The sequence below is a fragment of the Haemaphysalis longicornis genome, unplaced genomic scaffold, assembly GCF_048455015.1.
Source record: "Haemaphysalis longicornis isolate Haplotype H1 unplaced genomic scaffold, Haemaphysalis longicornis Haplotype H1 scaffold_7, whole genome shotgun sequence".
NCBI classification, from domain to species: domain Eukaryota; kingdom Metazoa; phylum Arthropoda; class Arachnida; order Ixodida; family Ixodidae; genus Haemaphysalis; species Haemaphysalis longicornis.
In genome coordinates this window covers 139,276,823-139,344,719 of record NW_027526422.1, presented here as the reverse complement: position 1 = coordinate 139,344,719, position 67,897 = coordinate 139,276,823, and the positions used below count along the sequence as shown (strand labels likewise).

The window sequence follows — 67,897 nt, the reverse complement described above, 5'->3', positions numbered from 1 at the left end:
CGCCACGAAGCACGTCTCGCGCGGCACTCTCGACCCCGGCCCGTTCCCTCGGCAGACCGCCTATTTCTTCACCTCTATCTCCCCTGGCTTACGAGCGTACAATTACGTTAAAGCTTTCCTTTCCTCGCGGACTGCCACCCTCCGATTAGGCACCTTAAAATCAGGCGATCTTTTCAATATAGCCCTCTTTCATATTCTAAAGGCTCTAGATTGCATTCCCAACCTACACTTTAGCATCTATGCAGACATCACACTTTGGACAAGCGGAGGTAGTGACGCACAAGTAGAGGAGACTCTCCAAGCAGCAGCGTCAGCGTGGTTGAGGGAGACACTATAGCCGGCATACAATGTTCCCCATCTAACTCAGTACTACTGCTTCTCAATCCGAAGCGCGCAAACCGCACAACTCCCAACATCCAAATCTACATAGATTCAAAGCCTGTGCAAGTTGCCCCACGAATCAAAATTCTCGGCCTAGTCATGAACCGTAATCGTTCAAACACAGAGTATATCAAACGCCTTTATTCACATGTTTCCCAAACCATCGGACTCCTTCGCCGCATCGCTTCCAAAAAACATGGGCTTAAGGAAGTAGATAGGCTCCGTCTCGTTCAAGCATTCGTTGTTAGCCGGATCACCTATGCTCTCTCGTACCTCCTCCCCTATAATTAGGAACTGGCCAAAATCAATTGCCTTATCCGCACAATATACAAAGCTGCTCTGCAACTCCCACCCGGCACCTCCACTGCCAGTCTAGAAGGAACAGCGGTGTACAACACGGCCCAAGAGCTGATAGAGGCGCACTGGATGAGCGAACTAAGCCGCCTAGCCAAAACTAACCCCGGCAAACACCTCCTTCAACGCCTACAGCTAAATGCGCCTATTATTAGACATACAAAACTCCCCATACCTATTGAAACCCACTCCTGCCTCAAAGTACGTCACCTACCCCGCAATATGCTTCCTCATATTTACCAGCGCCGCAGAGAGCAACGAGCTAGAGCCTTAGCAGAACGCTGCCCCATACAGCCCACCAAGGTGTATGTAGATGGCGCCAAGTACCGGCACAAGACCTCTTTCGCACTGGCGATCATTAATGCCCCCAACGCCCTCCCAATGAACGCCCTCACAATCCGTACCTCGGAATCTGCGACGGCGGAAGAGGCGGCAATCGCACTATCCCTGTCGCATCGGCCAACCCCTGAATTCATATTATCCGACTCGAAAACGGCCATTCGAAATTTTTCTGCGGGTGCCATCTCACCCAAGGCCCTAAAACTTCTTATGCAAGATCCACCCTCCACCCAAGTAGAACTGATCTGGACTCCTGCCCACACTGCGCTTGGAGGCAATGAGGCGGCTCATGCAACCGCCCGAGCGCTCATCACTCGGGCACGCCCCAGCCCCTTTGCTTCACACGGAGTCAGTTCAGCTCGCTACAGCCTCTTGGGCTACCGCGACATCACCCCGTATTATCGCCTCTCTCGCCTCCGATACCCCCCCCCCCCCCACCCTTCCCTCAGCTACACAGAAGAACGACTCTGGAGACCCCTACAAACAGAATCGTTACCCAACAGAGCTCTCCTTCACCGTATTCACCCCTCCCTATTCTCCTCTCTCAACTGCACATCATGCGGCGCGAACGCCACTGTGCAGCACCACATGTGGGCCTGTCAAGACGACCCCCTACCCCCAATCACCACCCCGGAGCTATGGGAGGCGGCGCTGGGCTGCTCTGACCTGACGACGCAACAAGCCCTGACGAACAGAGCAGCCAAGGTCGCTGAGCAGCTGCGGCTGCCGGCCACCCGCCCCGCCTAACAGGGCTGATTTTAATAAATGTGTTTCTCTCACTCTCTCTTTGCAGCACTCTGCTCTCTTCGGTGTCCGCCTCGTTCGGCCGGTTACATCGACAGGCGACGTCGACGCGCGCCGGGATACGACAGCAGAGGAGCGTATCTCGCGTAAAATAGATGCGTTGCCGTTCTGTAGCCGCTTCTTTTTTTCACGCAGGTGATCCCCAGCGCCCCTGAAGTCAGCTGTCCTTCGTCATTAGGTTGCAGATCAACCTCGGTGCAGCGGGAAAAATCAGCACCGAATGTAATACGGCACATCGCGCGACATGGGTGGGCGACCTTTGTACTTGACACAGGTGCACGTAGAGAGAACTGACAACGGAATAACCACATAAAAGGATGTGCATAGATGTACCCTGTTCAGCTTTTGGTAGGCCCGACACGTTTGTTGTCGGACATTTAGGGATGAGATTTTGTGATCTAGGAGAGAATTATGTGTAACGTTTTTATACTCGTCTAAGGTAGAAAGCTGAGCCATTTGGTTCACGCTTTCTCAAAGTAGTCAATGCTGCACAAAGCGGAAAAAGGCCAGTGTCACCCACGTGTGTCTTTGTGCCGCGTCCTTACCACTCGTTCTCTCTGCAAAGTTTTTTATAGTCCTCAAGCTTGGCGTAAACACGACGACTTCTGGGCGACACTACAGGTAACGTGCTTACTACTGCCATTCTGCCATGCGAAGATATTAAAGTTGTCATCAATGATCTCAATTCGTTATCGTGAATGGAGGCACGTCACCCGTTATTTCACGCAGGAGACGAGGGTGGGCTATCTTGCAATCAGGCTGAGCGTGAAGAGGCCCAAGAATAAGCATATTTATGAATTACTGCTTTCTTGTGTATCGTTTCTCTTCTTGGGCCACGCCTTTTCGACAGTGCATCTTATCTGCGGACATGAATGGAGCAGCAAAAGACAAGCCTAAAAGCAAATGTATACGCCTGAAACGAGACTTCCGGATTAGTCACGCATCGAAGGAAACATGAACCCGCCAACTTACTCCTGTGAGTGCATCAAACACGGAGCTACGTCAACTTGTCATTCTAATTAAACGTATCGTGTAAACCAGGTTATGCAAATTGTAGACGAACTTATGCAGGCGCACCGGAGCGCCCAAAACGTTCCATGAGTTCTACGGTCAACGGGACACCAACCACTCACGAACCGGGTACCCCTGTCACACGGGCACTTTCAGTCGCGATTGAGTCGATCCGGATCGAGCTCAATCCGGATCGGGCGCTGCTACACGGCAGTTTCAATCGCGATCGAGCTCGATCCCGCTCGAACTCCTGGTTTCTCAAGCGCGATGGAGGCTTCCAAGCGCGATCCAACGAAAGCGGCGATACTCTCGTCCCAGCTCACTAATGGCACAGACGGTGACAACTTCAACTAATGCCAAAAATTGTATCAAATAACTTGACGCAAATAAGCGTGCGGTAACATTTGCATAGTTACGTATACCTACGACCGCGCGAAGTTACCAGACGCCGGCCGCAAGTACATTGTTAGCGCCATCCGGTGTACACCAGTGCAACCGGTGCAACTCCTCAATCGCGATTGAAACGGGCCGTGTAGCAGCGCAGTGCGTAGAGCGCGCTCGAAAACTCGATAGATTCACTTCAATCTTGATTGAAAGTGCCCGTGTGACAGGGGTATGAGGTAGGTGTCGCCAACGGAAACAGATGCTGCGGTTAACATATATCCCGAGGAATAAGAACAAGGCTAAACGTCCCGCCACTGCCAAGCAACATGAGCCCCCGCATCACGAAGGCACAAGGACGGCCATGGCGCTATCCCTCGAAAGACAGTACGGTTACTAGAGTATAGTCTTCGCGGAAGCGGCGGACTATGCGCGCGCAAACACCAAAACAGCGGTCGTCGCCACCCCCACTGCTCTCATTACAAGTGTCACCCTACGCAAGTCGACCTTCCTCGAAGCAGAAGTGGCGCTTGCACTAGTCATAACGCAGAGCTAAGCCCGCTCGACTTCACTGCAGAACCACTCGACTTCACTGTTAATAGAGTTTTGCTCCTGATCCTCCTCAACCTCAGGCATTGGCTTCGTGCGTTAACAGCTACCGCATTACGTGTTGTCCGCCCTTTGAAGGTGCTAATATAGCTTATATTTGAAACGCCTATCCTTATGTGGTGCAAAGAACATGCGGGACATTCAGCTGCAGAGAAAATTGAAAAGGCAAGTGGATCGCGTAGGGGCTAGTTCAAAGTTGTCCTGGCGAGGATGGTTGATTATTCGGTATGAAAAAGGGAACATCTCATTTTCCAACCTTCGCAGTTCGAACGCGCCGAAGCTACGCGTTAGTTAGTACGCGAGCCGTTGAGCGCTAGGGGTAACTTGAGCTACCTGGGTATCATTAACGAACGACGCTATCTTGCCGCACCGGCGTTTACGTTCACCACCCCCAGAAGAAAAACGGCCACGGCGGCAGGAGTCTCACCCGCTTCCTCAGGCTCTGCAGCGCTGCGGCTTCGTTACTGAGCCACCGTGGCGGCAAAAGGCAGAGAAGGAGCACAAAAAATTCAGGCTCACCTGCTGCTGTTCCGTGACGCGGGGTTGTCCGCTTCTTCTTCTTTCACGTGCAGCAAGCGTGCGTGCACTGTAAAGGCATCCTCTTCTTTCATTGCGAGAGCGCTAGACCCCGCGTTATGCGAAAATCTGGCCCCGGGGCTAGTGCTCTAAGCATGGGTAAAAAAATGGCCGGTGGCGTAAGGACAATAAAACGGAAGAAAAATTTCCGGGGATTTTAGTCCAGGACACGACGCCTGGCCTTACTAATTGCGATCGCAGAATTCGTACAACAGGGATGATCATAAGCTCTATGGATATGTACTAGCGGATTTATACTAGCGATTTACAAGCCATCGACTTGTAAATCTGTTTTCGTAGATATCTACTCAGACTAACAGCAACAATTTCGGCATACCAATAAAAGCATAATCAAAGCCACTCTATCGCTAACATTCTATATGCAGTGTTCACGAAGGCGAAGAGGAAAATGGCGCAATGACAGCCGCCAATTTTAGTATGATATTTTCCAGATATCTATAATAGATTGAGAGCAATAGAGCGTTCACCAGAAAGTTGCCTTTGCCGCAATAATGAATTTCGTCGACGCGACTTTTTTCTGCGCACCCTGTCGACACACACATTTTTCGTCAGACCCTAGCCTATAAAACCTCTGTAACTTCAATGTTCGACCAGCACATGACACGGTACGTACCATATATTCGACAAAGTTTATTCCCGCGCAAAATACGCGGGGGCGTGCCACGCCTTGTGTTGCACCCGTAAAGGCACTCATCCCGCGGCGATGGTCACGTGGCGCCAAAGCGGCTGCAGCGGATATCGAGATCACATAACGGGGACGCGAGTGACCAGAAATGCCTGATGCCAAAGGAAGGACAGGCATGCACAAGGCACGCTCGGCGCGCACGTTTTGTGAGCCTCGACCAGGCGGTTGCAGGTCCCGCAAACTTTTGCGGTCGACTCACACGCCAGGCACTACTGGTGCGATGTCAAACGTTAAATGAACATCGTGGTATGCATCCAAACGGCGCTAAAGCGACCTAGAAGGTACCAAATCACCCGCATGTCTTAAAGAATGCGTAGAATTGGCATAAGAGGAACATATTACTGTGAAAAGAAATCATGTGTCCAGCGAACAATTTTGCACTGCTGGGACTGGAATCCAGGCCGTTCGATACAAAACAACAGAAAAAGTGTTCGAAGTAAACCAATAGGTGATCCTGGGTTCTTACAGGAAGTTGGGGGTTTATACCTTAAGGAAGGGGTCTCAAACTCACATCAGTGAGTGGGCCGCAGTCACGAATTTTAGTCCCGCAAGCGCTGGGAGAGCGAAGAAGGTTGAAACAAAGGGAGGGGGAAGAGGATGGTTAACAAAATGACAGATAACCCTGCCATTCCTGAATAAGAAGAAGAAGAAGAAGACTTTATTTTTAAGCAGACGTTGTTACAATCCCTGCTGAAGGGGCAGGAGCTAAAGGCATTGAGTGCCTGACGAGGGCTCCTGACCCTCTGGAGTCCACAACAGAGGAGTTCACAGTAGAGGACATGTTCAAATCAAATATGCGTGCTTAGTAATAAGATCCAGCAATACAGAGAAAAAAAATAAGTAAATCAAGAAAAATACAAAAAATCGTACATTTCCTATAATGAGAATCACAAGTTATACAATATACATAGAACTTTTTTCTTCAATACATGTTGCCAGCAGATACAATACAACACGAAATGTTTCCTTACTGATTGTTCCTCATGTCTATGAAAACATCACGTCTTCACACAGTACAGTTTACATTCTTTAGAGTGAGACACGCCTAGTGATTGTCATATCTCACTTTCTTTTCTATAAACATCACCTTGGTTTCAGTCTTAAATACGGTTGCACGGGTGCTAAAATTTAAATTATCCGCTAGGCTGTTCAAGGCATGTGGTACTTGATATGTGGCCGATTGTTTGCCGTAATTAGTCCTAGTTTTAGGTGTACGTCTTATTGGACGCCGTACACAGTAATGACGGTTTTCTGCGTCACCATCTACATATAACTTGTTTTTGCGTACCATCTGCAGGAGTCTAAAGTAATACAGCTGGTCAGCTCTAAGTATTGAGTGTTTTGAAAACAAAGGTGAAGTTGGCAGGTCTTGGAATTTCCCTTGAAAATTTTCGAAACACCGTAATATCTTTTTTTGCAGGACAACAAGCTTATTGTAATTATTTCGTGAGGTTGTTCCCCACACCAAGATTCCGTACGTTAGTTTTGAATAGAATAGAGAATAATACATGTTTCTTTTTAGCCATAGCGGTACTAAGTGTGATATTTTATAAAGGCATCCAACTGTTCGTGCCAGAGCTGGACGTCAGGATTCGAGACACATATCGATACCAATCTCTAGAATGACTATAATGTGGACGCCGATTCTGAAATATCAAATATTTGTTCCACGATTTTGCTTCAACATGTGGTGACTGCATTGGTTGCCTGAGAAAAAAAGGCTTCAGGGCTGCTGCGTCTCTGTATGTTACTATATTAAACGTTATTGATAGTAATTGACGAGAAAATATTGCCAGTTTCCTTTATGAAAGTCACAAAACTTTATTTCTTGAGAAGGTCAACGTAGCTGCTATTGTTCTAAACATGCTGGCTTGATGCCTGGCAAGGTTTGGCTGCGACTAGAGAAGAAATGTCCGCATGAACTCCTTGCGCGGAAACGATGCTCACAGTCCATCGCAGGTGCTCATCAGCCATCCTCGACCATAGAGCTGACTTGTTCACCTTCAGCAAGGAAAACAGGTGTTCGCACAAGTAGGTGCTTCCGAACATGTCAACGATCCTTGCAGCCTGTTGACGAAGCGCCGGGAAACTTGCATCGTCAAGAAACTTGTAGAAGTTTGCTACAGCCACGTCCTGAAATGCCTGCTACAACGGAATGTTAGCTTGCAGCTCAAGACGTTCCATCTGTAACTCGGGCGCTGCGTCATCCACCGGCACCGAAAACGCCAACGAAAAAATCCGGAATTCATCGGCGAGGCTGGTGATGTCTTGGAACCGTCCTTCGAATTCTCTTTGGAGACCATGGAGGAGGTCAGCGAAGTTATCACAGGATAGTTTATCCACGTTCTCCAGCGACTTCAAGGTTAGAAAATGATCAAACTTATGAAATCTCATCTGTCTCTCCCAAAGCTGCAATTTGGATTGAAAGGCTTTAATGTTGTCATGCATTTTCGTGATCAGATTGTTTTTTCCCTGAAGTTTAACGTTGAGGCAGCTCAAATGACCAGTGATATCATTGATGAACGCAAGGGAGTGAAGCCACTTTTCGTCTGACAGCTCAACAATGGCCCTATTCTTGCTCTTCATGAAGGCGTCAATTTCCTCTCGGAGGTCAAAAAATCGTTTCAGCACTCTTCCACAACTCAGCCATCGCACCTCTGTATGGTACAAAATTTCACCATATTTGCTGCAACCGCTTCTAAAAGCGATACAAATTGGCGGTAGTTAAGAGCTCTTGAACGGATGAAGTTCGCTGCGCTGAGCACGATTTACATGACGATTTCCATGACGATTTCCATTTGCAGAGACTTGCCGCACAGTGCTTCTTGGTGCAAATTGCAGTGAACCGCGGCAAATTGATTGGTGATTCCGAGTGCAGCGAGTTTCGTCCGCGATCAACCAACAAGCCCGCTCTTGCATCCCACCATTGATGGCGCACCGTCTGTAGCCAAACAACCCAACTTTTCCCACGGTAGTCCAACGTGTTCGACCCCTCTTTCGAGCACCGAAAGAATATCCGCCCCTGTGGTCGTGCTTTTCATTGGGATTAAGTCCAAGAGTTCCTCAGTGACGTTCAGGTTTTTGTCTGCACCCCTTACAAAAATAGCTCATTGTGCCTTGTCTGTAATGTCAGTGCTTTCGTCAACTGCAATAGAAAATGCTTCAAACTCGTGGCATGGGTTGATTAATCCTTTTCAAATGTCTCCACTGATCTCGTTATTTCTCTCGGCGACTGTGTTTGGAGACAGGCTTATTTTCTTGACTGTCTTTTTCATGCTGGGACAGGTAGCATCAACGACTCCGAGCAGGCACTGCTTAACGAACAGGCCTTCAGTGAAGGACTTGGAAGATTTGGCAATAAGCTCAGAAATTAGAAGCTTGCCCTTACCGTTTCGTCACTTGCTTTGGCCGCCTTTTTGATCAGGTTTTGCTGCTTTCCCAACGCTGCCTTCAGTTGAGTCACGGTGTGCTCGCGAACGTTGACACTAAGAGCACCATACTTCTCGTGATGACAAGACATGAAGTGGTGTCGAACATTGTACTCCTTCGGCACAGCCACTGTCTGATGGCAGACTAGGCACAACACCCTGTCTCTTGATTCCGTGAAGAAATAAGAAAGTTCCCATCGCTCCTGAAAGCATCTCTTCTCGTCTTCCACTTTGCGTTTTGCAGACTGCTTGGGCAACGACATTGTAGCTCGCTAGACTTCCACAGCAGAAAGCTCCGCTGTTTGCAGATTGTCCAAAAGAAAGTTCAAAAAGACACCTGTCACATTTACGGAAGCGACAGGCACGTAGAAGCGCAATTATGTAGTGCGCTCTATCATGATTGACTTGGGGCGCCGCTACCATCCACAGTGCTGTCAACAGCTTGTGAGTCGGAGGATAGGCGCTTGGTTTGGCGTCTCAATTTAGCGCACGCGAACAGATATGTGGCGTTTGAGGTCTGGAAGTACAGAGTTTCGAAGGGAAATGTGCAGTCTTTTCCTCAGCAGCGAGATGTCACTCTCTCCCAGCCCATAAATAACGCTGCGACACGCCCCTAAACGCACGTGGGTGCATTTTAGAGCCCGAACCTAGAGTCCGGCGTGCGGCTGCGCCCTTTTCGCCACAGCTGTTGCGCAGTAAAAGTGTTTGACACAAAGACGAACAGGAAAGCAAATATCCGCAAACACCACACAACACCCGGAAACCTTTGCGCTTTCGCGGGAGCCTCGAAAACTACGGTCAAGCCGCCGTCTCCTCATTAGTTACGTGCCGCCCAGTTCGCAGGGTCATAAAACGCCGCGGGCAGTTTCTCCGCGGCCTGTGCTCGCCCAGCCCTGTGCGCACTGTAGAGTGCTCCATCCACAAGTCGCAGTTGCTTGTGACCATTGTGCACCCGACTTAATGGCGCCCGAATCGAGGGGCCTCCGGAAAAGAGGGGCGTCCGCTCTGGTAAGGCGAAGCTGTGAAAGACGATATCCACGCGCTTTCGAGCAGCCTCTGGCCACCTGCGTCATTGGCTACACAAGCAGGGCGCGCACTCATGCATTTGCTCAAAAAACAAAAATTAATGAACCAAGACACTCATGAGGGGGCCGCGGGCCGCAATAGCTGTGTTTGAGACCCCTGTTTGAGACCCCTGTTCCGCGTGTTTGAGACCCCTGACTTAAAGGAACGGAATCTTAGGATTCAAAATTCCTAATTTGGTTATCATTTCAGCCTCTCAAACTTCAATTCTCACCATTCCACTGCGTGGAATTCGCCATTAACGATAACGCCAGCAGTGACAGGGTGATGTCCAATTCACCTATTGCTGTTGGTAACGGCGTCAGTATATACACCCGCACATATGCTTTCACTATTCAACAAGAAATGATTGCCACAAATGCCCACATAAATAAAAGAACGCTTGGGGCCCCGTTACTTCAAGTGGGGAGCACTTTTGCGCCCGGCAGCGGGGTTTAACGGCGTCGCCGGCGCCGGCGGCAGCGAAGGCGATGTCCGCGTAACCGAGAGATCGAACGAGACAACCAAGGCAGAAAGAAAATGAAGGAGGGGCATCTGGCGAATGTATGAAGGGGAGGGCGACACGCGCTGCTAAGGAGTCATCTCGAAGCCCGTCCCACGGCTCAGTATGTCTCATGCCTAACCCATCACACTTGAAGCATGCGTCGACGCCGAGGGGCGCCTTCCCACTGATGCGTTCGCCAGACGCTCCCCCTCCGTTTGTGGCTCAACCGAACGACGTGAAATTTGCGCGGAAGGTTCAAACACGATTTTAAACAACATGCTCGGTGTCAGCGACGGCAGACCAGCGCGCGCCACCATACGTTAGCTGATCACGCGACCACTTCCTGAGACGCAGCAGATATGCGCGGTGAACGAGAAGACGGCAGTTGGCGCTGCGCCCAAATTTCGCATTATAGAGTATAGGAACGGGAATTGCTTTTATAGACGATAGTTTTTCTTGGGCTACTTAAACCGAAAAAGTTCGGTCTGTCTGTATGTCTGTCTGTCTCTCCGCCTGTCTGTCTGTGACTCGATTCAGCCACCCGCCCAAAGTATATATAGATACTGCGCAATAGTCTTATATACTCACAGCGAAATGTAAACGTCTAAGCCCGGTTTATATGTTCATACTTGTCAACTTTGTTGAACAAGACATTATGCAAATATAAGACAAGAAATTAGTACACAAGGCATATTTAGTGTTCCATTATTAAAAAATTCATGGATGCATAGTTTTTCGATAGCAAATTATATTATGCATCTACTGCAGAAAACTGCCGCCTGCTGTTGCCCGCGCCACCTCCTGGCGGCATATCAGAAATCACGCGGCAACAACAACGAAAGGTTCAACTAGCTAGGTTCCACGTTCTGCTTGGAACGCACGTGGAGCACGGCAACGCGGTTCTATAAACCTTGAAGTCGGCCGCCTCGATTCACGCGCGTCTCCGCCGTACTGCACCGCTGGCATCGAGGAACCCGGCCTGTAGCAATGGAACGCGGTAAATTCAAATCACCTTGAGCAAACAAGTGTGTTTACCTTGGGATGAGTGCGACGGAACAGGAACAGCACGAGAGGTGAGCGGGAAAGCAAACGGGGGCATTTCTTCGCCAAATGTCTACAATGGCTATCGTCTTTTGACGACATTTGCAACGAAAGGAGCAAATACGCGGCCAATTTTTTTTTGTCTTCTTTTCAACCGATAAAGTTTCCATTCCGTCTTTTTCAGTTGATTTTCTGGCACTCTCTCGGCCGATTTTGACATCATGACCTTGCCATGACTAAATTTGCGATTTATTGATTGTTTGCTATTTTGCCTTTGTCAGTAAAGGAAGCAATTTTAAACTTAGATTTTTATCTCCCTGCAGGGTACTTCGTAAAACACACACTTTCTCTTACTAAGAGGCAGTCATGATCACAGTGTGCACCCAGTTTCACCAGTTGCCACATGGCGTTTTTATTGTGTTCGTGTCATGGCTGCCTAGCATATGCTGAGACCAAATGCTGGCACAGAACGGTGTGATGCATGGGCGAGCCATTATTTCATTAAGGGTGGAGACTTATGCAGCAAGTTCTTCGCTTGTTAGGCGATAGTGCACATTACAATTGAAGGAGCAAGCCCCTGTACTGCAGGCACACCAGTGGGCGGCCATAAAACACGGCTAGCCTGCAGCCCGTTCGTTACCCCACACTAACCTTCATTCCAACACAGTAAAATTAACCCACTCAACTCTGCTGTGAGGCGAATTCAGCGGCGCCCATTTGAAACAATTTTTAGGGGCATTGTTCTCTCGCTAAAACATCTGATGCTTAGTCCATGTACAGTCAAGAGCAGACGTATACGGACAACGAAAGCAGTCATTTTGGGCTATTTCGCTCTCCCACGGCAGCCCAACGCACCACGTTCGTAGTTTCATGACGATTTCGTAATTATAAAAAATCTCACATGCATACAACGGTTTGTAGGCTGCAACAGGAAAAGATATAACCTTAAACTACCCTTTTTTGGTCCGTAATTATTTCCCTATGACTGTACCTACCTCAACAATTGTACCAACTGCAGATGACCGAGCAAAAGGCGTGGGAAGATGGTTGGTTGGAAAACCACACAACAGATATTTGGTAGCTGTGGTATAAATTTCACTTGTACGGCGACAGCCTTCACAAAGAGGGGTGGCTGTCGTTACAAGCGTAGCCGCCTGCCGGCCCAAGCAAAGCGTATCCGGCCCACACGAACCCTGCCCCAAAAGCGTGGAAATCTAACGTAGGGCCTGCTGAATGGTGAGTGCGGGCTTGCTAGTGGGAGGGCGTTATAGTGCGCTCCCTTCAATCAAGTAAATTTCTGGCACCACTTTGAAATGGCTAACCTATGCGTGTTTTCACAGGTTCCGTGACAGTCTATTTTCTTCTACTTGCACATACCTGCATGGGCGTGGGCTATTTGATGTGTCTGTGCACGTTCTCGTGGTATTTTTGTTTTAGTTGTGTATAAATGTGTACATGTAAACATGGTGAATGGCGCAATCCCTGCGTAAATATCAACACGTTTGTGCTCTCCTTTTCTAGTTTTCTTGTTCCCTTTATGTTTTCTTTTCTTTCCTGTTCGTTCCTCGGCCTCTCCTTGCTGATGCGCCTCATTATGGGCTTCATTCTCACGCATAAGTTGGTGTGCACCTGTTTTTAAGTGCGAATGCACTTCTTAAGCGAGCCTGAATCGTCCGCCGCCGTAGTCCGCATAGCAACAGCTGCGGGTGCGCGCGCTCCTCGTCTTCCCTAGCAACGGGGGGCGATGGGCGCGCGCTGCCTGGCCGCTGACATGGCACATACCCACGTGGGGGATTGGCCAGGAATCGGGCGTGAGAAGAGCTAATGCACCCGCTTAAAGGAGTACTGACATGAAATTTCAAAGCTGAGATCCGCTCTAGCAATCAAGTACAACGACAACACAAATAGGTGTCTGTGAATAAATGCATCTTTCTTTCTTTGCAGTTGTGTGTGTGTGTGTGATCTCTCTTTCGCGAACATTACCGAACCGCGCAAATTCAACTCGTGCATTCGCACTTTCACATTCTTCCCCTCGGGGAAGTGCGGGGAATTTTTTTTACTGATGTTTGTACCTGCACCCCACTCCTGCTATAGGCCCATAGGGGCCGAAGTGTGTCCAAATAAATCTAATAAATAAATGTAGTGTCGGAGACTTGTATCAGGTTTTTGCGTTCGCTATGGGTTTGCACAAATTGACAGAATTAGAATATGTCGTGAAATCCTGCTCGACAGCTGTCACCATGCAGTAATTAACGCAGCACGATGCTTCTTTCTCTCCACATATTTATTGCTTCTTTTGTTAATAGGGAAGAACATGACTACAGATACGGTCATTCACCACTTAAGGTGAGTAGCTGCCACCTTCCGGAACCAGATGTCACTCATGGGCTCCCAGCATCTTGAGGACCCAATAGGCGGTGGCTATTCCCATCTCCTTGCTGAGGGGAATGTGGTCCATTATGCATGTCTGAAAAGAGTTCCGGCCATAATAGCATTGCTTGTTCAGTTTTTATGAACCGGTATGGAATTCAGCTGCTAATACAGTGCACAAGGTCACAAATGGCATGCCATTAACGAGCGAAAGCCAGAGGTGGAGGACGAGAATGAAATGGATGACTTTATTAGGAGGAGGCCAAAAGGCCCTGTTGTGAGAGATGAAAAAAGGGTAGGGGAAGATGATTCATATGAGTCTTTACTGCACTGTCAATGTTCACTTAGCACGTTAATCTGGTTCTGCCAACAGGGGTACCAAATGCACCGTTGAAGTAGTGGCGAGGTCACTCTACTACGACAATCACCCGGGTATTCAAAAGGAGCCGTTCAAGAGCCACAAAGGGTTTGTTTGGTGGTCATCTACAGAGGGAGTGAACGATCCGCCATCATACTACTTTATAGAGACCTGTTTTTAGACCGAATTTTGTGATTTGCTGTAACATTTGGAGGTTGTTTCTGACATGTTGGACGTGGTCCTCAGAAGTCGTCGGGCGTACTTGCGTTGTAAGGAACTGGTCGTGGTCAGCTGAGTAAGCTGAACATGCCCACATGAGGTGGTAAAGGTTCGGTGTATTGTTGCTGCCCCAATACTTCCAAAGTACATATGTAAGAGGAGAAAAACCTTTATCCTAAGCATATCAGCACCAATGTAATGACATTGTCTTTCTTTAGATATGATCGCTGGCTATTGTCACATCAGTATTTCTTCCTTTTTTCTCGAAATAGTTACCCCCCTTAGCCCACCATTTTCCCATTTGGATTGTCGCTCAGTTTTAATTCTTAACTTTCTCACTTCTCAATAAAATTTTTATTCTTTCCCTCTCCCTTTTTCTGAATAAACATTTTCCTCCTCCTCCTCCTCCTCCTACAAAATCAGATGCCAGCCCGACTTGGCCAATCACCCATAATGAATACGCGCCAGTGTCACCTTGGCTCCAATCAACCAACCTACAAACCATGTCAGCGCGGAACTGGCAGGGTGAAAGTGGCTCCCATTCACAGGATTCCACATGCTGCCTTCGCCACATGGCCCCTAGTGACCATCCCAAGCTGACCCTCCGGAATGGGGCTGCACAGCAACATCTCCAATCGCTCGCTATCGAAAATGGTGGGGTTGGTTGCAGAGGAGGAAACAGGGATGAATGGTGTGAGATCTTTATTTATTTTAAGTGCGAATGCACTTCTTAAGCGAGCCTGAAGCGTCCGCCGCCGTCCGCATAGCAACAGCTGCGGGTGCGCGCGCTCCTCGTCTTCCTTGGCAACGGGGGGAGATGGGCGCGCGCTGCCTGGCCGCTGACATGGTACATACCCACGTGGGGGATTGGCCAGGAATCTCTTCGTCTTTCTTGGCAACGGGGGGAGATGGGCGCGCGCTGCCTGGCCGCTGACATGGCGCATACCCACGTGGGGGATTGGCCAGGAATCGGGCGTGAGAAGGGCTAATGCACCCGCTTAAAGGAGTACTGACACGAAATTTCAAAGCTGAGATCCGCTCTAGCAATCAAGTACAACGACAACACAAATAGGTGTCTGTGAATAAATGCATTTTTCTTTCTTTGTAGTTGTGTGTGTGTGTGTGATCTCTATTTCGCGACCATTACCGAACCGCGCAAATTCAACTCGTGCATTCGCACTTTCACATTCTTCCCCTCGGGGAAATGCGGGAAGTTTTTTTTATTTATTTATACAGGTACCTACATCGCCCTCACGGGCATTATTGTAGGGGGGAAAACAGGCAAAGGAATACAGTACCGTCAATATAACAAAAAATGGTTGCGGGTAAAAGGCTGTATGGTTGAAACAACAAAGTGTTGACTTACACTGTCATAAATAAGGCATCACATTGCAAATACAAAGTAAAAACGCAAAAAAGAAGAGTGCTATCGGTTACACAGGGCAATAAAATAAAATAAAAAGCAATTAGTACGGAACGCATCAGAAATGTACAGTAGGGATTAGTTCAACAAAAAATTGTGCAAATTTCTAACAAAAGATGAGGGAGGCGCAGAGACAATTTCCTCTGGCAAGCCGTTCCACTCATGCGTGGTCCTTGGAAAAAAGGCGTATTTCAATGCGTTGATCCTGGACGCGTATTCACGCAGTTTTAAAGAATGGTCAATACGGGGTGACACATAGGTAGGTGGTCTTATATACTGATCCTTGTCGATGCCTGTTCTGTTCATGAATATGCTGTAAAATAGGGACAGTCGTAGGTATTTTCGCCGGTCAGCTAACAGAGGCCATTGTAATCCTGAACGAATGTCAGCTTATCTTACGGTGAAGTTATAATTGCTTGCCACAAAGCGTGCTGCTCGTGCCTGTACACGCTCTAGGGCTTCTATATTTGATTTTGTTGAGGGGTGCCAGGCACTGCAAGCATATTCCAATATGGGACGCACATTGGATATGTATAGTGTTTCTTTCAACTTAGTTGGTGCCTGTCTAAAATTGCGCCTCAAAAAATTTAGCACGCGACTAGCCTTTAATGTTAAGTAATTAATATGAGCGTTCCAAGACAGGTTGGCAGAAAAAATGATGCCTTGATATTTATATTCTGATGCAACCGGCAAGGCAGCCCCGGCCATGACGTAATTTGAAATCCGAGGCTATTTTTTGTTCGTAAACCTCACCAATTTACACTTCGACACATTTAATGTCATTCTCCATGAATCACACCAAAAAACTATAGAGTTCAAGTCATTCTGCAATTGAACGGTGTCCGCTTCAGAGGTAATGTTATTGTAAATGCAGCAATCGTCAGCGTACAATCGAACACGGCTACAGAGATTGTCAGAGATATCATTTATAAAAATAAGAAAAAGCAGGGGCCCCAAAACTGACCCTTGCGGCACTCCTGACAATACACCGACGCTTGATGAGCACACACCGTCAAGAATCACGCACTGCTGTCTTTCAGAAAGGTACGCTTCGATCCACATGAGAAGGGCATTAGGTATACCTAGACAACGAAGCTTTTGCAACAATAACACATGTGACACGGAATCAAATGCCTCCTGGAAATCCAGAAATATACAGTCAACCTGAAGGCATGAGTTAATAGAAGCTGCAATGTCGTGCGTAAACTCGACCAATTGTGTATCGCACGAAAAACCCACCCTGAAACCGTGTTGCAATGGGGAAAAGAAGTATTACTTTGTAGATGATTCATTAAGTTTGTGTAAATGATATGTTCCAGTGTCTTGTAGCACAAGCTTGTCAGAGAAATAGGCCTGTAGTTACACTTTTTTGTTTTATCTCCGCTTTTATATACTGGAGTTACGTTGGCATTTTTCCAATCAGCTGGTAAAACGCATTGTTCAAGCGACGTTTTGTACATGAGTGTTAAATAAGGGGCGATAGACACACTGCGCAGTTTTTCAAGACGAAGTTGGATATACAATCAGGACCAGGAGCAGAGTGAACATTTATTTTTTCCAACATGATCACGACACCGCGTTCGGAAATTTCTATGTCGTTCATTTGCGGGAGCGCGCCAACATTCTGGCATACACTACGTGTGTTAACTGGCTGCGAGAACACAGACTGAAAGTATGTATTGAAACTCTCAGCTTTGGCTTCCGTGTTAGAATCGTAATTTATCCCGTCCATGGTGCCAGGAATAGTGGGTCTAGAACTACTTTTATTTTTCACGTATTTCCACACTTCCTTAGGGTTGGTTTTAAGTTTCTCGCCTAGATGACAAAGGTACATTTCTTGTGCTCTGCGCATAGCTTTTGTCACCATTTTGCCTATCGCCTTCATTCTTGAAAGCAACGCAGGATCAGGCATGCGGCAATACTTTCGATACAACCGATTCTTTCTATTTATCTTTGATCGGAGTTCCCTACTGAGCCATGGCTTATCATTGCGTCACCTGGCCGAAATGATACGCGAAGGAATGAAAGTTTGGGTCAATGACAATATCTTTGTTTTGAAGAAATTCCACTGCGCATTCATGCCTAACGATGAACTATGCGATTGGAACTCAGGACAAAATGCATCCAGTTCACGCGACAGTGATGGGTAGTCACCTTTTTCATAAGAGAACACTTTGCGGGGTGCCTCAGCGCGGCGGCTTTTAGCACTACAAGACATTTTAGGGATAACAACGTCATGGTCGCTGATACCAGGGACTGTGACAACAGAGGCTTTAATCGCGCTCTTCTACCAACTGGGGAAGAGTACCCAGCTGTTTACATAATGGACGGCTGTCTTCGTACTGATTGGGTAGCATGCCATTGAGTAAGCGAGTTGAGGGCAGGACCATCGTTATATCTGTCGATACATTACCTAATACTCCCGCCTGAGTTTCGGGAGGGGGCCAGGAAGTCTTTTCTTATGATCTGTACATACTGCTAGAACGTCCCTTCGTAAGTGACCATAGCTTAACTTTACCCTCCTTTACAGCTGTTTCCGGGTGTGTTGACGCTCCGGCGCCGCGCTCCTAGGTGCACAAACTCAAACGCACTCTACCAAGAAGGGGGACGGAACCCTATACTATAGTATACCTCCCTCTCTGGAAGCGCTTGGTCTCCCCCTACCCGACCGGAACTTCTTGTACGCCTTCTGTGAGTCTGTGACCACATTGGTAGTCCCCCTTGCGTTATGGTTAGGGTAATCGCCGACTCTTCCTTCCTCCCACGTCACTGACTTAAAACGATGTCTTAGCACCCCGCGCCCGGTTTTCAGCATTGCCGCTGCTGTGGTCACCCCTTTGTTTTTGGAGGCTTCCGTTAATACGACTCACTTGTCGCTTTCCACGCAGCCGGATGATAGCACTATCACTGTCCCTACACGTGCAATCATGGTGAGTCGGATTCATGTTTCTTGCGAGAGGCCTAGTTTTGAGTGCGCCTAATTATCCGTCCCCAGATTTTCTCGATCGGTCAGTTCTGCCACGCTCCAGCCGATTCTTCCCAAAACAGGCTTAACTTTTTCTGACTCAGCCGCTGTTTTTGGTTGCACAGGCGGCCTGTGAGAAGCTTGTCTACTTTAATCTCTAGCGCCATCTGCAGTCCTTCGGCGCACTCATGCGGACTCCGGTGGCTTGTTAAGCCGCCTTACCTCTCTCATTGTGACCACCTCTCTCTATTTTCATTTATTTATTTATTTATTTATTTATTTATTTATTTATTTATTTATTTATTAACTGCAAGGGCCCAGGACATAAATAAGCGGTGATTTGCTTACGCAAAAAAAACTCAATTAAACTGCCCTTGTGAAAACTAAGCAAACCACGTAAACAGTAGGTACAACAACTAAAAAAAAGGGATCGCCATCGCCCTGCGAAAGTGGGTACAGCAAAGGTATCGTAAACCGCTACAAATGGTGATGGAGGAGGGAATGAAATGTTTCTCGTCGTCTCGGCGGGCTTGTGGCTTGCGCTCGGCCAGTGTTGCTAGATAAGGATACACAGTATCGGCACTCTTTTCTCCTATTTGAAATTGAAATTAAAATTTGAAATTTGGCATTTGAAATGGATGATGCTGTGGTCGCTTCCCGTGCATGCATGAGCACGTCCATTTCTATCACTTATGTTAATCTCGGTAGGCCTGAACCTGTTGACTTCGTGTCACGCGGTACGCTGTCGGCGATGTAGGTAAATGGTTGGGAGCTACTGCGAAAATGCACCTTACTTAGTAGTATTGTGTTGTTCAGGGCAGTGCCGTTTTATTTACAGCGGGTACTGCCCCCCCTAGTAAAGTGGGTGTTGACGTCTCTCATGAATAATAATTAATCGCCTTCGGATCTTCGGCGAATAGGCTTGACTAGTTGGTCAAAGCCGGGTGGGTTGTTCTCAGTGGGAGAGCTGTAAATGCGTAGCCCAAACAGACTTATTTGCTGTTTACGCCCTGGTGTTACTTTCACATTTTCCAGTCCCGATATTGGCGCCCAGTGGCGTGCACAAGCCCTGACAGTGTCCCCGTTGCCGGAGTTTCGCAGGGTTTAGAGTCACGTACGGAGTCTGCAACGTGTTCCGTTTGCCTTTAAATAGAATGAGACGTGGCTGCTAGAGAAAATTAGCGCAGTTGTTTTTCCTAATATACCTGCATCGATGATAGAAGCACCGTAGAACCAATCTTGATGTTTGTAGAACTAATATGCGCGAGAGCTATGGTCGGGCCTTGGTTAAAACCGTGAATGCTCCGGCGAACCGTACCCGTCGAGAGATGCAGTTATGGATGCAGATCGTACGTTCTCCTTACATGAGAAAAAGTGGGGAACCGTTCCGGCAAGTGAACCCGTATTTCCGGCTACCCTAGTTCTTCTGACTTCAGGCGCATAGTTTATCAATTACTTTCTTAGATTTTGTTCATCTGCGACGCGAATCTTCATTGTCATGGCATATCCAGCCGGTTTCACTCGGGGGATGGCGAGATGGAGTGCTGAATCGGAGTGACCGCCACTTGGTTCTGCCCAGAACGCTCCCACCTTCATTGCCCCCAATAGAATATCTCGAATGTTTCCTGGCAACGCCTTTTTTTTCTCCCACGGCAGTCTTCTCCGATGTGACCTTGATAGAGGTGTCATCCACTGCGACCGAACGACGGTGCCTAGAAACGCTCTTTCGTGGCTTCTATAGTAGAGCCCCGCTGACCATTTGTGCACCTGCACCACACACAGCCGCAACGCTAGTCTTCAAGGTGAGGGCTGCTACGCTGTGCTTACACCGCGCAAATCTTTATCACTGCCAGTTTAGTCGTGATTCTCGGTTGTTTAATAAAGGGACTCTGCAACACTTTCGATAAACGCTTTCGCTTCTTCCAGCGCGTCAGGGAGCACCGCAAAAGCTATATAGTTCCTTCCGTTTCTGCTTTGCTTTTGTGGCTTGCTTTTTAAAGTGGCTATCGAATGCGTTCATTGCCGCAACTGAAGGAAAGCCCACGAATACCCGCTACGCCGCTGTAATGGCGTAAGTCCAGCAGTAGCTGAACGCGAAAACAGGAAAAAAAGAAATATCTTTTGAGCAAATTTCTAAGTTATCTGGTGGGAATTGAGAAGTAATTTTTGGCTGAGGTACTTTGCGACCTCCAATCCAAGGACTGGATGTGTGAGTAGACTACGTTCTGCAGGCATTTAAGATTCATAAAAAAAGATGAAAAAAAAAGTGTTGCAGCGCTCCCTTAGGCAGCAGTTAAACCTTTTCCCGTGCTGCGGCTCAAAGATAGACTACTTCATTGAGACGCCATTTTACTGGTGTTTTCGATAGCAGAGCCTATACAAGCTGGTATTGAGGGCATATGGGAGCTGCTTTCGGTAGCATAGTTGATAGAGGCTCATGAAAGGAAGTATAGAAGCTGTCGGTAAATATTGTGCACATTCCCTTGTTCCTCGTCTGTATACTTCTGCATACTTCTGAACGAAGCCTGTATTATATAGAAAAAGTAGCACTTACGCCGATGGCAGTAGATACAACTTCCGGGTCATGCTTGAACTCAGCTTGGCCTTTCTGCAAAAGAAGACCAACAGCTTCGGTTATAATGTGTGAGCAGAAGACAAGACAAGAAATAGCATACACACACACACACACGCACACACATTTATATATATATATATATATATATATATATATATATATATATATATATATATATATATATATATATATATATATATATATATAAACATATATATAAATAACCAGCCCATCTGCGCCCACTGCAGGGCAAAGCCCTCTACCGCGCATCTCCAATTATCCTGGTCCTGTACTAACTGCGACCAATTTACTCCTGCAAAATTCTTCATGTCATCTGCCCATCTAATATTCTGTCGGCCTTTGCAACCACGCTTGCCTTCCCTATATAGAAATATATATATTAATTGTAGTGCGAAAGACGAGCAAGTGGCGCGCAGCCATCATGCGAGCACTAACGAACAACAGATTAGCTACGCGGCCACAACAGTCAGCATTGTCCCTGTGATTGGCGAATTGGTACGGATTGGCGAATTGGATTGGCGAATTGATTGCGGAATTGGTAAGGCATTCGAGATCTAATCGAAAGGCGTGGGTTCGGTCCCCACTCTGGGCGCGTGTTTTTCTTTCTTTCTTTCTCACGTAATTATTAGAAAAAAAAATAATATTGTAACGTCACTAACACTAAAAAAAATATTCTAACCATTCCCCTATGCCTTCTTTGGCGTTGTAGACTGCCGGCATTTCTTTCTGTATTTCCTGACGAGCCCCTCATTTCCAAACCATATATATATATATATAATATATATATATATATATATATATATATATATATATATATATATATATATATATATATATATATATATATATATATATATATATATATATATATATATATATATATATATATATATATGATCTGTAGCAACGTATTCAGTCACAAGCGTGCACCTCACTTGCGTCTGCAGAAGGCCGCGTAAGGGAAATAAAACACCAGGGGTGTTTCTATGGTGTCAGTTTCGCACGGGCTTTGTCAGGGATTCTGCAACAAGTAGCTGTAATGATCTCAGTGTCGAGGCTGTATGCTTTGTGTCCACGCCGGCAGAAGTCTTGTCCACAAAACTAGACGGAAAAAATGCTAGCGCGTTGCGATCTCATAACAATACGCATCGCGATACTATGGAACATTCAAGCCCCTACAGCCCCTTCTTATGCAAGCGCGTTCTGGCGGCCGTAAAATATTGGTTCAAAAAAATCAAAGCTAGTGCCACGCTTGTGAAATATGATGAAACAGCAAAACTTTAGTCGGCGCTCCCAGGCGAGTGAGCGTTGAAGTTCTAGCCCCTCTGCGTTTGCTGTTTCCGTAGCGCGTACGAGCGAACGTTCACCGGCGAGCCCACTGTGACCTTCCAACCAATCGGTTTCAATGGCGGGAAAGCCCATCTGATTTCCACGCTATCTCTTACATTCTCCTTTCATCCCCACCTCCTGGCACGCCTGCGGAGATCGTGTACCGGACGGCTGTCGATGCGATGGCGCCATCTGTCAGCCCAGTGATGTACCTTCGACTGTGCGCAACGGACGGTATTTGATGCAGTGGCGCTATCGGTCGGCTCAACAATGTACCTTCCTCTGGCGTGATAGACACCGCTGGACATTGCGCGCCCCTAGAAATCTCCGCTGTTAGAAGGTGGAGTTGCACGATCCGGAGAGTGTGAGCCGGTGATTGCACGCCAGGAAAGGGAAACAGCTGCGCAGATTAGGGTAAGTCACTATCAATCGTGCGTTACGACCCGCCTTCTAGGGTAAAGTTATCGAGAAGTGTATTGCAACAAAATGGAAAGTCGGACGAGTTGGTACGTATTCATGATGAAATGTCACAGCGCAATAAACGATCAGGGACACAGCAAAAATTCACAAGACGGGTGCTGTCTTGTGAATTTGTTCTTTGTCCCTCATCGTTTATTGCGCTGTTACATTTATCATGTATCGAGAAGGGCGCGAAGGATGCTACTGGTGACGGCTAACGAGCGGAACGAGCTTCGCGGAGTTCTTCCCACTGGAGCGAGCCAAGCGGTGACGGGCACGACCGCAAATTTAAGACAGAGAGGTCAACACAATGCCCAACTAGGCTTCCTTCCTGACATTATCGTAAAATTCACATCATCGCCCACAATTTTAACAGCGATGCTTTTAAGGCTAGCACTTGGGCCTGCGAACGTGCGCAGAAAAAAATTGCCGAGCGATGATGTCATCGCGCACGGCGGCACCGCGGCTTTACCGTAGCATTGCTTCGCCGCGCTCGGGCATGACTCTTGTCGTCACCTGTCGGTTGCGCGATACAGCTGATACAAACACGGCTTTCGAAGCACGTCGCGGGGTGGCTCACTGCATCGCTTGTTTTGACGAGGGGTGTAATTTTGGCGGTGCAAAGAGAATAATTAATGCCAAAATGAAAGAAGCGAAAGGGCTGAGAAGCGATACCGCTAATCAATTTCTTAAGTAGCGTCCCACACGCCAGACCACACGAGCCTAACAATGGCCACCGAACGAGACGAAAAATTTCGAGCAAACGCTTGTCCCTCTCCGCCCTCCGCCACTTTTCGAGCTTCATCACAATGCCGGTAGGCATGCGTACAATGTACATAGTTTAATGACCGGATGTTTATTGCTTTTAAAAAGAGGGGGGGCGAGGGTAACGACGACACGACGCAGAAAACTTGGCCGAGTCTCCAAGCAGAACCAGGCATAAACTTCGTCGAACTAATAATAAGCTAGGTGGGGCCACCAACTTCGCTGTTCATTAGCCTTCGCGCCTCTAGTGCGAAGCTGCCCCAATTTTTTACCCTTAACGTAGGAATTGTTCACGTCTATAAGATAGAGAATTTGAGTGTGATGGACTTACGAAGAAGTTGACTAGGTGTGGGTGGCTGCAGGTGATGAGAAGTTTCCTGTACTCTTCTGGCTTCTGTTAGCAGAATATACAGGAACAAAGTCAGAGGACCAGCATGAAGCAATATAGGATGGAATGAAATAGCCTTTCAGCGCTGTAACTGAGACAGTTAAGTATTATGTCGCTGTTTTGCTTAAATACGCTTTATTTCCATGTTATAAATATTCCATGATTGCGTCAAATAACCGGGTAACACCGGTTCATGATTTCCAAAATCTTCATCACTTTGTGCAGTTAGATTTCTTTTGCCCTGCGCAAGAACTTTGGAGCCTTGTAGCGAAAAAAAGGTATTTTCTTGTTTAGTTTAGGTTGCCGGAACTTCCAAAAAGGAGGCAAATGAAAAAGAAACTGTGTAGGATTGCGTTCACTCGCAATCCAGCATAGTAGACTTACGAGGTAGTTGCAGTGCGTGGCTCGTCCTGAGAAGAGGTTTTTTAATGTGGGAAGGCGAGACATAACTCGCAAAAGCATAATTTTTATAAATACGTACAAAGTTTCATTTTCTATATCCCACCCACAACACCATGTCAATAAACGTACAACGCCCTCCTTCTTGAAGTTCCTTGTTATGACTCCTCCAGTCTAATACATCTCACAGTATATGTAAAAACTGGTTAAATAAGAACTGATGTACGTATAATTCGCGTTATAGCGAAATACTCATATCATGTTAATACTTTTTTGTCGAAGGGAAGGTTGGCTTTATAATATTTTAAGGACCTGAAAGTCCCAGCACTTTTTTAATTACGAGATAAATGTGAATGAACAAATTAGAAGGAAGCAAACCACTGTTAGAAACGCATTTGGCTTGCCATGAGGCCAGTATCATATTCAGGTTGCAGTACGGTCACAGTACTTGCGATTGCCGATCGTAAATAATGAAGTCGTGTCAGCGAACTACCCACATTGGCATACCCCCCTCTCTAGGACTAATTACGCAAAGCAAGGGTGCAATATCATCTGCCTTACGCCCTAAACCAACTATTTCTCGGTAACATAAAACCGGAAAACTTAACACCTCAATCTAGGAAAGAATAAAGTGTTCATTTGACGCGGTTTTGCTAAATGTGCATACGGGTTATTTGTCGTTGCATTTACGCTTTTTTTGTTGTACCACGGTACTGATTAGAAATTCTGTAGGTTGTAAACCAGGAGTATAATTGTTCGTATGTAAGCTGCATTGTATTTTGTTCCTGTTAGAAACTGTTATGTTCATTTTGACCTTGCTTGTTGTCTACTCCGTTGGTCGCCTGTGGTTACATTTCTCTGTTCATTCATTTTTCTATGTCTGAAATGACATTTGCTTTAAATTAGGGGTCACCAGTGCTGCGCTCGCGTCGACTTATCTACAAAGGATGGTGTCCTTGTCAGGCCAACGTCTGTGTTGGATTTCTGTCCCACTCCTTATATCACGAAATATAGATACAAAAAAAAATTAAAAATTCAACTGGAATTTGAAATAAACTTTGAACTTCACTTACGTTAGAGCTCGATTCATGCTTATCGTGACAAGCAGTGTAGTCCACACACAGCGTCTTCATAGCCTGAAAAGCGAATTGTAAGAATGGTATTCGAAAATATGGAATTTACAGCTTACTTTTTTACGGTTCATAGAACCATCACAGGAAAGCAACAATGGTGCTGAAGTTTGGTACTTGCGCTGGTCATAAACGCGCGATTTTAGGCAGACCAATCTGTTGTTGAATAAATGAGAGATAGCGAGAGAGAATAAACATCTTTAATTGCGAGCTCATTGGTGCATGATGGTGATACATCCCTTGGGGGTTGCGTCCTTTAGCTCGAACATATTGCCGCGAACCATGTATGGGTTTGTTTACTTATTGTTTGTTTTTACTGCCCGGCCACGCCCGGCTCTGTCATGTGCGCCCCAAGCGAAGCGCATCTTCCGTTCTTTTTTTATGCCACACGGGCTATCTCATTCAGATAAGCAGACTGTTTCGCCATAACGCCACTAGCCCAGAATAATCTTCTCTGATCTACAATTTTCTGGGTGTAAATCAACGGTTCTGGAAACACTCGCGCCGAAAGATAAAAGCCTGCAGAGCAGACGCCGCGGCATTCGAATCGCTGGAGCTCGCCTGCACACGTCACTTTGTTGACTGCTGCTTCACCGCCTGTGCATTCTTTGAGTAGTTCGGGGAGCACAAGTTCGCTCCAATAAACTTGTTTTCCTTGAAGACAACTACGTCGTCTTTGACTTCGTGACAATATTTATTGCTTCCTAGTAACGAATCTTTCGGGTGGCCTCCTCATTCCACGAGGCCATTGGCACGGGCTGTGTCTTCTTCCCTATCCACCAACTTGGGCTGGACGTCGAGGGAAGGGCTGGCCAAGGCGCTCTTCCAAAGCTCATAAGTGTGGAAGGGATTGGGCGGGTCAAGTGGGGTTTGTGTACAGCCACCGCCCATAAAAAAAGTGTACCGTATTCCCCACAGAAGCGGCACAAACGGGAACACAGGGTGGGGGCTGTGCATTGATTTCTGCTCGGGTGAGGTAAGCATTGGTTTGAAGGGTGCTAAGTATCCTATCGTGGCCCTTGGGTAGTTATTTGTACGGTGGGGCCTACATTTGTGTCTGTAGCTGATAGTGCGTGGTAATGTCATGATATGAGCCTAGAGGAAGCGGCCGCAGATCTTTGTCTTCGGGTGCTCGGCCGGTCAATTCTCGAGCTGTGAGATGGGCAATCTCGTTCCGTGAGACTCCAAGGTGCGTAGGCGCCCTGGTTATCTTGAGGGTCTTGTCAGTGGCATCTGTATCTGTTGCAGAATTTTAACTAAAGTTGAGACCGTTATTACCCACTCTCAACAGGCTTGTAGCAAGTTTTCCTGCGGCCGAAGACACAAGACTGCACTTTGACCGAGATCCCCTTCTTGCTGGCTGATCATTCCCTCTCTATCAGCATGCGTGAGGTTAAGAGGACCGAGCTGGGCGGCCGTGCGAACGCGCCGTGCGAACGCGTGTATATAGATGAGTTGAACAAACCTCCATTTCATCCCTCGTGGCAGAGGGAGGGGGAAGGGTACGTGTTGGAAGCGAGGACAAGCAGCTGCATGGCAGGGGTGGCTGAAACGTATCGTCCTTTGGCATTCGCGGTGAAGCAAACAGAAACACGGCCAATTTTAAATGCAGAGCATTTCAGTAACTCACGATGTCACCCGTGTTGACGTCCGTAGGCGTCCGTAGTCGTAGTCCGCAACCCTCCCCCTACACTATATAAAAAAAATACTATCCGGCGCCTGGTTCCGATCCCTCGACCCTGCGGGCGGAACGCAATGTACATGGTGCTCTACCCACTGCGCCACAAAGCCGACACATAATGGGAGGCTGCGAACGCGCCTTATATCCTTGACTCATTCAAATTACTGCTGACGAGCGCTCTCTCGTCAGCAGTTGCCACAAGTGCAACAACATTAACGTAACGCAAACTACTTAACGTCGTGCGCCCCCGGAAATGCTCTGCATTTGATCGTGCCCCTCGCTAGGGGGATGTTTCACTGCGTCGCCATGCGAACAGTTTGCCATTATAGTTTTCGCCCGCTCCGGTCGGTGTCGCCACGGTTCAAATCACGGCAGGGGAGCTGCGCGGGCGTTCGTTGATCGGCTTGCGTTCCGGCGTGGTGTTTTTTTCGGAACGTGGAAGCGAATAAAGCCATCAAAGCTATCTTTTGAACTTTTTTAAACATGGTAGTTGAACCCGGAAATTTTGGTTGCTCTGTCTGTATGACTATGTATGCATGTATGTATGTACGTATGTGTGTATGTATGTATGTATGTATGTATGTATGTATGTATGTATGTATATAGGTATGTATGCACGTATGAATGTATGCATGTATGTATGTGTGTATGCATGCATGTTTGTATGCATGCATGTATGCATGTATTAAGGTACGAATGCTTGTATGTCTGTATGTATGTTCGTACGTATTTATACATGTATGTACGTTTGTATTTATGTACGTGTGCTTGTATGTATGTATGTATGTACGTAGGTATATAACACAATTCTGCAACGAGAAGTTTACATGGGCAAAACTTTTCCAACCCACTACAGCTGGAAACGCTCTCCATACTAGTCAACACTTCAGCAAAAAGGAATAATGAGGCATATTTGAGGCAAAACATCAGTGCAGAACTGGCATTCGCAGTGTTCTTTTAATTGAAAGAAATATGGGGTGGCTATTCGAAATAGCAAATAAAAATTCGTGTTTAACACAACGTTTTGATCAAAAAATTCAAAAATCCCGCGCGTCCACGCCAGAGCCTAGGTGTCTTGGCGTCATTCCAAGAAGTCAAACAATAGAGGCATTTTTTTAACCTGAACTAGCTGCACTGGGGGCAAGCAGTGCAGCATATTGTCGCGTGGATTGTGTGTTAAGCAGGGCAATCCCCTGTTTAAGGTATGTAAGGGTCATTCCACTTGGTACAATCTCCAAGTGATGGATACGTGCCGTGTTTCTAGGATAGCCATCTAGTACGAAGACGACGACACAAACGCGTGGCCCGGGCCCCCCGCGCGCTTCTCTCGGTCAGCCATTTTTGCTGAGACTTGACGTGCTCTCTCGCCTTCCCATTTTAGGCGCCCTGCCCCTAATAAATCGGTGCAACACCGTACAGCCGATTTTGCCTGCGTCTATCGGGACGCAACACTGGTGGAGGAGCCGGGTACACCCATGCCTGGATCGCAGTCGGACACCAGCCCCGAAAGGCCTCGTCTCGTCGACACCCCCGTGCATCGGACCAGTCGCCGGACGCTCGGTCTGTCCCCAGAACTCTCGGGCCTGCCTAACAACGTGCCCCGGAGTCAACCTCCGGTGTTAACACCTCAGCCTCAATCTCGACCGCCTCCGGTGATGGCCACCTCACCTCCGGTGTTAACACCTCAGCCTCAATCTCGACCGCCTCCCGTGATGACCACCTCCCAGGTGATATTCCATCAGCCCCGCACCCTGAACGTGTTCCATGGTGAGGTGTTCGAAGATGTTGAAGACTGGCTCGCGCATTTTGAGCGTGTTGCGGATTTCAACCAATGGGGCGATCGCGAGAAGATGCGGCAAGTGTACTACTCGCTGGAGGACGGTGCTCGCACATGGTACGAGAATCACGAGAGGAGATTGGAGACTTGGAACGACTTCTGTCAGGAGCTCCAGGAAACCTTTCCGAACACCGATCGACGAGACCAAGCGCTGCGTTTGCTGGAGTCGCGTTTTCAAAAGCCCAACGAGAGTGTCGCCATGTTTTCAGAGGACATGGCTCGCCTTTTCCTCCGCGCTGATCCAGCCATGTCTGAGCCAAAAAAACTCCGATACCTTATGCATGGAGTCAAGGAGCAGCTGTTTGCTGGGCTTGTTAGAAACCCACCACGCACGGTGCAGGAGTTTATCAAGGAGGCCACGGCTATCGAGCGGGCTGTGCAGGAGCGTAGCCGGCAATATGCCCGTATTACAACCAGAAGTCGCGCCGATGTCGCTAGTATGACCTGTGACGAGAGCTCCTTGCGGGACCTAATACGGTCAGTTCTTCGCGAAGAGCTAAATAACCTTGGTATTTCGTCCCAGCAGTCGGCTCCTTCTTTGGCCAGGATGGTGCGGGAGGAGATACACCAAGTGTTCTCACCCCCCGATCCGCCGACGCAACATTTCCCTACAAGTTACGCCGCGTCTATTCGTCAGCAAGCTCCAACACTGCCGACTCCACCACCCCCGCCACGTCGCCAGTCACCTTTGCCGGTACATCCTTGGCCCGCACAGAAACCTGCTGTCCCGCCACGTCGCCAGTCACCCCTGCCGGTACATCCTTGGCCCACACAGGAACCTGCTGTACGTCCGCCAGTACGAAAGACGGACTTGTGGCGCACGGCAGACGGGCGGCCGTTGTGCTACCACTGTGGTGAACCTGGCCACATACAGCGACGCTGCCCCTATCGCGACATTGGTCTTCCGGGATTCTCTCCTACAGCTCCTCGTCCGCGGTTTGGACAGCGGCCTGCCGAAATCGCCGATTATCTTGCCGCACAAAACGCTACATCTCCCGACAGTCGTCGGTCACGCTCGCCGTCTCCCGCAGCCCACTTCTCGCCGACCCGTCGTAAACCTCGAGACAGCCGCCCGGGGAGGTTTTCCAGCCCCCGGCGGAAAAACTAGGCGAAGCAACCTCCGGAGGCAAGGTTGCTGAAGATCGCAAATGTAAAGACCTTCAAGCGACGCAGACGACGACTCAAGATATAGCGACGAAGACCCGACGGATTACCGACATATTATCACCCCAATGCAAGTACACGACGACGACGCCACTGAATACTGACAGAGTCGCCAATGCCGACCTTCCTATTACCATCGACGGGCATGAGGTGACCGCGTTACTCGACACCGGCGCGGATTATTCAATCATTAGCCAAGAACTTGCCGACCGTTTACGGAAGGTCAAGACTCCGTGGGATGGTCCGGAGTTTCGATCTGCGGGAGGTCACCTCATGACGCCAGTTGGGAAGTGTACAGCACGGATTGGTTTGGGGGGCGCTGACTTTGTTAGTACTTTCGTCGTTCTTCCGCGGTGCTGCAAGGACCTGATATTGGGCATGGATTTTCTGCGCGAGCACAATGCCGTTATAGATCTCGGAGAGCGCCTGGTGAGATTGTCCACAAGCCTGCCTCGTAAACAGCTTACCGACCAGCGCCGTTTGCCCCTTCGTATCGCCGATGAAGACGTGAGCCTGCCACCGCGATCCTGCGCATTCCTTTCAATATCGTGCGACGATCCCTGCACCGCCGACGGGCTTGCCGAACTGCATACTGAGCTCTTTTTCGACCAGGGCTTTGCCATCGCAAGAGGCCTTGTGCGCCTGTCAGGCGGCCGCACCAATCTCTTGTTGACCAATTTCTCCAACGAACGCCGGCACATCGCGAGAGGGACTACAGTAGCATTTTTTGAAGGTATCGACAAAGGGGAATGCTGTTTTCTGCTTCAAACCAGCCCAACCACAACGACGAGCGCTAAATGCACAATCGACGTCAACTCCAACCTCTCGTCGGAAAATCACCGAGCGCTCCTTGACCTCCTTCAGCACTACGAGGATTGCTTTTCGTCCACGTCTGGTGTCCGTCAGACACATTTGACAAAACATCGAATAATCACCGAGGAAACGACGAGACCCATACGCCAGAACCCTTACCGTGTGGCTCCCAAGGAGCGCGACGCGATACGGAGGCAAGTACAGCAAATGCTGGAAGACGACGTCATCGTGCCGTCGAACAGCCCCTGGGCGTCTCCAGTCGTTTTGGTTAAAAAGAAAGATGGGACATTGCGGTTTTGCGTGGATTATCGCAAGCTCAACCAAGTGACAAAAAAAGACGTTTACCCGTTGCCTCGAATTGACGACTCGTTAAACCGACTGCGAAGCGCCCGCTATTTCTCGTCCATGGACTTAAAAAGCGGGTATTGGCAGATAGAAGTCGACGAAAGGGACCGCGAGAAAACCGCTTTTGTGACGCCGGATGGACTTTACGAATTCAAGGTTTTGCCCTTTGGATTGTGCTCAGCCCCGGCTACTTTTCAAAGACTTATGGACACCGTGCTGTCGGGCCTCAAGTGGCAAACATGCTTGGTATATCTGGATGACGTGATCGTATTTTCGACCACGTTCGAAGAACACCTCGAACGTCTTCAGTCGGTCCTCGAGGCCATAAGATCTGCCGGACTTACGCTGAAACCAGAAAAATGCCACTTTGGATACGAGGAACTGTTGTTCCTTGGCCATGTGGTCAGCTCTGCCGGAGTTCGTCCTGATCCTGGAAAGGTAGAAGCGGTCGCCCAGTTCCCCACGCCCGTCAACAAGAAAGCCGTGAGGCGTTTTCTAGGCCTGTGCTCCTACTACCGGCGATTTATTAAGAATTTTGCCCACATTGCGGCGCCCCTGACTCGTCTTACGCGGGATGATGTCGCATTCCTCTGGAGTGACGGAGAACAGAGAGCGTTCGACGAGCTGCGGCAACGGCTGCAAATGCCACCAGTACTGGGCCATTTTGACGAAAACGCCGCCACCACGCTCCATACGGACGCTAGTAACGTTGGACTCGGAGCTGTCCTTCTGCAACAGCAAGACGGTGCCGAGAGAGTTATAGCGTATGCCAGCAGAACACTCTCACGGACAGAAGCCAACTACTCGGCAACCGAAAAGGAGTGTCTCGCCGTCGTATGGGCGGTGCTGAAATTTCGACCGTACCTATATGGTCGTCCGTTCACGGTGGTCAGCGATCACCACTCACTCTGCTGGCTAATGAGCTTAAAAGACCCGTCCGGACGCCTAGCACGCTGGAGCCTTAGGCTTCAAGAATTTGATGTGACTGTCGTGTACAAGTCCGGTCAACAACACGCCGACGCCGACTGCCTCTCGCGAGCACCAGCTATTCCAGCGTCGTCAGATGACTACGGCGATGACGACGCATTTCTTGGCGTTCTGGACGCATCCTCTCTGTCGGAGCATCAACACGCAGATCCGGAGCTGCGGCAATTCATCGAATTCTTGGAAGGACGGACCTCCACCGTACCGAAGCTGTTTTCGAGAGGGGTATCATCCTTCGGATTCCGGAATGGAGTTCTTTACAGGACAAACTTTTCCCCACGTGGCAGAAGCTACCTTCTTGTGGTTCCCGCTGCCCTCAGGAACGACGTTTTGCGGGCTTGCCACGACGAGCCGACAGCGGGTCACCTAGGCTACACCCGTACCCTGGCCAGGATCCAGCAATCCTATTACTGGCCCAAGCTGGCAGCCACGGTGCGGCAACACGTACGCACGTGTCACGAGTGCCAACGTCGTAAAGCACCGCCACTCCGACCAGCGGTGTACTGCACCCTGTTCAGATTCCAGCAAAACCTTTTGAGCAGGTCGGAATGGACCTTTTGGGGCCATTTCCGACGTCATTCGCTGGTAACAAGTGGATTATAGTTGCCACGGACTACCTCACTAGGTACGCGGAAACGGAAGCCCTGAAGCGTGGAACAGCTCACGAGGTCGCCCAGTTTTTTGTTACGAAGATTCTTCTCCGCCACGGTGCTCCTGCTATCGTTATTACTGACCGAGGAAAAGCATTCACTGCTGCCCTCGTCGAGGAAATCATGCGGCTCAGCGGTACCTCCCATCGTAAGTCGACCGGGTATCACCCGCAGACAAACGGCCTTACTGAGCGCCTAAATAAGACAATAGCGGACATGCTCAGCATGTACATCGACGTGGAACACAAGACGTGGGATGCTGTGTTGCCATACGTCACGTTCGCCTATAACACGGCTCAGCAAGACACGACAAGAATGACGCCGTTCTCTCTTCTTTAAGGCCGACCTGTCACCACCATGCTGGATGCAATGTTGCCCCATGACACCACCGGCGACAACACGGAACTGCACGAATTCACGGAACGAGCAGAGGAAGCGCGGCAGCTGGCGCGCGTTCGAACAAGACGGCAACAGCTGTACGACTCCCACCGCTACAACCTCCGCCACAGGACTGCTGTGTACAAACCTGGCGACAGAGTCTGGGTATGGACTCCCGTCCGACGTCGAGGACTCTGTGAAAAACTTCTTAAACGGTACTTTGGACCATATCGGGTGCTGCGCCAGGTTACAGACGTAACGTATGAAGTTGTCGACGATGGCCTCGTGTCTCGACGCCGCCGTAACCGCTGCCCTGACGTCGTTCATGTAGTGCGCATGAAGCCATACTTCGATCGTTGACGGACTCATTTTGGGCAACACCATAAGTGCATCTATCATTTTAAATAACTCTGCGTGCATCGGGGCGATGCTATTTCGACGGGGGGGGCAAAATGTCGCGTGGATTGTGTGTTAAGCAGGGCAATCCCCTGTTTAAGGTATGTAAGGGTCATTGCACTTGGTACAGTCTCCAAGTGATGGATACGTGCCGTGTTTCTAGGATAGCCATGTTGTACGAAGACGACGACACAAACGCGTGGCCCGGGCCCCCCGCGCGCTTATCTCGGTCAGCCATTTTTGCTGAGACTTGACGTGCTCTCTCGCCTTCCCATTTTAGGCGCCCTGCCCCTAATAAATCGGTGCAACACCGTACAGCCGATTTTGCCTGCGTCTATCGGGACGCAACAATATGTTCTTTTATTTTACTAATTGATATCCTCAGTAGCACTCTGCACTGTTTTGCACGACAGTGCACTAATCTGCACGACTTCAGGTTCCAGTGGATGGTGCGCGAGCAGTGGAACTCGGGAAAGTTGAGTTCACCTGAGCAAACCTCTGCGCATTCGGACGCCCAGTCCCAGTGCGCCCTGGTCGAGAGGGTTCGGGCTCACAGAGCTGCCCTTCCGCGGCTCAGCCGCCCCTGGTAAGCCTGGCCAAAAATAAACCGTTTCTCCCTCTCTCCGCCGTGTTTATTGAGAAAGAAGCGAGCGATACGGGAAAGGAGAAGCCTGAGACGTGGGGGCGGGATGCAGAAGATAGGCATTTACGTGGCAGGGCGGCAGAAGACCATGGTCTTTCGACCACATTTGCAGCGAAGAGAACAGAACAAGACGACCCGGAAACTTGTCCCAAGTGTCCGTCTCCGGCGTCTGAAGCTGATGCAAGGCATCTTTTGTGGACGTGCGCGGGAACAAGGACAGCTCGAGAGGACGCGCTCAGAAAGGTTGGTCTCCGCTGTGGTAAACCAGATGACTACAACCGCTGGGTGCAGGAAGATAAATACTGCAGAACGATGATGGACTTTCTGCACGCCACTGGACTGCATGCATACCTGTAGACTGGAAAACCTATTAGTTTCGTGACCATCGGTGCTCTTGGCAGTCCCTCTCTACCTACTTTCTTCTCTTTCTCTTTCCTTCCGACTTTCTTCTCTCTTCCGATCTCTAGACCTCCTCTCATAAGCCGCGCGGCAAAAACACGAAGTTAAAAAAAAGAAGGCGGCCATATTTTCTTTTTGTCGTGTTCACAGTTGGTGCGACATCGGTGATGACGACGGCCACGAAACACTTCAGTGGACTGCCGATTTGAAAATGAATTCGCGGTACAAAAATGTACTACCTCTGTAAAAAAGTGCGTCTAATTTTATTTTTTTTAAACCTCAATGTGTCTGCCACTTTGTGTTTATTTACATCTGTATGTTAAACATTATTTAAAATCTAAGGAATGCGTGTTTTATATTGTGTAACAATCAGCTATTGAGGGTATTGACAGACATCGCTGAGTAATTAAGCGATGAAGACGCGACAGCAACGGGGTTTGTTGCTACTGAAACCGTAATGGCTATCGTCATGTCATGCTTCCGCGTGCTTTAATCACCGGCTAGAGAGAAGGGCAAAGTCGCGAGTGGTTTGCCGGAAACGCGAGCAGCGTTGCCGCAGGAATGGGTCCAATTCATGCAAGTCATTCCGGCCTCCATTATTCTGTACAGCTAAAGAGTAACTGAAGCTAAAGAATTACCTTTAATGGCTACATTTCGTTTCCCGGAGGCTTATAACCATTGAAATGTATTTTCAGGGGACTGGTTTGTTGCAAATACGCTTTGTACAACAAATCCTGTAAGGGACGCGGTAATCAACGTGTTGACCAAATGCTTTTGCTGCTTACGTCAGCGATCATACTGAGAGGCATTGGGTAGGTGTCCAGGAGATGAACGCATTTCTTCATAAGTTCACCAGCGATCTCTCCCGCCTTCTTCATCGTTTCGTCACCTGAAAATACATGAAACACACAAATAGAGTCCTCACCTAGGCTCGGGCGTTGCATTTCAGACAGAGGCTGCGTTAAACGAAAGCCAATAAACTAAAAGTAAATTGAACATACGAATGCGATCCCGTGTTGTGCAAATTCTATTGGTCCTTTAGATAGACCCTATTGGCCCTATTGGATATATACATCATGGCAAAAACATAACCCCGTACTGAGAAGTTACCAATATTTACTACCGTACTTTCCTAAAATTATCATAACCCACATGCAATGCAGCAGTAAATTTTCGCCAGGGCACGTCACAGTGTCTTAGCAATCACACCACGTAAGCAGACTTCCGTGCACCTCGAAAGGCGTGTTTCGTATGGACTGGGTGCAGATTAGTGGTTAGCGCACTCGCATGTCTCCGTGATTGCATGGGTTTGGCTCCCGCTCCTGGCTCAATTTTTAATTAAGGCGGGCGGAATTGTGCGGCCATCCGGTGGTCACAACGCCCCACTTTTCACCTCATGGGGCACCCCCTAGTCCCCCTCTAACTCGTGACACCACGTGACTACGGCGGCTAGGTACCGCGACCTTGGACAATGTACCACGAGAAGCCGGGTTCGTAGAATTCTCACTAATCAAAGAAACCCGAACGCATTTGAGCACCTCTTCTGGGTTGAGTTGGACTTAAAGCAACATTGCCGAGCCAAACGCGCGAAACTCCTTGTTTCGCCGCGATTGGGTGAAGGGTTTGGCGATCTTCGAGCTGGAGACGCTTGGCTTTGCAATCCCCCCTAAGGGGCCTTGAATACAGAATACAAATGTGATTTGTTCAGAAAAAACCGGGCCATCTCCACTAACGTGAAAGCTGGGGAGGAGCATAGCATGTACGCGTGGCGCCTTGTCGTTTTTGCCCACGGAGATAAAATCGTTAGGGGGTAGAGTTATACAGCTTTGCTGTAAAAGTCTCGTGTCTTTGGAGCACAAGGTGTTCTAGCGCGAGGCATTGGAAAACGACTGTCCCGGTATTTTAGTACCATGACTACATGAAACGACGACTGCGGCAGGGGACGATGACAGGCCGAGTCCCGAAGGGTCTTTGCCTCTAATATTTTGTCTTCTATTGCGGCCCCAGCGCTTGTCCGGCAGCAAAATATGCTCTATTCACTGAGAACAAAAACATTTTACACCAAATTGTTTATTCTCCCGCTAAATCGTGTGTTTCATGACACCAGTGATGACGTGTTCAGGGAAACGACCTTAAACAAAAGTAAGTATGTCGACTGAGGCTGCTGCGAGCGAGTAATGTGTCTTTCTTGCTTTCTTTACTGTCAGCCTTCAAAGATGGCGTGACAATACCGCTCAAGCATTGCTGTTCGAACTGGCTTTGTTTCGGACCGAATTTGTACCTGGCTTGGTTTTGTTACGGTTGATAGTAATCGTTCGGGAAAGATTTGGTATGCTCGACCAATAGGGTAATGGAAGTTTCGATGTCGCCTATGCCAGTTTGCCACCGTCGTGTCAGACAAGCCCAGCGTTCCCGACGGATTTGTCGCATTAGCCGTCGCGCCATACGCACGTGTACATTTATGTTTACATATTTGTTCGTAACTTTTCTTGTTCATCCCATTATTCTTCATTTTATAAAAAGTGTGTGCACTACATTTAAGCGCAAAAAAGTGGTTCTGTGAGATCATAATCCCGAGGAGCTGCCGATAATACGTCATAACTTCAGTGAGGAAAAGTAGCTCTTGTGTCGCTTGCCTATTGTCTGTTTCCCGGATTATATAGTCTATTTTATGGAAGTCAGCGTTAAAAGTGGTGCCAGTGTTACCCTAACGAGGCAATCTTTCGAATAAACCAAACTTGCATTTTGTACAAATGGCCCCTTTAAGCTTTCGAATGGCTCACATCTGTCTTGTGCGCGTTGGGCCGCTTCTCGTTCATGCCGCCGTACAACAGAGCATGGACCACGATGGCGAATTTCGCTGCTTGTGTTTCCCCTTCATTCAGCTGCGGAATGATGGCAAGTACGACCGCCTCTCACAACTGCCTAGTTTCACCTCGCGCTGTTCAACGACTCGTAATTGGGCCGTTTTTGTAGCGTAGGCTACACTGGCCGAGGTTGAGCAGTTTCGCGTGTGCCGTGAAGGGCCCTTCTGCGCAAGCGCGAGGGGCATTGGATTAAATTGGCTTGACTTGACTTAGCTTGGCTTGGATTGGATTGGATTAAAGTGGATTGTGATGGATTGTGTTGTGTCATAGCCGCGGCAGATGCACTGGCGCCGGCGCGTGCCCATGTGTGCGCCTCAATTGCGCAGTAGCCAACTCTGACGCTGCGTTGGAGCCGCTTGATAGCGGTTTCGCATGGCTAGTGAAGAGCCGTTCTGAGCATGCGCGAGGAGCAGTGACTGAACTGGACTGGATTAGACTGAATGGGACTGGACTGGACTGGACTGGACCGGATTGCTGAACCTTAGCTCACGCTACGTGTGTCCTGGCATAGCAGAGCTAAGCCACAACTAATTTTTCTCCTCAGGACGCCGATTCCGGATGCCGGATTTTTTGCTGAAGTTCGCGCCTTGGGAAGCGTCGTGCAATAAAACATCTCCGAAAAACCGTTTTAAAGACGATAGTCTTTCTTGGGCTACTTCAAGCAAGAAATTTTGGTCTGTCTGTATGTCTGTCGTCTGTGACTCGATTCAGCCACCCGGCCAAAGTAAAATTGGTATTGCGCAATAGACTTGTATACTCACAGCCAAATGTAAACGTCTAAGTCCGGTTTATATGTTTATATATACTTGTCAACTTTGTTGAACAAGAACAAGACATTACGCAAACACAAGACAGGAAATTAGTACACAAGGGACATTTACAGTGTTCCTTTATTAAAAAATTAATGGATGTTTGGTTTTTCGATAGCAAATAATATTCTACATCTACTGCAGAAACTCTCCGCCTCCTGGCGGCATATGAAAAATCACGCGGCAACAGCAATCAAAGGTTCCACTAGCTAGGTTCCACCGTCTGCTTGGAACGCACGTAGAGCACGGCCACGCGGTTCTATAAACATTGTAGTCGGCCGCCTCCATTCACGCGCGTCTCCGCCGTACTGCAGCGCTGGCATCGAGGAACCCGGCCTGTAGCAGTGGAACGCGGTAAATTCGAATTGCCTTCCGCAAACCTTTAGTGTGTTTACCTTGGGATGAGCGCGACGGTACAGGAACAGCATGAGAGGTGAGCGGAAAAGCAAAGGGGGCATTTCCTTGGCAAATGTCTACAAATACTATCGTATTTTGACGACATTTGGAACGAAAGGAGCAGGTACGCGGCCAATTTTTTCTTCGTACGGGCGCCTGCCTTAATTTTTTTCTGTAAATGGTCTATTTCAAACTTCCGCCTAAATAAATCAATTGCTCGGCAGCACTTCAGCTAAATATTTCAGTATAACAATGGTTGGCTTGCTCAATGAAGCCGCCAATAACTCTTACGAAATAACTCTTCTGAAGCCACAAATAACTCTTCAGGGATATTTACGACGGCCCATTCCATTCAGTGCAACTACAGTTATATGGGGAGGAGAAAACCATCCTTTAGTACATGAGTGGCACATTTCGTTGTGTGCAGTGATTCGGGAACTACTATACTTCATTCTCCAAACCGATCTTCTGACACGTGCGGTTTCGCTGCCACTCGATGTGGATGATTATAAAGCAGCACGGGGTTTCTGATGACGTCAATTGTGCCTCTGATCGTGGCGTTTTCTTTTTTTTTTTTCTTAAAATCTCTAATAATCATCGTGGTTAGGTTGATAAAGCGCAGAATACGACGCGCATAATTTAAATAGGTTCCCGCTTGTGCAGTCACGTTTTTCTTTACCGTGTTGACATTTAGATAAGCTACAGTATTTTCAGGAATTGTGGCGCATGTTTTATTGAGTTCTTTGTCGGATAATGCATGAACCTCAGGGGGCAGTGGCCATGGAAAGTATTCCGGTGTTTCTGCGACCCCGGCAAGCCGATTGGAGGCTAACAATAGGAGAGGCTGAACCGGATTCGAACAAAAAGCCGAGCCTTCATTTTCGTTCCAGAATATTTTCTGTGTAGAGCACTTTGATTCCATATTAGGACATCTAATCTACTCAGGAGGAATCTACTGTTTATAGTTAGTGTACTTGCACTGGAGTAAAAATGATTCTGCGACTCTGGCAGCCGGCTGCTCTCGGTGCTTGCTCGCTTTGCAAAATATGCTCTGTTACTTTTTGTAGCTACTTGCCTCGAAATCCCTCACCTACCTTGCAGCATAGAAGGGTGTGATGCAGTAAATCAGCACAGGACACTACGTACGATCAAGACCATGAAATATCACATTCAGAGTATAATCCCTTTGTTATGTTTCCAATCTTTCCACATACAACTTTTGTTCATTTCACATTCATATGCAAGCTGTATTAGGCTTATTATATTTTCACCAACACAAAGTAAGATTGAAAGGCTTACCTTGCGGTTTGAAGCACTCCTGCGCCAAGGACAGGCGAGTAACGCCTAGAAACAGGAGGCAGCAAATGATCCTCATCTTTTTCGTATTGTTGCAGCCCCAAGATGGTTTCAAGAACTGCCTTCCGCCTACCTGCCTTACACTCAAGTCTTCGCAACTGCTGTGCTGAGCCATAAAGCCACTTCTTTTATTCCCGCGTTTTCTTCTTTTTTAAATTTTTGGTCTGCCATTCGGCACACTGTCGGGTTCTAGAGCTCCACGTGGCACAATCGTGCAAAAAACAATAAAAGAGTATAGGAAGGCCATCCCGTGATTTGTAGCGGCCCTAGGGTGAGCGCGAATAGAGGAGTGCAGGCCTTGGAGACAGCTGGAACAGCAAGGAACAAACCGGTTTCAGTGCACTTCAAAATAAAAAAGATTCTGAGAATCAATTTTTGGCCTTGTCATGGCGGATTCGCTCTGGGGGCCATTTCAGCGACTGTGTCAATATCTCATCCACATGTACTCGGCAATGGAATCGTTAGGACTGATGCGGACTACTTGCTTGGTCCGACTCTTTCCCTGTGCTTTTTTTACCTTTTTTGTGTAAATGCTTATCTTCAGCGTATTGAGCACATGCACGGCTAAAATTATACTTCTTCGAAAAAGAATCGAGTCATTTATATTTCGCTGAAGGACGCCGTTCATAGAGGGAAGCCGGAAGGTTCCATTTTTCACGTCTGGGCGTGTTCTCACAAAAATCAAATACAGGCGGTGAAGGAAACTGGGGCCTTCGGTACACGCGTAGTGGAAACCTTAACAGAGTTCAACGCTGGTCGACCGCTCCCGACACGTCGTAGATGCTCGATTCACGACTCGGGGGTTAAAAAGAAGGCCCCTTCACCCCGTGTAGTCAGAGTGGCACTGGCTACCACAATAAAGAATACCAAACAATTACGTTAACATAAATACCCTAGAAATTACAGGGTGGCCCAGCCTCCCAGGTAGCCTGCTTGGTATGCCAAGAGACCGGTACTCTGAAGGTCGTGGGCATGGGTCCAACCCGGGAAGCAGGTCTTTCTCCAAATTCTTGTCTTTATTTCAAGAAATAAATGTACTTCAGCACGAAAAGAGAACGACGTAATTCCTTCTTGCCTCCCCTGACATTTACAACACTGATTTCCTTTTCTCTCTCTCTCTCTCTCTCTCTCTCTATATATATATATATATATATATATATATATATATATATATATATATATATATATATATAAGTAAAGAGAGAGAGAGAGTTAGAATGGGAAATGAAGGCGCCGGTACATTAAGACAGAAATTAGGGTGGGCAGTCAAGAAAGCCAAGAAAAGCAAAGGGGAAAATGTGAGAAGTAATTCATTATCCTTGAATATGGTCCGAACCCACGACCACCATATACACGTCTGGAGCGGTGACCACAACGCTACAAGTAGGGCTGTTCTGCCCTCCCTTTTCTCGGGTGTTTATACAAACATAATTGTTTCCTGCGCTTGGGGGTGGTAGCCAGCACCACTCCGACTACTCGGGGTGCAGGGCACATTCTTTTTAACCCCCGTGCAGTAACTCGAGCGTCTACAACATATCGAGAGTGGCCGACCACCGCTGAACCATCTTAAGCTACCTATGACACCAAGACCGCTAGACCCTCGCTATGCATGCAGCGAGGGTCTCTTTTGTGTTCATGGGTTCGTATCTCAGCCGGGGGGCATGTTTTTCTCCAATTTCTTTCTGCTTTTATCACCCAGCCCGGAGCATGCATCGGCGACGTGCAGTCCCTCCTAGACTTCGTTCTGGATACTGCAAAAACGATCATCCTGCACATCGGAACAAACGACCTGGCCACCGTCAATGGATACACGGCATTCGAAAGATACAAGGCTCTCCTGGATTTGATTGGTCAACAATGTTCGAAGGTGTCTCGTGTGTACGCGACCATGGTGCTGCCAAGAAGAACGAACCGCCGCCTCAGGATCCGAAATTACCGGTTTGTCGGACGGTGCCACCAAGAGGCGTCGTTCTTCAATCGGCTTCTCCGGAACTACTGCCGACGATCAAGAACGCTGTTCTACCTTGACCACGAGCTGCAGTTCCATCCTGCGGCACGAGTTCTTGCAGCAGACGGCCTTCACCCCAGCTTCGAAGGCGTCGCTCTCATAGCCAGCCACCTCCATGGCATATGCCTCAGTAGGAGGTGCCCGTCTACAACCTGGTCTTCAACCTGGCCCGCCAACTCCGCGCCGGCGGAGCCGTCCCTTCAGGCCTCAACATCACCGCCGCGCAGCTACGCCGCCTCGGCCGCTCCCCCTGCGGTGGCTTCCACTGCAGCTTCTTCGAGCCGGCAGTACAACTTCCGCTCAAACACTTCAAAGTTCCTGCCCCGCGGCCGCCAGGATTGACTGTGCCCTACTGATGCCGGCAACGCAACCAAACATAATGTCTCTAGGAAATTTTTAGATGCCACAAAACTATACCGACAAACGTGTTCGATATGAGATGCATGCCTCCACTCTTAAACAGTACCTCAATTCCTCCATTGTGCCCAAAGGTCTTGCAATATAATTAAAACCAGCCACAACTGAGTTGTCGCCTGCGAATAAGGAAAAGTGGGACAGTGTGCTCAAGTCCGCTTCATTGGACTTGATACGCATAATTATCGATCACTACCAGACAAATTATGAACTTTTGGTAAGGAACAAAAAAATTCTCTTTCCCCATCTCAGCAACCATGAGATCGAGTCATTAGCCTCGCACGAATTAAGGGTTCGAGATAAGCTGTCTCATGTCAAGGCCAAAAAATTCTCGCATGATAATGTTACCCCTAAACCAGACGGGCCCCCTGCTCGCACCTGACCAGTCACACAGCAAGAAGATGTCGAGAGTAGTAACATAGCAACTTGTCAGATGCGGTTTTGTCCAACGCCGATTTGAGCATACTTTCTAGGTGTTTGAGTTTTTGCCCAACAACAGGGTTTTTTTTTCGAATTCCTGCTTTTTAAAGATCTGGGAAATTTTGCCCGTACCATGAGGTTAAAGGAATACTTTCATGACCGCGAAACATGTAGTGACACTGCTAAATTGCTTTCAAGCCCTCAACACTGGACACCCCCCCCCCCCCCCCCCAACTGGACGAGTGCTTAGATATGTATATCAAAGCTGTGCAACAAGACATCATTGAAGCTTACAAAAAGCAGTCTACCTTCCGCCATAACCTCTCCATCAGTGAAAAAAAAAATTCCCCGCATTTCCCCGAGGGGAAGAATGTGAAAGTGCGAATGCACGAGTTGAATTTGCGCGGTTCGGCAATGTTCGCGAAAGAGAGATCACACACACACACACACAACTACAAAGAAAGATGCATTTATTCACAGACACCTATTTGTGCTGTCGTTGTACTTGATTGCTAGAGCGGATCTCAGCTTTGAAATTTCGTGTCAGTACTCCTTTAAGCGGGTGCATTAGCCCTTCTCACGCCCGATTCCTGGCCAATCCCCCACGTGGGTATGTGCCATGTCAGCGGCCAGGCAGCGCGCGCCCATCTCCCCCCGTTGCTAAGGAAGACGAGGAGCGCGCGCACCCGCAGCTGTTGCTATGCGGACTACGGCGGCGGACGATTCAGGCTCGCTTAAGAAGTGCATTCGCACTTAAAAAATCATTAGAAACCCTCTCTTACCGCACTGCCAGTGTAATTCAACCAGCTGACAAAGGTGGTGCAATAGTAGTACTTAACCAGCTTGACTACGTTAAAGAAGCACAGAGGCAGCTATCAGACTCGTCATTCTACAAACCACTCGAAAATGATCCTACATCCGACTTTAAAGAAATCGTTACAGAACATCTCAGTCAATTGGGGAAGGATGGGGTAATAGAAGAAACAACACCCCATTCACTTTTTCCGCTTAATCCTGTAGCCGGCAGGTTTTACTTGCTGCCAAAAATCCACAAAAAAGAGAATCCCGACCGCCCAATCGTCGCGGGGATAGGCCCCATCCCAGAACACCTTTCGCGGTACGTGGACTCGATAATTAGCATCATACCGCCTAGTTTTCCTTCCTACATTAAAGATACTAACCACTTCTTTTCGGACATTTTAGATTTGGATATTCCCAGCAATTCTCTCCTGGTTACAATGGATGTTGCGTCACTCTACACATATATTCCGCACGACGATGGAATCCGAGCAGCAACTCACGCTTACAGGGAAGCAACCTTTGACAAACTTGTTGATGGCTCTACACTAAGCACTCTTCTTCGGCTGATTCTAGAGCTTAACAGTTTTGAGTTCGATGGAAACCGCTACGTCCAAATAAGTGGCACATTTACGGGAACACGCGTAGGGCCAAACTATGCCAATATATTTATGGGCGTCCTAGAGGGAGAATTTCTGAATAGCCGGAGCTTAAAGCCACTCTATTATAAGCGTTTCATTGATGATGTATTCCTGATTTGGTCCCACGGGCAGACGAACCTGCTAATCTTCATAGACGGGATCCGGACAGTTTATCGAACGCCGTTTTATCGAACGCCATTTTATCGAAGCCGTTTTATCGAACGCCGTTTTATCGACGCACGTTTTATCGAAGCCGTTTTATCGAAACTGTTTTTTTCTGGCCTTGTCTTGTAACAAAATTTGCAGTATGTTTTTTTTTAGTTTCCCCCTCGCTACGTAATTTGCAAATCTTCTCTTCGAAGCAAGCATATTTAACAGAATTTGTAGTCTTTGTACCAGTTGGCTTTTATTTCCAGTGAGCTTTCTTTTTGTTTTTGCGATGAGCGAAATTTGTCTCCAAAAATTTTGTTCTGTTCATTGCGCTGATGGTACTGCCATAACGAATCCCCTTGTATCTCTATTTCACCCTCTGATCCAAAGCATATCACAGCACTGTGGCGTATAGACTAGAATGCCTCGATATCGTACTTTCTTGTATTCACCGCTTTTGTGTCGACACACAATTTAATTATTTCGCCGCGTATGTTTTACTTCAGTAAGGCACTTCTTGGCGCTTGTGAGTCCAATGTCAAAAACTAACTTGAACGCCAGCAAAAGTCCTTTTCGATGTCTGCCTCCCTAATTCGTAATAGGCCCTGAGTTAAGTTGCTAAGAGGTTACCAAGCCTTGCCCTACTGTTTTCGATGCCTTGCTTAAAACTAATGAGAAAAAAGTTAGTTACAAAATTGGTCACCATACTACAGGCTGGTTCGTTTTTATCTCTCCCCGCCTCGTTGCACCCCAGCATGGTTTAGCCCATTCTCTTTTACATTTTTATCATACGGCATAAAAAAAACATTAAGATCAAAATAGTAAACACCAAAAAGAGAGAAATCGTGAAAGTCTACTCAACAGAGCGCCGACGCCTGATTACCTGGAAATAAAAATTAAAATTGACAATAAGGAACAACGACCAAACAAAATATAATATGGCCCGTGCGATTAGCTGAAGGAAGCACACAAAAAACCAACAAAATGCCTTGTTTGGTCCGGCGTATTCCTCCAAGGCCAACAAGGAAACGTAAGGTTGGTGAATCGAAGGACGGACGTAAGAGTGCCGACGCATAAGTAGAAAATTATAGGAAACCCTGCATTTTTTTTTTATTTGAGCATGATCAACAGATGCTATGACGACCTGTTCTACTTGACGAGTTCGCCTATGACGAGTTGGCCGCGACGGGTTCACTGTGACGAGTTCCCTTAGACTCTACCAACTCTGTTGGGGCCTCACTTAATTTCACTGTCGGAACCCCCCATCCTCCCCCCTGTTCCATTTATATAGCAGTAATCTTTCCGAAGTTCTTGGCACAATATTTCTCCAGATACAACAATGTGACCACACGGTCCGAGTAGGAATCGTGTGTAAACCACGTGAAAAATTGGGGAAGGACAATACTGGATCACGTAATGATGAAAAATGGCGTAGGGTATTTGAACACCTAAATACACCGATACTGTACAGCCGGTAAAAGGCTTGTCTATAACACAGCGTTCGTACTCTCAGCCCTATCTTGCCGCGCCGGAGCGGGATTTGAATAAAACTACTGCGGAATTCTGAAGTCTTAGCCCTTCGCTTTTGCCTCCGACATGTTTGGAACGAGTATGTTTCGGCAGTTTTCGAATGTAGCTGGTTGAAGTTGAAATCGCTGTTATAGACAAGCGTTTTACCGGCTGTACATGTAATGAATATTGCGCACGGTGTTGCTATAATAGTTACTACTATAGTTGCGAATTCTGTAATATAAACAAGGGGGACATACATGCTTGAGTGCAATCAAGGAAGAAAGAAATGTTTTTAGAAAATTCGAATAAACCAAAGGTGATCAAAAACACTGGAAAGACACGTCAACATATATAGGCAGTTTTTTGTATGCAATGCACGGTAGAGGCAATATAGAATGGAACTAACTGCAGGTTAGGTTAACGCAATAGCCAGTTAAACAAAATAAATCCCGACAATTACAATCAATGCCGTAAAACCACACTTTCGACAAAACGGACGTAAGTGGTTCGATAAAACGGCATTCGATAAAACGGCGTTCGATAAAACGGCGTTCGATAAACTGTCTGGGAACCTTCATAGACGCTTTCAACTCTGCGCATCCCTCCATTTCTTTTTCTTACCAATACTCCCCGTCTACTGTTAATTTTCTTGATGTAAACGTCACTGTCTGAGAGGGCAAACTGATTACTAAACTGTACCGAAAACCGACCGGCAAGCAACAGTACCTACATTTTCAAAGCAGTCACGTCAAACATTGCAAAACCGGAATTCCCTATAGCCAAGCTCATCGTTTTCGTCGAATTTACTCAAAGGAAGAGGACTTCTATGATAATTGTAAGGAGCTACGCAGTGCACGTGTGAAACAAAAATATACCGTTGAAATAATTGACAACGCTATAGACAGAGCACGAAACCTGAATCGCTCAGACCTTCTCAGAGGCACCAAAACCTCCCACGACACCCCCAAACGAACTTGGTCTTAACACATTCCGCATCTGTTCCCAAAGTCTCGCCTATACTAAAAAAGCACTATAACATTCTTACCCAAAGTGAGCGCCTAAAACATATTTTTCCGGAGCCCCCACGGGTTGTGTACAGAGAAATAAAAACATTAGGGATGTCCTGACCTCATCCAAAATAAGGACTCAAACGACCGACGGATGCAGTCCTTGCGGGAAGCATCGATGTCAAATATGCACGCACATGTCCACAACGGAAACCGCGGTCAGTTCAGCCTCTGGCTTTCGTCTAAAAATCGGAGGAAACCTGAACTGTGATAGTTACAATGTGGTATATTTGCTCGAGTGAACGGTGTGCCACCTACAATACATCGGGCAAACACAAAAGTCGTTCAGAACTAGGTTTAATAATCACAAGTCACATTCCAAAATTCTGCCATTACTTCCGTTGTCAAAACACGTTAACCTTCCTGGGCACTCTTTTGACCACCTCCGAGCCACGATATTATAATCTGGGTTTCGCTCTCACCATGATCAACTAATCCGCGAATCGTACCTCATTTACAAGTTAAAATCCGCATCATCAGGCATTAATGAGAGTTTGGGGAAATTATCGTTTTTGGTGGGTACCTCAGCCATTTTCACCTTTTTCCTTTCTTTCTGTTTTTTCTTTCTTTCTTTTTTTTTTGTTTCATTCGCCCTACCGAACACTGTCAGCCACCATACGTTCCCCCCCTCCCCGGGACCCTTGTCTCTCCTCTTTTTTTTTCGTGGAATAGTAGCTGCATTCCCAGTACGCCTCCGCTCCCGCGGTTGGCAGCCCCCTTTGAGGGGTTAAATTTGTTATCGCGAACGCGCCGTCCGCGCGGTCACTCACCATTTTCTATGAGCGCGGTTCCCCCACCACTGCGCTTCTTGCACAGTTTAGTTCACCCTAAAATTTCTCATTCATTACTAACTTCTTTGCATGCCTCCATCATGCTGTGACAAGCTTTTATCATATACACGGCAACTTGTTGACCCTTACTGGCGACCGATTTAATAGTTGCTTCCATGCAGGACACACCTAGCTACTTTGTACCTAGCTAAATAATTGGTTGCGTTTCTGGCACATGCCGTCTTCTGTGACTTCTGTGAACTTGTAAACTGCCCTGACATTCCCCACGCCACCGGTGATTGGTATTTTCAGGAATGGATGTGTGACCGGCGGCTCCCGTTCTATATTTGTTGTTCTTGTACTTTGCATTTCGTGTGTCGAGACGTTCCCTGCACCAATCATTTATTCGTGTAATTCGTATGTAAAGTGTTTTTGAACAGCTCCCTACCCTGTCTTTTTTTTTTATGGATCAAGTTGTATGTTGCCGGGTTTTTTAGAAAAGAGTCTGTCGTCATGTATAGTGCCCTCCCTTCCCTGTTACCTCGCCCCAACCCGCCAATGTTGTTAACAAGGGTGCACTGCAGCACACCTTCTGCACCTATATAAGGGTGCGTGCTCCTACGTTGTGTGTTACTCAAGATGAAGACTGCTCCTCTAGACTAAACGTCAGTAAACCGCTGTTTTCGTTTTTAATCGTGCGTCTTCCATTTTCTCAACTATTTCTTCTGGCTCCTCGAGAAGTTTCCCTTACTGCGTATATATATATATATATATATATATATATATATATATATTATATATATATATATATATATATATATATATATATATATATATATATATATATATATATATATATATATATATATATATATATATATATACAGGGAGTAGTAGAACTTTGAAGATGGTAGAGAACACAAGAGAAGAAAAACTTCGAACAAGGTAAAAGCCCGATTGTGGCCTACGTTTCAGCAAAGAGAACTAGCTTTCCTCAGGGCCCTGAGGAAAGCAAGTTCTCTTTGCTGAAACGTACGCCACAATCGTGCTTTTACCTTGTTCGATGTTTTTCTTCTCTTATATATATATATATATATATATATATATATATATATATATATATATATATATATATATATATATATATATATATATATACCCCCGAAAGTGAAGCAGAACACAGTCGCCCAGATAGCCGAATTGGTAAGGCATTCGAGATCTAATCGAAAGGCGTGGGTTCGGTCCCCACTCTGGGCGCGTGTTTTTCTTTCTTTCTTTCTTTCTTTCTCGCTTCAATTAATATGAAAAAAAGTATAATTTCACTAACGGTAAAAAAAATATATATATATAGTCCAACCATTCCCCTGTGCCTTCTTTGGCGTTGTAGACTGCCCGCATTTCTTTCTGTATTTCCTAACGAGCCCCTCATTTCCTAACCATATTATCCTGCGAAAGCTTAGCGAGGGCCTCGGTTGTGGCAGCCTTGATGCCAAGGTAGCATAAGAGGGTTTCCCGCCAGTTACCCGCTTATGACAGGCTGTAGACGTTCGCTTCACGCCCCGGGGGTTGCAAAGAAGGTCCCCTTCTCCCCGTGTAGTCTGAGTGGCGCTGGCTACCACCCTCAAGCGTCAGATACAGTTGTAGTAAATATAAATACCCCCGAAAGTGAAGCAGAACACAGTCGCCCAGATAGCCGAATTGGTAAGGCATTCGAGATCTAATCGAAAGGCGTGGGTTCGGTCCCCACTCTGGGCGCGTGTTTTTCTTTCTTTCTTTCTTTCTTTCTCGCTTCAATTAATATGAAAAAAAAGTATAATTTCACTAACGGTAAAAAAAAATATATAGTCCAACCATTCCCCTGTGCCTTCTTTGGCGTTGTAGACTGCCCGCATTTCTTTCTGTATATATATATATATATATATATATATATATATATATATATATATATATATATATATATATAGATATATATCAAAGTTGCAGTCCTTATTGCCAGTGCTGTTTGGCGTTTTAACAGTGTTTTATAGTGCCGAATGAGGTATGATTGCCTTTTTTTTTATGCAGTAATAAATAATAGAAAATTCAAGTCGAGAAAAAATGCGCCGTTTTTTTCGGAAGCGGGAATCGAACCCACGACCTCCGCATAACGCGCGCGGTGCTTTACCATTGAGCTAGTTCCGCGGCGACTCCCTCTCGATTATACCGCGGGGTTTTGTATTTCGGACTGCTCAGAGCCCGGTCAACTAGCGCCGCCCCTCGACCACCGCGGGAAGACGTAGAACGTCTTTTCCCAGCGGCCACACGTAAGACGTGGTCGGAAGTCGGGGATAGCCAAAGGCATTTCAGACTGCTGAAGCCAGAACCCTCGTAATGCATTTTGTAGAACAGAGACGTACGGGACGAGGGATTCCGTAAGGACACATATCAAAGTTGCAGTCCTTATTGCCAGTGCTGTTTGGCGTTTTAACAGTGTTTTATAGTGCCGAATGAGGTATGATTGCCTTTCTTTTTTTTTATGCAGGAATAAATAATAGAAAATTGAAGTCGAGAAAAAATGCGCCGTTTTTTCCGGAAGCGGGAATCGAACCCACTAGCTCAATGGTAGAGCACCGCACGCTGTATGCGGAGGTTGTGGGTTCGATTCCCGCTTCCGGAAAAAACGGCGCATTTTTTCTCGACTTGAATTTTCTATTATTTATTCCTGCATAAAAAAAGGCAATCATACCTCATTCGGCACTATAAAACACTGTTAAAACGCCAAACAGCACTGGCAATAAGGACTGCAACTTTGATATGTGTCCTTACGGAATCCCTCGTCCCGTACGTATATAGATATATATTTATATATATAGCGAATCAGAAATGCGAAATGAGGGGCTCAGTGAATTAAGACAGAAATAATGGTTGGCAGCCAAGAAAAGCTCAGAAAGCAAAGGGGGGAATGCGTTGGGTTGTAGAAAGATACGAAGAATTTTTTGAGCCAGAAAGAAAGTGGTGAAAAAATGCCCGCCGGGTTGGATCCGAACCCATGACCTCCAGAATACCGGTCTGGTGCGATAACCACTACGCTACCGGCGGGGCTGTTTCCCCACCACTTTCTCGGGTATTTATGTTAAGCTATTTTTTGTTTCCTGCACTCGGGGGTGGTAGCCAGCGCCACTCGGACTACTCGGGGTGAAGGGGACCTTCTTTTTAACCCCTGGGCCGTGATTCGAGTGTCTACGACATGTCGAGAGTGGTCGACCAGTGTTGAACCCTCTTAAGCTACCTTTGGCACCAAGACTGCCAGAACAGAGGCCCTCGCTATGCATGTAGCGAATCAGAAATGGGAAATGAGGGGCTCAGTGAATTAAGACAGAATAATGGTTGGCAGACAAGAAAACCACAGAAAGCCGTCACTGAAAAAAATGGGCAAACCTTCAGAAACTTAAGCAGCACAGGGTCGTCTCTAGCCTAAATTTTCTTTACTACAGAAACTTAAAATTGTCGCGGGAATACTACCTCCAAGGGCCTTTCAGACGTTCAGCGAGAAGACATCATAGTAAGATATATTACTATTAGGCAGCCAATCAGCTGAATTATTTTTCGAAAGTTCACTTTGTTTCCTCGTGCAATTTCTTACTGGAATAAGTTAACTGAACGAACAGTGAACTCGCTGTCGTTAGAAGAATTTTCCCCACGTATTGTATATATGTGTTCTGGTTGAATCGTCGTATTTTTAAATTGGAAGACATTACGAATGCATATCCTTGTTCGGACCCCTTTGCGTCTATTACATATTTATGTTTTTTACTTATATGTGTGGGGCGTTTTTAAACTACTCCAACCAATACTGATATGTTTTTATGTTCACTCCTGCATGAGCCCGACCAGGACGTAAAGTATCGGTAAATAAATAAAATATCTGCCCATTTACGAGTGGCATTAGTAGGAGAGCATCACGTAGGAGAGGCATTAGTAGCCAATTCTCAGATTTCTGCACATGTTTTTGCCTTTTTTTTTAAAGTCTCTTCTACGGACATCTTTCATCTATAGATCTCTCGAACCCGAAGACAAAGCTACGCTCCAAACAATGAGCATAACAGCGGCTGATAAATAAATTTCAGCCGCACGTACGAACACCAACTGCAGAAAAATCCAATTCGTGCATTACTCAAGATGTTGGGTATCTTTATAGTACACTTTCGCCGCTACAAATTTTGTGTCAAGAGGGCAGTATCGGCCTAAGGCATTCGGAAACTTTCATCGGTCGGAAATATCAGTCAATTCCGGAAAATTTGGTGCATACAAGTTTTTAGTGCATGACCCTTTGCTTGTAAGTACATTTTGGGGAACAGTTTCGAAGACGGTAACGCATTTTTTCAGAAATTCAAATGGGTTGCAACGATACGGGTTCAAATGAGAAGGGTGCTTTGGGAGCGGGTTGTATCGGGAAGGGCGTTTCGGGAACGGGCTGAAACAGGAACCGCCCAAACGGGAAGGTCATTTCGGGAGCGGGCCCACACGGGACGGGTCAAGCGGGAAGGGCGTTTTGGGAATGGGTTCAAACAGGAAGGGGTCAAACGGGAATGGGTTCTTTTGGGCTACACTCTATAATACACGTCTGTACCGATGACCACAACGCTACAAGTAGGGCTGTGCTCCCCTCCCCTTTCTCGGGTGTTTATACAAACAATTATTTCCTGCGCTTGAGGGTGGTAGCCAGCGCCACTCCGACTACTTGGTGTGCAGGGCAGATTCTTTTTAACCCCCGGGCTGTAACTCGAGCGTCTACAACATATCGAGAGTGGTCGACCACCGCTGAACCATCTTAAGCTACCTATTGCACAATGACCGCTAGACCCTCGCTATGCATGCAGCGAGGGTCTCTGCTGGGAGGTCGTGTGTTCGGATCTCCCCCGGCGGGCATGTTTTTCTCCACTTTCTTTCTTTCAAAAAAAATCTGCATCTGTTTCAAATATAATGAATGACTTACGACAGTTTCCTGTTTCCTTTCCTTGGCTTTCTTGACTACCTACACTTATGTCTGTCTTATTTCGACAAGCCCCTCATTTCTCATTCTGATTCACTGCACGAATAGCGAGGGTCTTTTGTCTGGAAGTCTTGGTGCCATAGGTAGCTTCAAGAGGGTCCAACGTTAATCGACCGCTCTCGACATGTCGTAGACGCTGGAGTCAGGGCCCAGGGAGTTAAAAAGATGGTCCCCCCTTCACCCCCAAAAGTGGCGCGGTTACCATCCACGAGCGCACGAAACGATTACAATAATATAAATACCAGAGAAAGGGGTGGCGAGCCCAGCCCCGCCGGAAGCGGGGTAGTCATCGCACCAGACACGTATTCTCGAGGTCGTGAATTCCCATCCCACCCGGCGGGCATGTTTTTCTCCACTTTCTTTCAAAAAATATTCACCTCCTTCAAGGATAACAAATGAGCTACCACATCCTCCTCTTTGCTTCCTTGGCTTTCTGTACTGCCTACCTCTATGTCTGTCTGAATTCAATGAGCCCCTCATTTCTCATTCTGAGTCACTATATTGTCACGTACCCACAAGCATCTGAATGAACTTTTAATTTGTGACATCCCAGCCGAGGCGACGACGACGACGAAGGAGCGCTACCGGGAACGCATCATCATCAGTGTTTTGCTCTGGCAGCTCGAGTGCTTCGCGGTCAAGAGCGTTCTTCTCCGCTGCTTCTTCTATTAGCGTTTTAGTAAAGCTCACCAACACCCCCAACGCGTATTTGCTGTACGCGACACTGGTGGAGGTGCGGGGTACGACTACCCCATGCAGAGGACCCCTTCGGCCAGCCCGGAACGGCCTCACCCTGTCCACACACCTGTCCATCGGGCTAGTCGTCGCAAACGCGGACTGTCTCCAGAGTGCGGTTACCTTGACTTCACTGCACCTAGACGTCAAGCGCCAGCACCCCAAGTAATGACGCAACCACTTCCCTGCCAGGTAACTCTCCAACAGCCACGTACGCCGGCCATTTTTCACGGTGAGGTGTTTGAGGACGTCGAGGATTGGCTGGAGCAGTTTGAGCGGGTCGCATCGTTCAACCAGTGGGACGCTCGTCAAAAGCTGCGTGAGGTGTATTACTCGCTAGAACATGGTGCAAGGACGTGGTTCGAGAACCGCGAAGCGAGGTTATCTACTTGGGAGGAATTTCGCCAGGAGCTGCTGGAGTCATTCGCCAGCAGCGACCGCCGTGACCACGCTCAGCGCCTTTTGGAGTCTCGCATCCAAAAACCGAACGAGACGGTGGCGATGTTTGCAGAGGACATGGCACGCCTCTTCCGTAGAGCCGACCCTGAAATGTCAGAGCCGAAGAAACTACGGCATCTAATGCATGGCGTGAAGGAACAACTGTTCGCCGGCCTCGTACGAAATCCACCCCGCACAGTGAAGGATTTCATTAAGGAGGCCACAGCCATCGAGCATGCCCTGCGGGACAGATGCCGGCAATATGACCGGGTTACCGGCGGTTCTCCAAGCGCTACTGCTGCAGCGACGGCATCCAGTGACAGGTCCCTGCGTGAGCTCGTGCGATCGATAGTTAGAGAGGAACTACAGCTGCACGGGATAGGCTCTTCACAGCCTTCGCATGCTTCTGTCGCCGACATCGTGCGTCAGGAGATCCGGGAAGCGTTGGCCATTCCGGAGAGCCAGCCGCAGCAGCTCCAACCAAGCTATGTGTCGGTTGTCCGTCGTCACCCACCTGTACCGCCTATTCCAGCACCTCAACGGGCTCCCCAGACCGATTCCTGGCATCAGGGAGTGCACACCAACCCGCATCCCAGGCCTCGAATGGAAGCTTCAGCTGGACGACAGGTACGGAAGTCCGACGTCTGGCGCACAAATGACAACCGGCCGCTGTGTTTTCACTGTGGCGAAGCAGGCCATATCTACCGCCGCTGTCCGTACCGCGAAATTGGGCTTTCCGGATTCGCTCCCACGGCTCCACGCCCCTGCTTTGGACAAAGACCCCCTGCTATCGAGGAATACCTTGCTGCGAGACGAGACCTTTCGCCGAACCGTCGACCACGTTCACCGTCCCCAGCGAACGACGTCTCCCCTAACCGTCGAAACTTCGGCGGGATACTGCGAGGCAGATCCCCAAGCCCTAGGCGGGGAAACTAAAAGCAGCAACCTCTGGAGGCAGGGTTGCTCGTAGCCTAATTACGCAAGACCTTCAAAACCCCTCGACGTCTCCGACGGAAAAGGATACCACAAGAATGTCTTTCGCCGAAGCTGGAAGCGCCGACCTCGTAATTTGTATAGATGGACATGAAGTGGTTTCTCTTATTGACACCGGTGCAGACTACTCTATAATTAGTCAGACCCTCGCCGATCGGTTAAAAAAAGTGAAGATGCCGTGGTGTGGACTTCAGATTCGATCTGCTGGAGGCCATTTAATGAGTCCAATAGGGAAGTGCACCGCCAGAATCGCCATTGGTAACGCTGATTTTGTCGGCAGTTTCGTGGTCCTCGCGGAGTGCTGCAAGGACCTTATTTTGGGGATGGACTTTTTAAGAGAATACAACGCTGTGATCGACGTTGGTGAACGCCTAATTACATTCTCGTCGAGCCACCGCCCACCAGAACTCGCAGCATGCCGAGCGCCGTTGCGGGTTATCGACGAGGACGGGAACATACCACCGCGGTCATGCATGATAGTTTCAGTTCACTGCGACATGTTTAGCAATGTTGACGGCATAGCAGAGCGAATCGATGAACTTTTGTTCCGTCATGGCATCGCAGTTGCTCGAGGCGTGTTGCATGTAACCGATGGCCGTGCCGCATTGCTGCTTACTAACTTCAGCAATGAACGCCAACATGTCGCCAAAGGCACGACAGTTGCCTATTTCGAAGATATAGCTGATGGCGAAGACTGCTTTGCGTTACAAGGCGCCGCACCTGGTGAAACCAGCTCCGATGCCATCATCGATGTCAACTCCGGCTTGCCTCTCAGTGAACAACAAGCCCTCCTCGCGCTGCTGACGACCTTCAAGGACTGTTTCTCTTCGACATCTGGCGTGCGTCAAACTCCGCTTACAAAACATCGCATCATTGTTGATGATAATGTGAGGCCGCTTCGTCAAAACCCCTATCGTGTCTCTGCGAAGGAACGGGACGCAATTCGCAGCCAAGTGGAGCAGATGTTGCGCGACGATGTCATCCTTCCTCCTCGAAGTCCGTGGGCATCACCCGTCGTTCTGGTCAAAAAGAAGGACGGCACATTGCGATTTTGCGTTGATTACAGAAAGCTCAATCAAGTGACAAAGAAGGACGTGTACCCATTGCCCCGGATCGATGACTCCCTCGACAGGCTTCGTCATGCCCGTTACTTTTCGTCGATGGATCTAAAGAGCGGGTACTGGCAGATCGAGGTGGATGAGCGCGACCGCGAGAAAACAGCCTTTATAACGCCGGACGGACTTTATGAATTTAAAGTGCTCCCTTTCGGCTTGTGTTCGGCACCAGCAACATTCCAACGAATGATGGACACTGTTCTTTCCGGTCTCAAGTGGCAGACGTGTCTAGTATACCTTGACGACGTTATCGTCTTCTCGTCAACCTTTGCAGAGCACTTGAAAAGACTATCCTGTATACTTCGCGCCGTGAGAGCGGCTGGTCTCACACTTAAAGCGGAAAAGTGTCATTTCGGGTACCAAGAACTACGCTTCTTGGGCCACGTTGTCAGCCACGCCGGCATCAAGCCCGATCCTGACAAAGTATCCGCTGTGTCCAACTTCCCGACGCCTGCCGACAAAAAGGCCGTACGGCGATTCTTAGGCCTATGCTCCTATTACAGGCGCTTCATCCCAAACTTTTCCCACATCGCGGCTCCGCTAACAAACCTCACCCGCAATGACGTCGCCTTCGTTTGGACCACTGAGCAGCAGGCTGCTTTTGAGAACCTGCGGCGTCGCTTACAAGTGCCGCCTGTGCTCGCCCATTTCGATGAAGATGCGGCCACCACAATCCATACAGACGCCAGCAATGTTGGCGTTGGGGCAGTGCTGCTTCAGTGGCAAGACGGCGTGGAGAGAGTTGTCGCTTACGCAAGCCGAACACTGTCCCGCGCGGAGTCTAACTACTCAGCTACAGAGAAGGAATGCCTGGCTGTTGTGTGGGCGGTCTTGAAATTCCGGCCGTACCTCTACGGTCGCCCATTTCGAGTTGTTAGCGACCACCACTCCCTTTGTTGGTTGGCCAGTTTGAAAAACCCTACGGGTCGCCTCGCCCGCTGGAGCCTTCGACTTCAGGAATTTGATATGACGGTTGTCTTTAAGTCAGGGAAACAACATTCTGACGCCGACTGCCTGTCTCGAGCTCCAGTCGACTGCCCTGTACCGGAAGATGATGACGACGTGGCGTTTCTTGGTGCCATCGATGCCACAACTCTGTCCGATCAGCAAAGGGAAGACGTTGAGTTGCAGCCACTTCTAGATTTTCTGGAAGGACGAACTGCGCACAAGCCAAGGCTGTTCATACGTGGACTCCAGTCGTTTTCTTTAAGAAACAACATCCTATACAAGCGAAACTTCGCCCCGAATGGAAGAGACTTTCTTCTCGTTGTTCCCGAGAGCCTTAGACAAGAAATACTACAGGCCTGCCACGACGACCCAACCGCTGGTCACTTAGGTTATGCACGTACGATGTCCCGAATTAAACAGAGCTACTACTGGCCCAAGCTTCCTTCGACAGTGAAGCAATACATCCGTACCTGCCGTGACTGTCAGCGTCGTAAAACACCGCCGGGACGCCCAGCCGGTTTACTTCAACCTGTCCAAATACCGGAAACCCCGTTTCAACAAATCGGCATGGACTTCTTAGGCCCCTTTCCTACGTCTCATGCCGGCAACAAGTGGATACTTGTCGCCACCGACTACCTTACACGATACGCCGAAACGAAAGCCCTCCAGCGTTGCACAGCTCTCGACGTGGCCCACTTTTTCATCGAAAGCATTGTTTTGCGCCATGGAGCTCCCGAAATTGTGATTACAGACAGGGGTACCGCATTCAACGCAGATTTGGTGCGCGCCGTCATGAACCTCACAGGTACTTCCCACCGAAAATCGACAGCTTACCATCCGCAGACAAACGGACTGACAGAAAGGTTAAACAAAACACTTGCAGACATGCTGAGCATGTACGTCGACGAGCAACACAAGAGTTGGGACCAAGTTCTACCATACGTGACTTTTGCCTACAATACCGCCAGGCAAGAAACCACGCGCATGACGCCATTCGCTCTTGTGTACGGTCGGGAGGCAACCACAATGTTAGATGCCATGCTCCCTCACGACGGTGGGGGTGACGACACGATTGCGCAGTAGTTCGCCCAGCGCGCGGAAGAGGCGCGTCAGCTCGCAAGACATCGAATCAGGCAACAACAGCTGCATGATGCTACTACTTACAATGCTCGCCACAGGCACGCCGCTTTCCAGCCTGGTGACAACGTGTGCGTATGGAGCCCTATCAGACGAAGAGGCCTATGCGAGAAGCTCATGAAGCGCTACTTCGGGCCCTACAGAGTACTACAGCAACTAAGCGACGTCACGTATGCAGTTACTCCGGTGGACAGCGTTTCTACAATGCGCCGTCGTTGTCGGCCCGAGGTCGTCCACATAGTCCGCATGAAACCATTCTTCGCGAGGACCTGACGGGTCGCAAATGAAGTTCCGCTCCTTTCTGCCTTAGCATCGGGACGATGCTTCCTTTGGAGGGGAGGTAAACTGTCACGTACCCACAAGCATCTGAATGAACTTTTAATTTGTGACATCCCAGCCGAGGCGACAACGACGACGAAGGAGCGCTACCGGGAACGCATCATCATCAGTGTTTTGCTCTGGCAGCTCGAGTGCTTCGCGGTCAAGAGCGTTCTTCTCCGCTGCTTCTTCTATTAGCGTTTTAGTAAAGCTCACCAACACCCCCAACGCGTATTTGCTGTACGCGACAATATATATAGCGTTGGTCATTAAGGATAACAGAGTGAATCCCTAGAGAAAGCACGCGTGGCCGGGGGTGGTAGAAAGTTGGGCAGATGACACCAAGAAGTTTGCGGGGATAAAGTAGAAAGTTGGGCAGATGACACCAAGAAGTTTGCGGGGATAAAGTGGTCGCAGTTAGCACAGGACTGGGGTAATTGGATATTAATGGGAGAGGCCTTTGTCCTGCAGTGGGCGGAGATAGGCTGGTGATGATGATATAATTCAGTGCGAAAGACGAGCTAGTGGCCCGAAGCCACCGTGCGAGCACTGTGGAACAACGGGTAAGCTACGCGGCCACAACAACGATCAGCATTTGCCTTGTGATTGGCGTACGCCCACTCAAGGAGATAGACCACTCAGATTGTGCAGATGACGACGAGGCAGTACGGTGAGCCACCGGAGCTGCACCGTCATCGGCGTGAAGGTCGTGAAGTGTGCGAGCCATTCTGCGGGCTGGACCCCCGATCCACTTTCCACTACGCAGTACTTCTCCTACTATACGCTCTCAACCAGAGGTCGGCAAACTCACTCATGAGTCCACTCACTCAGACTCATTTGGACTCATACTCACGCGTGAGTTTAAGTTTGAGTGAGCGCGAGGCTAGTGTGGCATGGTGAGTTTGAGCTTGAGTGAGTTTGAGCCGAGTGATCACGACTGAGTTTGAGTCCGATTGAGTTTGAGTCCATTTTGAGTTCTGAGTACATTTTGAGTTTGAGTCCATTTTGAGTTCTCAGTACATTTTGAGTTTGAGTCCATTTTGAGTTTGAGTCCATTTTGAGTTCTCAGTACATTTTGAGTTTGAGTCCATTTTGAGTTCTTAGTACATTTTGAGTTTGAGTCCATTTTGAGTTCTGAGTACATTTTGAGTTTGATTTTGAGTTTGAGTCCATTTTGAGTTCTGAGTACAATTTGAGTTTGAGTCCATTTTGAGTTCTGAGTACATTTTGAGTTTGAGCACATTTTGAGTTTGATTACATATTGAGTTTTGAGTACATTTTGAGTTCTGAGTAAATAGGAGTTTTAAGTCCATTTGGAGTTTGAGTACATATGAGTAGCCTAGCAGGCAGCTATGGTTGGCTGTTAAGTTTCATGCGTCACTGTGGGCTCGGAATTCAAGTTACCTGCGGGTATGGCACCAATCGCGATCTGCATGATCGGTTGGGAGGGAGGTGGTGTCTGATTTTTTTTAGTTTCTTGTTGGATTTTTATGGCCATAAGCACTTGCTGTATACCTAATTTTCGCGGCTGGGCGCGTGAGTGATAATTGACTGGTGAGGTCATAAAAAAGGGTTGTCTTAACTTTTCCTCCTGACGGATCCACTAAGAGCGTGGGAAAGGGTGGTGGGAAAGCACACGGCGGCGCTGGCGTGCTGGTTGTTCGCCTGCTACTGTTAACGGCTTGATATACTAGGGGTCACAAAGGAAGAGGTGAGAGCCGGGGGGAAATGGGGGCGGGGGCTGTCCTTTCTACTGTTTCAAATGAATTAGCTGAATTGACTGGGCAGCGCCCCTTAAGACAGAATAATGACCACATTAGATTGGGTGAAAAGTGAAACTGATGAGGCTAAGGCGTGTAAGGTATCAAATGAAAGGTCCGGATTAACGGAATCACGCGGGGTAAATAAAAAAAAATGCTTCCTGATTGTAGTCATCAGGCAGTCATAATGAGTCATAGATTGGGTTAAAATTCAAAATGACGCTGCGAGGGCATGTGGGGAATCAAATTCAAGGTCTGAATATGGGGAATCATTCGGGACGAACATGAGATATGGATATATCATGACGTAGTCATGGTAAATCAAAGATTCGGTTAAAATTCAGGTTCATGACGCTAGGGCGTATCAAATTAAAGGTCTCGATGAGGGTAATCACGTGCTTCCTGATTATTATCATGACATAGTCAAAATGGGTCATAAATTAGGTTAAAATTCACAATGATGCCACTGGGTGTCCGGGGTAGCAAATTGAAGGTTCCGATAAGGAAAATCACGTGGGACAAAAATGTGGTAGGGCTATATCATGAGATAGTCATGGTTAGTCATTGATTGGTTTAACGTTCAAATTGATTCCGCTAGGATGTGATGGGTATCAAATCAATGGTCTTGATGAGCCGAATCACGTGGGAGAAATACAAAAATGCTTCCTGGTTATAACCATTAGATTGTCATGGCGAGTCTTATATTGGGGTAAAATTCGAAGTGACCCCGCTAGTGAGTGTAGGGTATCAAATTTACGGTCTTGAAGAGGGGAATCACGTGGTACAAATAAAAAAAAAGGCTTTGTAGTTCGAATCATGAGATGGTCATTATGAGTCATAGATGGGGTTAAATTCAAGGTGAGGCCGCTGAAGCATGTGGGGCGTCAAATTGAAGGTTCCAGTTAGGGGAATCATGTCGGACACATAAATAATGCGTCTTGGTTACAGTCATGAGTCAGGGTTAGTTTGACTGGTATGAATTCCATATGACCCTGCTAGGGTGTGTGGGGTATCAAATTAAAGGTCTCGTCGAGGGGGTCACGTGGGACAAATATGAAAATGCTTTCAGGTTATAATTATGAGGATATCGCAAAAGGTATACAGCAAAAGGTACACACTCTCACTCACACTCTCACTCACACTCACACTCTCACTCACACTCTCACTCTCACTCTCACTCACTCTCACTCTCACTCTCACTCACACTCTCACTCACACTCTCACTCTCACTCACACTCTCACTCTCACTCTCACTCACACTCTCACTCACACTCTCACTCTCACTCTCACTCTCACTCACACTCACACTCTCACTCACACTCACACTCTCACTCTCACTCGCACTCACACTCACACTCACACTCACACTCTCACTCTCACACTCTCACTCACACTCACACTCACACTCTCACTCTCACTCACACTCCCACTCTCACTCTCACTCACTCTCACTCACAATAACACTCACAATCACACTCTCACTCTCACTCTCACTCACACTCTCACTCACACTCACACTCACACCCACACTCTCACTCTCACTCTCACTCAGTCACACTCACACTCTCACTCTCACTCACACTCTCACTCACACTCTCACTCACACTCACACTCTCACTCTCACTCTCACTCTCACACTCTCAATCTCACACTCTCAAACTCTCACTCTCACTCTCTGACTCTCAATCTCTGTGAGGCCATGTGAGTTCATTTCGAGTTCTCATTTCGTTTCATTTTGAGTTCTCAGCCCATTTGAGTTCTGAGTTCATTTTGAGTTTTGAGTACATTTTGAGTTTTGAGTCCATCTTGAGTTCGAGTACATTTTGAGTTTTGAGTACATTTTGAGTTTTGAGTACATTTTGAGTTTGAGTACATTTTGAGGTTTGAGTACATTTTGAGTATTGAGTTCACTTTGAGTTTGAGTACATTTTGAGTTTTGAGTCCATTTTGAGTTTTGAGTTCATTTTGAGTTTGAGTACATTTTGAGTTTTGAGTACATTTTGAGTTTGAGTTCACTTTGAGTTTGAGTACATTTTGAGTTTTGAGTCCATTTTGAGTTTTGAGTACACTTTGAGTTTGAGTACATTTTGAGTTTTGAGTCCATTTTGAGTTTCGAGTCCAAATTGAGTTTGAGTACATTTTGAGTTTGAGTACATTTTGAGTTTTGATTACATTTTGAGTTTGAGTACATTTTGAGTTCTGAGTACATTTTGAGTTTTCAGTCCGAGTGAGTTCTGAGTTTTGAGCTCAATGTGAGTTTGAGTTTGAGTGAGCGCAGATGTGCTGCTCAGCATTGAGTCTGAGTTTGAGTGAGTGGTGATTCGAAAAAAAAATTGTGAGTGAGTTTGAGTGAGCCGCGCCAACTTTGCCGAGGTATGCTCTCAACGCAATAAACTCGCATTACTTTACATTGTCACGTAGCCAAAGACGACGCATGTGTCTAGAAGAAAGAACAAGTTTTTGGAGCGAACTTGTGCTGCCCTAACAACTCGAAGAATTCAGAGGCGGAGAAGCAGCAAACAAAGTGACGTGCGGAGACTGGTGTCGGCGAATCGAATGCCGCGGCGTCTGCTCTGCGGTCATTTATCTCTCGGCGCGAGGGCTTCTCGAACAGTCGAATTGCATCCAGAACACTGTAGATCATAGAAGATTATTCCAGGCTGGTGACGTTAGTTCGCGACACTATCTCTATCGAAGAAGATAACGCGTGCGGCATAAAAAATAGAACATGCACTTCACTTGACTTGCCAGACGGATAACACAGATAACATAGCCCGGCGCAGCCGGTCGGCAAAAAACAAAACATGAACAAACCCAAAACATGGTTCGCGGCATTACTCCTCCCCTATAAGAGGGCATCGACCCGATGCTAAAATTAAAGACAGTCCCGACAAACAAGAAAAAAAGTTCGTCATCATGCGTAGTAAGTTTTCAGGTGAACCACGTGGACGACTTCGGGCCGCGTGCGTCGTCGTTATGTTCCGGAATCACCATCAGGGATAACCTCGTAGGTAAGGTGGCCAACACGTTGTAGAATCCGGTAGGGTCCGAAATACCGTCGTAGAAGTTTCTCACTGAGTCCACGTCGTCGGATGGGAGTCCAAACGCACACACGATCCCCTGGGCGGTACTCGGCGTCTCGGCGACGGAGGTTGTAGCGTCTCGCATCCACCAGCTGCTGGTCCGTTGTGCGAACTCGTGCGAGCTGGCGGGCCTCCTCCGCACGCTGGAGGTATCCTTGGACATCGGCGTTGAGGTCGTCTTCTTCCACGTGGGGAAGCATGTCATCAAGCATCGTAGTCGGCCGACTTCCCGAAGACAGGCTCGAACGGTGTCATCTGTGTAGTTTCCTGGATAGCCGTGTTGTACGCAAACGTGACATACGAAAGGACTGCGTCCCAAGTCTTATGTTCAACGTCGACGTACTACATGGACAGCATATCCGCGATCGTCTTGTGCAGACAAGTTAGTCCGTTCGTTTGGGGCTTGTACGCCGTCGTTCTTCGGTGATCAATGTTGCTGTAGCGTAAGATTCCTTGCATAGGCTCCGCAGTGAAGGCCGTTCCGTGGTCCGTGATTAGGAATTCAGGGGCTCCATGTCGCAGTACAACTTGGTTTATGAAGAACTTGGCGACTTCTTGCCTCTCGGTCTTGGGAATTTCGCAATGGCTGAAGTTTTCGCCGGGTCGGGCAGCACTCCTGTGGCGTTGACGACGTGGCCTAAAAACTTGAGCTCCTCCTACGCGAGTAGGCACTTTTCAGGCTTCAGCGTTAACCCCGACGTACGAATGGCCTCGAGTACAGACTCCAACCTTGCAAGGTATTCGTCGAAATTCCGGGTTAATACCACAACGTCGTCGAGATATACAAGGCAGGTGTGCCACTTCAGGCCAGCTGGTTGCTGGCCTGGTTGCTGGCCTGGTTGCTGGCCTGGCTGCTGGCCTGGTTGCTGGCCAACGTTGCTGGTGCCGTGCACAGCCCAAACGGCATCACCTTGAACTCGTATACGCCGCCCGGGGTTATGAATGCAGTCTTCTCTCGGTCTCTCTCGTCAACTTCAATTTGCCAGTAGCCTGTCTTCAAATCCATCGAAGCGAAGTACATTGCGTGGCAGAGGTGTTCGAGGGCGTTGTCGATTCGTGGCAGAGGGTACACGTCCTTTTTGATGATCTTGTTCAGTCGCCGGTAGTCAGCGCAGAACCTTAATGTGCCATCTTTTTTCTTCACGAGTACCACCGGTGCAGCCCAGGGGATTTTTGATGGCTGTATAATGTCTTGATTTGATTGTAGGGTTTAACGCGCCGACGCAACGCAGGCGATGAGGCGCGCCGTAGTGGAGGGCTCCGGATTAATTTTGACCACCTGGGGATCTTTAACGTGCGCCGAAATCTCGTACACACGGGCGTTTTTGCTTTTCGCCTCCATCAGAAAAGCGGCCGCCGCGGCCGGGAATCGAACCCGCGACCTCGTGCTCAGCAGCGCAACGCCTTAGCCACTGAGCCACCGCGGCGGGTGGCTGTATAATGTCGTCGCTGAGCATGTCGTCGACTTGAGTCCGGATGGCTTCCCGTTCGTGTGAGCACACGCGGTACGGTGACTGTCGGGTAGGTCGGGCTCCATCTTCTGTTATATTTCGGTACTTCGCCAGCGGTGTCTGACGTAATTTTGAGTTCGACGAAAAACACTCGCTGTAAGCACGCAGCAAAGCCAGTAATTTCTTCCGTTTGTCTTGTGGTAGCGGCGGGTTCACGTCGAAGGGATGCGGAAGCTTAAAGGCATCTTCGGCTACGTGTTCCAAGTCGATGACAGCGATTACGTCACTTGCTTCTTGCGTTTCTTCGAGGAATGCAATTTCAGCGCTCTTGTTTAAAGGCTGGTACTCCTCGGTGAAATTTGTCACCCAAACGTGGGATTCACGCTGTTTAAAGCGCGCAATGCCTCGTGCGACGGAGACACCATGCTCGAAAAGCGAACTTTGGTCACCCTCTACGATAGCATCGACGTCGAGGACAGCATCTTCACAGTAAACCGTGATCATCAAGCTTGCGCGGGGTGGCAGAGGGACATGAGCATCGAAGATCCTTACAGCAGCACGGTGTTCGGGGTTCAGTTCCGGCGTCCCGGAGTGATAGGAGAAAAAAGTTATCGACTGGGTCCGCAGATCTATTATCGCACCGTTGTCCGTCAAAAAGTCCATTCCGAGAATTACGTCGCGGGAGCAGTTCGGAAAAATGACGAACACAGAAGGGTACACGGTACCATCTATGATGACGCGCGATGGGCACGTCCCACTTGGTGTTACGAGATGGCTTCCTGCTGTGCGTATGTGCGGACCATCCCATTCGGTCGTAACTTTTTTCATCTTAGACACGAATGATCCGCACTTTACTGAGTAGTCGGCTCCAGTGTCCATTTGGGCAACTGCATCAAAGCTCTCGATGGACACCTTGACGTCGGACGCCGCCTTCCTCGAGTTCCGGGTGCGTTGAGGCGTCGCATCTCGGCTTGTGCCTGTTGACGGTCGGGCATCTGCGTCGTCTTTCGTCGTCTTCTCAGCGGCAGGCTCGGTCATGCCGGGTACGTGTCGCGCATTGTGGCTGTCGTCGTGTTCGGTAGTCACGTCAGGGTTAGGTCGGTTCGTCGGGATGAGGGCATGTCGTGAATCGCGGTCTTCGGCGCATCCTTCCGTCGTAGGAGGGTTTCCGGTTTTTCGCCGTAGAGCAACTTCACCTCCAGAAGTTGCTGCTTTTAGTTTTCCTCGCGTGGGCTGGGGCACCTTCCACGAGTGAAGTCAGCATTGCTACGGCGGTTCAGCAACTGGTATGGGTAGGGCGGCGGCCAATGGTTGAAGATCGCCGGACCTCGGCTCGTGTTGGACAGCTAATCTTCGATCTCAGAGTGGCGCTGGCCGCGGGGTGCGTCGACGTTGAACCCTCACAAACCGAGCCTCTTGTAGGAGCTGCGACGGTAGGCGTGGTCGGCCTCTCCGCAGTGGTAGGACAGCGGACGATTATCGACGGTTCTCCATACGTCCGTATTCCTCGGCGTCTGGTTTTGGGCTGCAGGCTGTCGAGCGGGCGGCAGTGGACGGCGGTGCAGTGGGACTTCTTGACGACGGGTTGGAGCAGGGCGGGGTCGACGAACAGCCGGGTTTGTTTTTTATGTTTTGATTTTGCTGACCGGCTGCATCGGGCTTTGTTATGTGTTATCCGTGGGCCAAGTGAAGCGCATGTTCGATTCTTTATGCCGCACTCGTTATCTCTTTCGATAGACAGAGTGTCGCGAACTAACGTCACCAGCCCAGAATGAACTTCTATGATCTACGGTGTACTGGATGCAATTCGCCTGTCCGTGAAGCCGTCGCGCCGAGACATTAATAACCGCAGAGCAGACGCTGCGGCATTCGTTTCACCGACACCAGTCTGCGCACGTCACTTTGTTGACTGCTGTTTTGCCGCCTGTGTATTTTTTTAGTTGTTAGGGGAGCACAAGTTCGCAAAAAAGCGCAAAACGAGACAAAAGGAGGAAGGAAGTGCGTAAAATTTACACGAAGGAGGCGGTTTAGTGTAGATGAGGTTTAAAGCTTCCCAGAGCGTTACATTTGGTTTGTGGCGGTGGGCGCAAATGGAAACGTGGATAAAGGCAGTGAAACAGGGAGCTTCATGTAGAACTGCGCGTAAATCCATGTGCAATAATGCAGCACGAAAAAAACGTAACTATACAAAATGTTGTTTAGAGCTACTGTCAGGAGACCAAGAGCACTACAAGTCTAGAAGAAAAGCCAACAATAGAAGACAAGTAAACGAGCGCTCATCGCGCACATCTGGGCATGCGGGCATGCACATCTTTGCACATCCGGGGACATCTGGGCCACTAGGGAGCAGGGAGAGGTTTGCAATAAAATGTAGAAAAGGAAGAGAAAAAAGAATGGGGAGAGTGAGTGAGTGCATAACTTTATTGTGACCGAGACGGGATGAGGCAAGAGGTGAGGTGGGAGTCCCCGTCATTCTACCCCCCTTGGATGGCGGCCAGGAGTCCTTGGGCCCAGGCGGCGTCTTCGGCCATCTGGACGGCCCAGAGTTGAACGTCCGGGCCTGAAGTGCGAAGCAAAAACACAACATATGCTCAAACAGATGACAAGGTCAAACTTTTAATACTAACAACGGGAACGCAGGTTTCTACTCAAAACAAAACAAAAATTAGCAGTGGCTTAGCTTGGATGCTAGGCTTATACGTAGCGTGAGCTACGGTTCAGCTGGCTATTTTTAGTTTTCCTGGTTGTCTAGCCATAGCTGGTTATCATGCTTACTGCTGCTAAAACGATT

General features: G+C 48.2%; 2 protein-coding genes across 2 annotated transcripts; one reads left to right on the top strand and one right to left on the bottom strand.

The window, feature by feature from the left end:
* Window positions 1-13,475: 13,475 nt before the first annotated feature.
* Window positions 13,476-40,401, bottom strand: LOC144145185 (uncharacterized). Its single transcript, XM_077676706.1, has 6 exons — window positions 40,260-40,401; window positions 35,674-35,777; window positions 25,542-25,604; window positions 24,013-24,075; window positions 21,087-21,140; window positions 13,476-13,664 (listed from the first exon to the last, which is right to left on the bottom strand). Exons 1-6 carry the CDS (start codon window positions 40,333-40,335, stop codon window positions 13,575-13,577), a joined length of 450 nt encoding a protein of 149 aa, XP_077532832.1. The 5' UTR covers window positions 40,336-40,401; the 3' UTR covers window positions 13,476-13,574.
* A 13,478-nt stretch (window positions 40,402-53,879) lies between these two features.
* LOC144146573 (uncharacterized) lies at window positions 53,880-55,513 on the top strand. The gene is made up of 3 exons (XM_077678515.1): window positions 53,880-54,792; window positions 54,854-54,928; window positions 55,489-55,513. Exons 1-3 carry the CDS (start codon window positions 53,882-53,884, stop codon window positions 55,511-55,513), a joined length of 1,011 nt encoding a protein of 336 aa, XP_077534641.1. The 5' UTR covers window positions 53,880-53,881.
* The last annotated feature ends 12,384 nt before the right edge of the window (window positions 55,514-67,897 follow it).

Bases quoted from the DNA above. Each gene is read 5' to 3' on its own strand.
- LOC144145185 (XM_077676706.1), bottom strand. From the start codon at position 40,335: ATGAGGATCATTTGCTGCCTCCTGTTTCTAGGCGTTACTCGCCTGTCC. The intron at 25,605-35,673 runs GTAAGCAGCAAA...TTCGCTTTTCAG, and splicing joins CTCTCAGTATGATCGCTGAC to GCTATGAAGACGCTGTGTGT. The intron at 24,076-25,541 runs GTAAGTGAAGTT...TTCTGCTAACAG, and splicing joins AGCATGAATCGAGCTCTAAC to AAGCCAGAAGAGTACAGGAA.
- LOC144146573 (XM_077678515.1), top strand. From the start codon at position 53,882: ATGCAGAGGACCCCTTCGGCCAGCCCGGAACGGCCTCACCCTGTCCAC. The intron at 54,793-54,853 runs GTCGGTTGTCCG...CGGGCTCCCCAG, and splicing joins CAGCTCCAACCAAGCTATGT to ACCGATTCCTGGCATCAGGG. The intron at 54,929-55,488 runs GTACGGAAGTCC...TGTGGACTTCAG, and splicing joins AAGCTTCAGCTGGACGACAG to ATTCGATCTGCTGGAGGCCA.